Source organism: Pogona vitticeps, chromosome 1 (genome assembly GCF_051106095.1).
Source record: "Pogona vitticeps strain Pit_001003342236 chromosome 1, PviZW2.1, whole genome shotgun sequence".
In the NCBI taxonomy this organism is placed as follows: domain Eukaryota; kingdom Metazoa; phylum Chordata; class Lepidosauria; order Squamata; family Agamidae; genus Pogona; species Pogona vitticeps.
In genome coordinates, this window is record NC_135783.1 from 192,465,593 (window position 1) to 192,537,681 (window position 72,089).

Below are 72,089 nucleotides of genomic sequence, written 5' to 3' on the forward strand. Positions count from 1 at the left end.
CAGGGGGAGTTTCCTTTAAGATGCCATTGCCTGAGGAAGGCAGGTGCTGTGGCAGGATTCTTTATCGGCTTCTTTCCTAATTGCCCTTTGATTGTTCTCTTTGGAGGCAGGGAGTGCTCTAAACCAGTGGTTCTTAACCTTTGTTACTCAGGTGTTTTTGAACTGCAACTCCCAGAAACCCCAGTCAGGACAGCTGGTGGTGAAGGCTTCTGGGAGTTGCAGTCCAAAACTCCTGAGTAACCCAAGGTTAAGAACCAGTGCTCTAAACTCCAGTCTTACTTTGGTTGCCTTGGGTTGCTCAAACACCGTTTGCCTGTTAATTTCAGGTGGCCCATTCTGTGTTCGTTTCTGAGACTGGAGTCCATAATCTGTTAGCAGATAAAGGAACCACAAGCAGCAACAAGTTTAACTTGGTCCCAAGATATTGGAATAGTTGGCAAGAAATCTGCACACACTTTATTCTGAGAATTCTAAGGTTTATTAGAGATGGAAAAGGTAAGAAGAAGAATAGATCAAGGATACTATGGCAGAGATACAGGGAGCTACAGTGGCTCCTTCAGTTCTCACAGAGACGGGAAAGATTTCTGCTCCTTTGTTTACCAGAAAGGGTTCATGAAGGAAAAGGTGAGAGGAAAAGGAAATGGCATCGGCAAGCTTAAGAATATCAGTTGAGGTTGACGGAACGTCAGCATAGAGCAGAGCTGGTAAAGGACAGTCTTGTCATGAGTGCGCCCGAAGATCTGGACCCAGAAGGGTTAATTGTGGCTGAGGAGAATGTGGAGAGATTGGAAACAGCTGAGCAGCCTCCAGGTTCTCCCTCCACAGCAGACAGGCTTCGGGGCAGGCTTCGGAAAAGACTCAGGGAAAGAAGAGCAGAGGATCGCTCTAAAGCTTTCCACAGGGATCTGCGTTCACCTAGCCCTGAGTACTAGCAGAATAGAGAGCTTTCCAACAGCTCAAGGAGCTGCTTTAGGATAAAACAAGCTTCAGTGAAGCCAGAAACTTCGTGGAAGCAAGGAGTCAACATCTTGGCTGGCATCCATGTCTCTTGTTCCTGAACTCTGGACCTTGACCCTGGACCTGCGCTGGTATTGAACTTTGGACCTTGGCCCTGGACTACGCACTCTGGACTCTGACTGTGTATCTGACCCTGGACTTTGACTTTGGACTGCACTCTGTAAGTTTGTTTTGGAACTCTGGTTTGCATTCTTGGTATCTCTGACCCTGGACTGGTTTACTGGACTTTGGCTATTGTAACCCCCGGGAACGTGACAAGTCTAAAAGGACCTGACGATATCCTTCTCTTTCTCTGCTACTTCCTAGATAATGACATGCATTTTTTCATTGTAAACCAAATTGCTCCCATTCACCTTCAACACAAATAACTTGTTGGCTGAGATCCTGTCTACACAGCTATGCCACATAAGGCTGATGATGTCATCATCAGCAATTTTTCAGAAATGAAAAAATTACAGTCTCCTCTCAAATGGAAGATCTTTTGTTGTGGAGAGGCTGCTGAGGGCCCCGGGATAAGGGGAGCATCTTTAATTTCCAAACATCACCTCTAGTGGTAAAGTCATCATCAGCCTTCTGCAGCATAGCTGCACAAACAGGATTTTAGCTCTTAGATTTATCTTAACCTTAACTATTGAGTACAGAGGCATTATCTGTGACTTACATCTTATAGTCCAAACCAATATTTCTACTTAGTTTCATTCTGTGCTGAGCCTTTTGGCCTTTGTCTTTCCATAATATACTTATCTTAAGCATATGCTTTCACACTTACAGTCTGTGTGCCTATATATATATATATATTTACATCTAAAAGCAGACAATTTTCAAATCTGACTCTTTCTTTTCCTTCCTATCTATTATTTACTATATTTCTGCACACCATTTGTTATTTTTGTTATTTTTGTACGGAAATATTCTTGTATTATTTTATGCTGTAAGCCGCCCAGAGTGGTAGAATTTACCAGATGGGCGGGATATAAATCAAAATAGATAGATAGATAGATAGATAGATAGATAGATAGATAGATAGATAGATAGATAGATAGATAAGAAAAAGACATCTCCCAAAGCCTACATTAAGCTCATTTTAAAAAATGGTAGGATATAAATGTAACATGTGATTAACTAATAAAAATAACCTAATGTCCAGAAATAGGCTTTTCATAACAAGGGGCAAAGAGTATAGAATTCCCACATGCTGGATAACAGCAAAAATACAGGGATAACAGGATGTGTAAGAATGGCAAACCTGCCCTTAACAGAGTATATCTGTATAACATTTTTAATCACATGCCACCCATCCTGCTGGAACATCTTTTTCTAGAATTAAGTGTATATGCAACTTTTAAATCTATAAACTCTTTTTCTCCCTTCTATCTTTCCTTACTTTGCAACCTATGTATCAGATGGATAAGCAGAAGAAAATACTGTAGAACTTATACATTTATTGGATTTAGATAGTAGTTTACTTATTCAATTCTTCAAAAAAAAAATCTCCAGTTTATGAATATGGGATACAAAGTTTCCATATCCATGATTCAATATGCCAAGAAATGGCCCCATGTTGTGTGCTCATGTTACCAGCAGGAAAAAAGATGCGAAACTTTACCTAGCAAAGGACAGTGTGAATGTTGACAAGACCACTGCCAAGATGGTCTACAGGATAGCTTCTTACGACACGACAAAGCGAATGTCGTGGCTGTTTTTTTGTTTTTTTGCTTTTTTGGGGTTGGGTTTTTTTTAACACATTCTCTAGGTATCAGTTTTCAAGTTATAATTTTTTTTTGTTTGGGCTGCTCCCATTTTTAGAATTGTCTGTGTTGATTTGCTCCACTCCACATTATCATAGTTGCACTCTCATGCGGTTATAATCTGTTTCTAATGTGTAAACCAGTTTACACATTAGAACATTTCATCATATTGCAGTGTCAGATTCAACTGAGAACAACCCAAGTCAAAGGATGGAATTCATCAGGCATCAGGGTCACATAACACAGAATTTGTTATGGGCAATAGTCTCCAAACCACTTAATGGCTTCAGTGTGTGTATTATTCGTATGCTAGGAAAGGCAGATTCTGATGCAATATATTGCATTTTCACTTCACATTACCATTTTAATATAATTAGCAAGTTCTGTTGCTCAAGGTGAATGTAGACTGAATACATGAATATATGTTGAGTTTACAGTCAGATCAATCTTGATCTAAGTCTATTGTTTGCATTTGATAACGGGCCCATTTTTTACCTGGAATATTATAAAATGGTATAAGAGCAAAAGCTGCCCCCCCAATAAACTTTCTGTCTTCTGTTTCTCATTGGGCTCCTGAAAAACTCAACAAGTTCTGCCTTTCCCAGGATGGATGGAGCTGCAGTGAGACTACAGTGGGGTCTTGACTTGAGAACTTAATCCGTATTGGAAGGCGGTTCTCAAGTCAAAAAGTCTGTAGGTCAAGTCTCCATTGACCTACAGTGCATTGAAAACCGATTAATCCCATAACAGGCCATTTTTGTTCCATTTTGGTTTTTTTCTGGTCTGTAAGTCAATTCTCAGGCTGCAAGTCAAACCTAAATTTTGCGGCCAGAGAAGTCTGCTGAGTTTTGAAACAGAATGAGCCCATTTTCCAGTTATATGCAATTTTGTCTTGTCGTTGCCTGAGAATAGTCAGAAACTATGCCAGTGAGCAGGATGTCTAGAACTTTGCTGTCAACCATTGTTCTCACATGCTACCCACTCCTTAGAGCTCTACCTTGAGATGATTAGTTTGAGATCCTGAAAACTGAGACCTCAAAGAGGTCCTTTTATTGCTTCCTTTGTCGCTGAAGACAAAGGAGCACAAGTTGCAAGCATCTCTCCTGGGTTCACTTATTTAAAAAGTCAGGTGTTCAGGCTCCTTAGGACTCAATTTCACAGCCTTCAAGAGCCTTGCAAACCCATCCCGGTTGCTTTAAGTATCTAATCTAAAAGAGGGTTTTCATCTTAGACAGTTGCCATTTTGAGTTAAGGAGTGTGCAATACTCTTATTGCATTACTCGTCAATTTTTCTACTGCACAGCAAGTGGGAGGGGAAGTGATCGTCTTGACATGCTTCCCTTTTATTGTGGAAATCAGAGAGGATATGACACTACAAAGCACCTTGTAAGTCAAAAATACGAAGCTTTATGAAATCTCAGGGACTCTCGAGGTAGCTTCTGCAATCCATCTCAAGGCTGAAATGGAAGAATGTGACCAGGATAAATAAAGCTGTGTATCTCGCCAACAGTGCACTTGAAATTGCATTGGGCTATATCTTCCCCTTCTTTCTCTTTGCCCTCTTCATCCTTTTCTTCTGCCTCTTCATCCTTGTCTTTTTCTTCCTCACTATCTTCAATTGGAAGTTGGATATCATCACCATCATAATCATCAATCTGTTAAGATTTCTTGGGGGAGGGAAAGACACAGGGGGCACACTAACAGAATGGATAAATCCTAGTGTAGGTAAACCTTTTCCAGTGAATAGTGTTTAAGGCTGTTACTGTATAATTCCTCGTTTCAATTAAGAATGGGCTTGTGTTCAAATTGCAAAGAGGAGAGGATCTCAAAATGTGAACCTCCCTCTCGTGAGAGATAAGCTGCTCTTTATGTGAATCTAGAGAGAACCACAACACGAATTGCAAATTCGAATAGTTTCTCCTTGTCTATCAGTTCCTCCATACCCAAGCAGGCTTCCAACAGTTCCAGTCTTCACTTGTCTGGCTGCAACTTCCCAGGATCTGCCCCTTGCAGGGACTGCTTCACTGTTCCTAGGGATGGTAGGGTCAGCCCTGAATGGAAAAAGAGAGAAGGAATGATATCATGGCTGAAATACTTTTGCTTACTATAGCAAATTGCACCTAGAGTAGGCCCATTGAATCACTGGAGATATGTTGTGTCAACTTCTCCCCAACTTCCATGACTTCAACGCACATCCTCTACATATGATTCACTAGGCTAAGCTATATAATTTCAGCCTATGCATTTTGATAACATTCTTAGGAAGTTACTTACATCCCCCAGAAACTTTTCAATAGTCTGCAATGAATTACCACATTAAAAAAAATCCATTAAAAAAAGACAGATCACCTGTCCACAGCTTATATTCATAATTAAGCCTTTTGCTCCCACTCTTCTGAAGAACATCCCTTCCCGATTCCTCTAACCTTTTCAGAATATTAGGCTGAGGCAAAGAGGAAGTCACAAAGGAAGCAAAACCAGGGAGCTGGACAGGGGACAGATTGGATTTGTCTCCAGTGTGGAAGGGATTGTCACTCTCAAATTGGCCTCCTCAGCCACACTAGACGCTGTTCCAAGTCCTCCATACAGAGCACGCTACCATAGTCTTTCGAGACTGAAGGATGCCTACAAATGTACAAATATTCATGTTGTACTGTTTTAGATTGGGTGGTAGGCAAGGAGGATTGTCAGTTGTCAAGGTGGCACTGAGTGTCCATTTGTGGTGACAAGCACAAGGACCTATTCCAAAACTGATAAAATGATCAGACCTTGCAACCATCATTCTAACTGGAGACTGCTGTCAGTATCAAGACTCTTACATTGCAACCGATACGAGGGTCTCTTTGTTTTCATCTTGGCTCAGAATTAGGAAGCAGCAGTGTTTTCAGCTGGATCAATTTTACATGGTGTCTGCTTGCCAAAATGGCTTCTAAAATGATTTAATACGATTGGGGGTGGAAATTGCAGCCTGGTTTAGAACATTTCTAAAATGTGCTTTTCCGGCTATACCTGTGAAAGGAAAGAATGTTATTACTGGGTGTTGATTTCACATATAGGCCCATCAGAGCTCTTATGCATGTACAGTTTCAAATTTTGGCCTTTTCATTGCTGAAATATATGATTGTTTTCTCAACTAGCAAGATGTTCTGTAGGAGACAAAAGCTTGAATGTGAATGAAAACAGCGTTCTCAGTGCAGAATTTTCATTGGCTTTTACACAAACTGTGTTTCTTTTTCTTTTTTAAAATTGTCACTATTAAAGGGAAGGAGAAGAAAAATAAAGTATATGGACAAAAAGAAGGATGTGCAATTATTCATGTGTGTGTTTGTTCTGGACTCCAGCTCCCAGGTAGGATTTTGGGAGTTCCTACATTTCACTCACCTGGAACAGGACCTCTTTCCCAGAGTGTGTCAGGTCTACTTCCTGTAGAAAAATGAAACTGCCCTATGGCTTCATGTGAGGCCTAGTTCTTTATGGAATGTGTAGTTCTTTGCAAATGCCCTCCATGCAGTAATAGGCAGCAAAACTGCATCTCCCTCTCTACAACCTTCCTAGGAAACCCTAGGGCTGTTTTGTTTTTGCACAGGAAGTAGGTCACAGACAGCCTGGCCCTTTCCAGGTGAGTGAAAGATAAGCATGTGTCAGTGTCTGTTGGTGTGTGTGTGTCCATGGGCAGAGCTCCCTGGATTCATTCTGGGGAATTCTAGGAGGCGAACTCTGGAAAGACTTAAACAAATGAATTGTACACTCCTAGACACAAGTCTATTGAAAGCTAAAACTAAAACCCAAAAATGCATCCCTTGTCCAGGAGTAGAAAAAAAAGAGGGCCACTAGAGGAGTTTGTTGAGCAGAGTCACTGTTGGCCAGATGTCTCAAGTATGATGAGTCACAAGGAAAGGAATTCCCAGAGTGCCCTGTAAACATAAGAAGGCACTAATAGAGACAGAAGTGCTGCTGTCAGCATTCTGCTTCCTGGCAGTTTTCAACCTCTGTATTTGGGCTTGCTGTGTCCAGGCTTAGGTGATGCTGACTGCAGCATCCCCATCCTCTATTACTACCTACCTGTGGAGACAGTTAAGGCAGCACTTCCTTTCCCTGTTTTGCCCTGGAGCAGTGACTGCTCATCCCACCTAAGGCCAGACAGAAAGACATTTTGGTACTTGAGACAATGGACAAGATGGCACACACACCCCCATTCCGCCTACAGGCGGAATAGGAGTTAAATAACACTTCAGCTGTGGCAACAGGACAGCAGCCTGCACCGCCTCTGAGAGCAACTGTCAAGTGTGGAGGGCATGGGGCAGGCTCCAGGGGACACAGCCGGTCTGGCACTGAAGAAAAGAGCATGACCAAGGGACTCGGGAAGAATGACTGGGGAGCATAGGCAAAATGTGTTAATGTACATCACCTCCTAAAGTATTGAAAACCGGCTCTTTCATTTTTTTTCATTAAAGAGTTGTCATTGTTGCTAAGAGTTTTTTTGGAACTGGCATTTACTCTGCTTTGCTTATGAAACAGCCACGACACTCTTCTGCTTTCTTAATTGCCTTCTCCGTTGGCAACCAATTCATTTGCATCGACTTAATGCTGCAACCTTGTAGGCACTGAACAATGCCCCAGTGCACAGGTCTCCTGTTTAAATTCTACTGGAGTTCTTGATTGTTCTGAAAGCCCCATGGGGAGTAATTTTGCAGTCATGAAACACTGGGCAGAAATAAGAGGACATTTTGGAGATGCTTTAGAAGATAACTCTCCTAACTTTCTGCCATTCTGTATCACATGTAAGACATTTTCTTTTTGCAATCAATCCCAAGAACAGGAACCACACAGCCCTTCTGTGGCCTTTCCATTGTTGACTTCTCCTTCAAGGCTGGATGGAAATATCAGTGGACAGTCTCAAGTTCACTTCCACCTTACAAAACCAGGAATGGTAGGATCTAAAATATGGCACAACTCCTGCCAAGTATTAAGTGATTTGCAGACAATAGGGATGGGGGGGCTATCGTAAGCCAGTAAGCATGTAGAGGTCTTGTGTGGATCAGACCCATTGTTCATAGACAGCACTGTCCACTTGGGAACGATTTTATTTACAGGTGTGCCAGGGTCAGGAAGCCTTAAGGGGGTGCACAAAAGACTTTGATGGGTCTCCTGCAGCCTGTGGGGCACACCATCTCCACTCCTGGCAAGTGTGGATAGATTTTTTTTCATAAAAAAATTATTTCCCAAATGGTTAATTAAATGGATTCAGCTTTTAAAACTTTCATGTCAAGGTCTGTCTCCCTCAAACATGATAGGTGCCTTTTTTTTGGTGGGGGGAAACAAACTCTTTTCCCGTGCAGTGCTTTGGCATTCTTGTTCAGAGCATCCCTGCTACTCTTTCTGCCCTCATTCTTCTTGCTACTAGGTTACCTGAGGATTGATTTGTATATTGATAGGATGTCTTCATTATTCTTCACATTTTGACAGCTTGGAGAACTTATCAATGTGTAATTTGTGAAAATAATCAGAGTTGCTTTGCGAAGTGAAAATACTTTTCTTTAAAAAATGATCCCCCCCCCCCAGCATACAAATCCATATGTGATTTAAATCAGATCCATTTTGTTGTAATAGTTCTGGAGTTATGTGTGGGAAAAAGGTAAAGGAATAAAAGAACTAACTGTTATTTGTTGCTTCTAAAATACCTTCTGCTCTAATCTAGCTTGTTTTGTAATGTTGTCCCATAAAAAACAGAAACATGTCAATGATTTTAAACTAAAGTGTGCATAATTGAACAAAGCTAGACATAGCAAATGCTTTGTCCAATACTGGGAAACTAATGGAGAACTGGGAGATGTCTGATAGGGTTGTTTAGTCGTTAAGTCATGTCTGACTCTTCGTGACCCCATGGACCAGAGCACGCCAGGCCCTCCTGTCTTCCACTGCCTCCCGAAGTTGTGTCAAATTCATGTTGGTTGCTTCAATGACACTGTTCAACCATCTCGTCCTCTGTCACCCCTTTCTCCTCTTGCCTTCACGCTTTCCCAACATTAAGGACTTTTCCAGGGAGTCTTCTCATGAGATGGCCAAAGTATTGGAGCCTCAGCTTCAGGATCTGTCCTTCCAGTGAGCATTCAGGGTTGATTTTAGGTTAATATTAGGTACTGACAAATGCTGACAGAGTAATTTGAGTAATATATGAACTGAGCAAATGATTGCACAAACTGAGTTAATGTAGTTTGACTCTAAAAGTAGAACTGAGAGAAAATGACTTTGGGACCTTCTGGGACCTAAATTTAACATTATTCTAGTGGAGCAAAAATTCCTGTTAGCACAGTTGTGTTGGATTACATCACTGTGGAAGCAGTTATACATCCAGGCAGTCCCGGACTAGCCATTAAGCAAACTAAGCATGTGCTGAGGGCATCAACAAGGGAAGGAGGCACCACAGAGGGTTTTTTTAAATTCCAGTGCTGGGTTTACTATAGGCAATGATGCAAAGGGTGATCTCTCCTTAACAAACCACATCCAACCATCCAGATCCCTTGGCTCAGTCCCTCCCTCAAGAGCCCCAAGAAAATCATCTCCCTACTTAAAGCAAGTATGAACCAGTCAAAAATAAAATAAAATAAAATAAAATAAAAAGACTCACCTATTTCTATTTCTGTATTTTGGGACGTTGGGTGGGAATAAGGATCAAAAGAGCTGCCGTTTTTTTATATGTGCAAGCCAAAGAAATAACAGCCACTGTCCAAAAAAATCACCAAAAGGGGTTTTTAAACTCCTGTTTGAACTTTTCAGTTTACAGATTTTGACAAAATCTGTCTATATTCATCAAAGAGTGAAAACACAAAATTTGGCTGGAAGCTGGTAAGTTGATTGTACATATGAATTTGCATATACAATGTATAGTTCTTTTTTGCCATATGCTTTACAATATTTTCACACATATACCGTATTTTTCGCTCCATAAGACGCACCTTTCCATAAGACGCACCAAATTTTTAGGAGAAGAAAACAGGAAAAAATTATCTGCTTTCTTCTCCTAAAATTTGGTGAGCCTTATGGAGAGGTCCATCTTATGGAACACACCCTAGGGTCCTAGGGTGTGTTCCAGGACCCTTTGGAGCCTCCCCCTGCCTCCCTCGGGGGCGAGAGGGGGTGAAATCGCCACCTTCTGGGGCTCTTCTGAAGTTTCCCAAGCCTCAGAAGAGCCCCCAAAGGTGGTGATTCCATCCCCTCTGGCCCCCAGGGGAGGCAGGGTCAGTCTCCAAAGAGTCCTAGAACACACCCTAGGACCCTTTGGAGACTCACCCTGCCTCCCCCGGGCGACAGAGGGGGCAAAATAGGCAGCTTCCAGGATCTTTTCTGAGCCTTTCCAGGCTCAGAAAAGGTCCTGGAAGCTCCCGATTTTGCCCCCGCTGTCCCCGTGGGGGTGGGTGGGAGCCTGGCAAGGGTCCAAGGGAGCCTCCCACCCCCCCATGGGACCAGGGGGGGTAAAATCGCCAGCTCCCGATTTTACCCCCCCTGGCCACGTGGAGGTGGGTGGGGGGAGGGTGGCATGGGTCCAAGGGAGGGTCCCTTGGACCCTTGCCACCCTCCACCCACCCCCCCATGGGACCCGGGGGGGGGTAAAATTGCCAGGTTCTGGGAGTGTTTGGAGGCTCCCCAAGCCTCCAAACACTCCCAGAAGCTGGCGATTTTAACCTCCCTGGCCCCATGGGGGTGGGTGGGTGGGAGCCTGGCAAGGGTCCTGGGAGGCTCTCTTGGACCCTTGCCACCCTCCACCCCCCCATGGGACCAGGGGGGGGTAAAATCGCCAGCTTCTGGGAGTGTTTGGAGGCTCCCCAAGCCTTCAAACACTCCCAGAAGCTGGCGATTTTACCCCCCCCTAGCCACGTGGGGGTGGGTGGGGGGAGGGTGACATGGGTCCAAGGGAGGGTCCCTTGCACCCTTGCCACCCTCCACCTACCCCCCACGGAGCGGGGGGGGGGGTTTAAAATCGCCAGCTTCTGAGAGTGTTTGGAGGCTTATCAAGCTTCCAAACACTCCCAGAACCTGGCGATTTCGCCAGGGCTGGCCCCGCGGGGGGTGGGTGGGGGGAGGGTGGCAAGGGTCCTGGAAGGCTCCCTTGGACCCTTGCCACCCTCCACCCACCCCCCCATGGGACCAGGGGGGGTAAAATCGCCAGGTTCTGGGAGTGTTTTGAGGCTTGGGAAGCCTCAAAACACTCCCAGAACCTGGCGATTTCGCCAGGGCTGGCCCCGCGGGGGGGTGGGGGGAGGGTGCAAGGGTCCTGGAAGGCTCCCTTGGACCCTTGCCACCCTCCACCCCCCCCCCATGGGACCAGGGGGGGTAAAATCGCCAGGTTCTGGGAGTGTTTTGAGGCTTGGGAAGCCTCAAAACACTCCCAGAACCTGGCGATTTCGCCAGGGCTGGCCCCGCGGGGGGTGGGGGTGGGGGGAGGGTGCAAGGGTCCTGGAAGGCTCTCTTGGACCCTTGCCACCCTCCACCCACCCCCCCATGGGACCAGGGGGGGGTAAAATCGCCAGGTTCTGGGAGTGTTTTGAGGCTTGGGAAGCCTCAAAACACTCCCAGAACCTGGCGATTTCGCCAGGGCTGGCCCCGTGGGGGGGTGGGGGGAGGGTGGCAAGGGTCCTGGAAGGCTCTCTTGGACCCTTGCCACCCTCCACCCCCCCCCATGGGACCAGGGGGGGTAAAATCGCCAGGTTCTGGGAGTGTTTTGAGGCTTGGGAAGCCTCAAAACACACCCAGAACCTGGCGATTTTGCCAGTGCTGGCCGGTGCGTGGGTGGGAGGAGCGTCGCAAGGATCTGAGTGAGCTCCCAGGACCCTTGCGACGTTCCCCCCACCTGGAAGCTGGCGATTTCGCCGGTGCTGGCCCCGTGGGGGCGTGGGGGAGCCTCGCAAGGGTCCTGGAAGGCTCACCCGGACCCTTGCGACGCTCCCCCCCACGGGGCCAGCAGCGACGAAATTGCTGCATTCACACCATTAGACGCACTGACTTCCCCACCCACATTTTGGAGGGGGGAAAGTGCGTCTTATGGTGCAAAAAATACGGTAATGTCTGCATTATATGGTTTTTTCCAAGCCATGAGACCTGCTGCTTCTTATATTCGTAGGAGGCACCATAATCTTTTCAGTGCTTAGGCCCCTTGAAGGTCTTAAACCAGCCCTGCATCCAGGTGTGCAAACAATCTAACAGTGGATGTATAACTGCTTGCACAACCAGTTGCACACTCTATACCTGGTTGTACTCCCTTCTTGCATATGATCTCTTATACAGCTTCTTGTGCAAACCTGTATTGGATACCCTCTTTGCACTAGCTGATAATGTACAGCTTTTAGCACAGTCTAGCAGAATGACGCCACTGAATACAGGCATCACAGATATACAAAAATTGGACATTGTATACACTTGTCAAGATAATATCCCACAGTTGGATGAAGGCAAAGAAATAAGGGGTCTAGCAGAATATTTTGACCATATATCCTACTTTAGAACTTGCTATCAATTAGAGAAGATTCCCTGGAAAAGACCCTGATGTTGGGAAAGTGTGAGGGCAAGAATAGAAGGGGATGACAGAGGACAAGATGGTTGGACAGTGTCATCGAAGCGACCAACATGAATTTGACCAAACTTTGGGAGGCAGTGGAAGATAGGAGGGCCTGGCGTGCTCTGGTCCATGGGGTCATGAAGAGTCGGATGCGACTTAATGACTAATCAACAACAACCAATTAGAAAAGTTACTTAAGTGGAGACAAACACAAAAGAGTACCTATCTGAACCACTTAAAATGTATTGTTCACCAAATGTACACAATGATGTACTTTATTAGTTTGGGTTGCCATAATTAGGTAAGTACAGGATTTGTCACATGAAAGTTATCTCATTTGAAAACCAGCTATGACGTCTCAGAAAGCAAAAGGGAATGAATGCTGTAGTTTCTTTAGCCATCCCCTCTTGAGGGAAATCTTGTTCCATCCAATCTGCTTATTTGGAAACCAACCGTGGTATAGTGGTACGATGCCGGATTGTGACTTGGAGTTAGAGATTCTCAGTGATGTAACTTACCAAGTTTCAAAGTCACTCAGTAAGTTTCCTGTTACCTCCAGCTTTTCCTAGCATCACTTTTTTCCAAACTCACTGAATGACTTTGGACCCATTACTTTATCTCAGTGCGACCTACTTTCCAAGGTGGTTGTGAGGATAAAGTGCAATGAAGAGAAACACATCTGCCATTTTGAATTTGCTGTAGGATGATTGTGACTAGGACCTCTGCACTTCTGAGTGTTCTGGGAGAAAAAAAACCCACACACACCATGTTCTTTCGGTAACATTCTGTCCTTTATAATCTCAGGCTTTGTATTATCTTTTTTACTTCTTTTCCTTGCAATGTTTGCTCTTGAAACAAATGAGAGATCATTTAATCAAGCAGTGATAATGATCCTTTCCATGGAAACATTGCTGTTATGTCTCTAGTTTCAGACTGTCTAGCCTATCTTGAGAAACTCTTGTAGTATGTCTAGGTGAATAATATCAAAGTAAAATAAGCTGATGTTAGTTCTTTGCCACTGAACCATTTTTTAAAAAAAATTGAGACAGTTGCCTGTCAGAAAACATGAGAATTAAGAATTCATTGGCAGTGGAGGAAATTCTCATTACTTTGACTCTAATTGCCAGCTGCATCTTCCTGTGTATATATGCAAGGCACAAAATTTGTTTCCATTCCAAATTGCGGTGTTTGAGAGATTGAAAGCCAAATCAAACCAGATTTCTTTCTTTCTAGTTGTTTTTTTAGGGAAATGCTCTACACCAACAATGGCAGTGTCCATGCAACTTACCTTATCCCTACCCAACATAGCCACTGGTAAGGTATGATGGGGCTTATGGTCCAGTGACATTTGGAGGGCTGTGTGCTCCCTATCCTAGGGCTCAGGTGCTCCTAGTAGAACTGTTGATTATTATTTGCTTGGAAATGCTCCTTTCCATTCCACCACAGTTTGTATCCAGAACATCTCTATGGGAGAAATTGCTATTTGAGAAGGAATTTAGTTCCTTTGATCAGAAGGAATTAATCACATGGTCCTCTGGACCAAGGCCACAGTGGAAGCCCAGGTTTCAAATATTTAATTAATGTATGGCAATTAAAGGAATTCAGAATGAAAATATCCTTCCTGAAAGGTCAGTTAGACTGAAATACAATTACTTGTCCTGAGTCCTGTTGTTGTTCTTTAGTAGTTAAGTCCTGTTCGACTCTTTGTGACCCCAGGCACCAGAGCACGCCAGGCCTTCCTGTCTTCCACTGCCTCCCAGAGTTGGGTCAAATTCATGTTGGTTGATTCGATGACACTGTCCAACCATCTCGTCCTCTGTCGTCGGCTTCTCCTCTTGCCCTCACACTTTCCCAACATCAGGGTCTTTTCCAGGGACTCTTCTCTTCTCATGAGATGGCCAAAGTATTGGAGCCTCAGCTTCAGGATCTGTCCTTCCAGTGAGCACTCAGGGTTGATTTCCTTCAGAATGGATAGGTTTGTTCTCCTTGCAGTCCAGGGGACTCTGAAGGATCTCCTCCAGCACCACAATTCAAAGGCATCAATTCTTCAGCGGTCAGCCTTCTTTATGGTCCAGCTTTATGAGTCCCCTAGCTAATGAATTTTAATGTGATTTTCCCACATCCAAAAACCTGATGAAGCTGACACTATTTCGACATATCATGAGAAGACAACACTCCTTGGAAAAGATAATAATGCTAGGAAAAGTTGAAGAGGGAGACCAAAAATGAGATGGACTGACTCAATGAAGGAAGCAATAGTCTTGAGTTCACAAGAGCTGAACTGAGGTATTAATGTTGGAACATTCTAGAGGTCATGTTCATAGGGTCTGTTACATAACAGCACTGATGTTACCTGTCTGTCATGGGTTTGGAGGGAAAGTTCCATCCTATGGGGAGTGGAAGGCGGGACATCAGGAGGAGGGGCTGTACTGTATAAATATGTGATGCCTGTGTGGTGAAGAGTAGATGCTGAGACAGACTGTGAGACACTGGGTTGGGACGAAGCAGCAGCTGGGGAAGAAGAAGCTGTTGTGGGAGTCTGGGTGTCTGACAGGGTACTACTGTGTGTCAGAGTACCAACCTGAAAGGTTCAGGTGTCTGTGGGTTAGCCAGAACTGATGGGTTCAGGGTCTGTGCTTTAAGTTAAAGGTTCTAGGTGAACCAAACTGTATGCTTGTGTGTGTGAGAATAAGCCACGTTACTTTATTTTATTCACCTGATTGTTTTATTTACCCTGTTTGTATTTAAAATAAACCTTATTCTTTTATTGTTTAAAAATCCATCCCTGGTCTGTGTGACTTATTATAGGGAATGGTTGGTGGCAGCTTAGTAACTGTGTGATAGATCCCAGTAGGTCTGGGTTTGTCACATTGATTGGTGTCCAGCGTGTGGGATACGACTGGTCCAGTTGTCCAGCGGTCCAGCAAAGCCTTGGCAAGTGTGCCCAGAGCAAGGGGGGTCTAGTCAGGGACAGTCTGAGGCGCGTAGGTAATCTTCTAGGTGTACCTCACGGGGAGGTGCGCTAGTAGAAGAACGTGCCAACTGGGGAGACTTAGATTAAGGTGCTCTGAGGCAACCTAGTTTTGGCGGGAAAAAGCTGAGGAAAATCTGCGTAGCAACAGTGAGCTAGCTTGCCAGCTGAGAGGCCCAGCAGAGGGGGGTAGGCTCTGACTCGATACTGTTGCAATTTAAGTGCTGAAGAACAGCAGCAATCTCTAGGGAGAGCTGGTTCTGAGGCAAGAAGGAAAAAAAAGTGGTCGTTTTATTCTGAGGCTTGACTTTTTAAAGCAGCCTGTTCTGAGGGGGGGGGGTATGCCCTTGACTCGAAGCCAAGTAGCAGACATGAGTGAAGTGAAAGACCCCCAGATTGACCAAGGTTCTGAGGATGAATTTGGCTCAGTGCAAGGTGACAGCACAGGAGAGCAGGACCCAGAACTCAGAAAATTGCTCATAGCCCAACAGCATGAACTGAGGATGAGGCAATTGGAAAAAGAAGAAAGATTAGAGAGAGAGAAAATTGCTCTGGAAAAAGAAAGAATGGCGTTTGAATTAAGAAAACTGGAAATGATGAACCAGAACAATAATAACAATAGGGATTCTGAGGGAGGCCAATTGTCTAAGGCTGACCTGAAGAAATTCCCTGTGTACCACAAGGGAGATTGTCCTGAGGTGTTCTTTTCCTTAGTGGAAAGAGCGTTTGTGGACTTCTCAGTGAGGGAAACTGAGAAGATGACCATCATGCGATCTTTAATCAGTGGTAGCCTTGCTGAAGTTTATGCCGAGATGCCTGAGGAACTGATGAAAGATTTTGCAGAGTTTAAAAAACTGGTGTTTGCCAGACATGGGATAAATGCAGAGCAGCTGAGACAAAGATTCAGGTCCCTCACTAAAAAACCAGAACAAACTTTTACCCAAGTGGGGGCCCAATTGGTGAGGCTGCTTGAGAAATGGCTATCGCAGGAGGGAATAGAGACCTATGAGCAGCTTAAAGACTTGATAGCCCTGGAACAGTTCTATTCAGTCCTGCAGGGGGAATTGAAATTCCAGGTGAGGGAAAGGAAACCGAAATCTGTGGCAGCAGCCGCAGAAATCGCGGATTTTATCTCCCAAATAAGAAAGCCCTTGGGTGAGGGGAAATCTGTAGGTAAACCCAAAGAAACCTACAGCAAGTCCTCTCAGGGACCAGGGAAAAGCCAGCAAGGGGGAGGGGCCCATGGTGAAGGGAAGCCCTCAGGCATGAAACCAAGCCCTCAGAATTTGGAGGGAAAACCGAAACCAGAGGAGAGAGAATCCAAATACACGAGAAAATGCTATTTCTGTCAGGGAAAGGGTCATCTAATCTCAGAGTGTGAGAAATTAAAGCAGCTAAAAGGAATGGTGCCTCAGAATTCTAGTGGGACCAAGCCAAAAGCTGTGTTCTGTGTCCAGAAAGAGCAAAGCTCATTGTCACAGAGGGAGCCTGTTGCCATGACTACTCAGTCTGGAACAGCTACCTCTGCTGATCAGGCTGAGGAAAATGGTCCTCTTGGGGAGGTAAAGCGCTGCTTGCTGGTAAAAACAGATTCTCAGTTGTTTGAGACAGCCGGGGTGGACGTAGGAATACTTGACCGTCAGTATAGGGGGCTGCGGGACACTTGTTCCCAGGTAACCCTGTGCCATCCAGATATCATCCCTAGGGAGTTTATAATCCCAAATGAGAGCATGAAGGTGGCAGGGATTGAGGGCCAGGTAATCTCTCTGCCAGTAGCAGAGGTACCTGTCAACTTTCAAGGCTGGAGGGGAGTTTGGCGGCTAGCGATTTCATCGACTCTGCCAGCAGCCGTGCTCGTGGGAAATGACCTGGCTGAACATGTGAAACGGGTGCTAGTGATTACACGCTCACAAGCCACCACAGGGACAGTTCAGGGGGGTAATGATGAGCCAGAGACGGAAGCAGGTGGGGGAAGTTCAGAAGCTGTGGTGGAAACCTTAACCACAGACAGCAGATTTGGACAGGAGCAAAAGGCAGACGCCACTCTCCAAAAGTGTTTTGAACAGGTGACTGACGCCCAGCTAACACCTGAGACCCCAGTGAGATTTCTGGAGAAAAAGGGGATTTTATATAGAGAAACCCTGAGGAATATCTCAAAAGGGGGAGATGGGATCAGAAGTCAGCTGGTGGTACCTGAAAAGTATCGCCCCATGATCTTACAAAGGGGGCACTCTGACATGTTTGCTGCACACTTAGGAGTCAACAAAACACAGCAGAGAATCACACAGAATTTCTACTGGCCTGACATAGGGAAGCAGATCAGGGAGTTCTGTAAACAATGCGATGTGTGTCAAAGGCAGGGGAATAACCGCGATAGGACCAAAGCAAAGTTGTGCCCTTTGCCTGTGATTGACACTCCGTTCAAATGCATAGGGGTGGATATTGTGGGACCTTTGCCCAAGGCCACAAAGAGGGGGAACAGGTTCATCCTAACAATTGTGGACCATGCCACAAGGTATCCTGAAGCCATACCCTTGACTAATATTGAAACTAACACAGTGGCAGATGCTTTGGTGGGGTACATGTCCAGGATGGGATTTGCCTCAGAGATAATCACAGATTTGGGCACATCGTTCACGTCAAAGCTCATGAAACGCTTATGGCAGATCTGTGGAATTAAGCACAAGGAAACCACTGCTTATCATCCTGAAAGCAATGGGTTAACTGAGAAGTTCAATGGGACTCTAATGCGCATGATTAGGGCTTACTTGGCAGAGAATCCAAACAATTGGGACCAGAAGCTGCAATCCCTTTTGTTTGCTTATCGATCAGTGCCACAAGCCAGTACCGGGTTTAGTCCATTTGAACTTCTATTTGGGAGACGGGTGAAAGGGCCCCTTGATTTGATCGAGCAGGGTTGGGGGCAGATCGCCCAGGGTGACCCACAAGACGTTGTGACTTACATAGACACCTTGATGAATGACCTAAGGAGAAACCTAGAGCTAGCAGCAGAGACCCTGCCAGCTCAAAAGGTCAGAAAGAAAGCTTGGGATGACCAGGAAGGCAGGGAGAGGCGCTTTAACCCAGGGGAGGAAGTGCTTTGGCCTAGGCTCTGCAGAGAGAGCAAACTGCAGCTGGGTAGCCCAGAAATAAAATACTTAGGTCACATGGTAGGGGGAGGAATGATAAAACCCCTGGAGGCCAAAATAGAAGCTGTTCGAGATTGGCCTAGACCCACCACCAAGAGAAAAGTCAAATCATTTCTTGGGTTGGTGGGCTACTACAGAAAGTTCATCCCGAGGTTTAGCGAGATTGCGGCTCCGCTGACCGATCTGACGAGGAAGAAGGCTGATGACCGCATCCCGTGGACCAGCGACTGTGAGGCGGCGTTCCAGAGGTTGAAGGAGGCGTTAATTAACTATCCTGTCCTGCGTGCTCCAGACTTCGACCGGGAGTTTATCATCTACACCGATGCGTCTAACAGCGGGGTAGGAGCAGTTCTGTGCCAAGAGGATGAGAATGGTGACCAGCATCCAGTGTCCTACCTGAGTAGGAAACTTCAAAAAGGTGAGAGACATTTGGCAACCGTGGAGAAGGAGTGTTTGGCCATAGTCTACGCGATCCAGAAGGCCAAGCCTTACATCTGGGGAAGACATTTTGTTCTGTGTACTGACCATTCACCATTGCAATGGTTAAAGACAATGAAAACCCACAATAGTAAACTTATGAGGTGGGCTTTAAACCTACAGGACTATGACTTTGAAGTGAAGGTGGTCAGAGGGTCAGTGAACTGTGTTGCTGACGCCTTATCAAGAAGACCTGAAGACTGAAGACGGCGAAAGAACATGGACTATATGTATATAATGAAAACAAAAAGTTAAAATGTACCTGGTTTTGAATTTGGTTGGTATTAATAAAGGTAAATTGATGTACTGTATATGGTAAAATGTTTAAATGCATATTTGCTATGGTTAACTTGGAGTGTAAGTATATGTAAGTATTATATGGTATGTATAAATGTTGTTGTGTATTTTATGCAGGTTGTTTTTTTGGTGAAAAGCACCTTAGCTTTCCCCCTACAAAACAACTTTTAAAGAGGGGAGGTGTTACATAACAGCACTGATGTTACCTGTCTGTCATGGGTTTGGAGGGAAAGTTCCATCCTATGGGGAGTGGAAGGCGGGACATCAGGAGGAGGGGCTGTACTGTATAAATATGTGATGCCTGTGTGGTGAAGAGTAGATGCTGAGACAGACTGTGAGACACTGGGTTGGGACGAAGCAGCAGCTGGGGAAGAAGAAGCTGTTGTGGGAGTCTGGGTGTCTGACAGGGTACTACTGTGTGTCAGAGTACCAACCTGAAAGGTTCAGGTGTCTGTGGGTTAGCCAGAACTGATGGGTTCAGGGTCTGTGCTTTAAGTTAAAGGTTCTAGGTGAACCAAACTGTATGCTTGTGTGTGTGAGAATAAGCCACGTTACTTTATTTTATTCACCTGATTGTTTTATTTACCCTGTTTGTATTTAAAATAAACCTTATTCTTTTATTGTTTAAAAATCCATCCCTGGTCTGTGTGACTTATTATAGGGAATGGTTGGTGGCAGCTTAGTAACTGTGTGATAGATCCCAGTAGGTCTGGGTTTGTCACAGGGTCATCATTAAGTCAGAAGGGACTTAATGGCACTTGATAACAACAACAACATGTTCATACCCACACTGCTACGACACCACACTGGCACACTCAGAATTTCTTATTTGTGAATAGGTCCTACTGAAATCACTTGGCGTTATGAGGATGGATTGCACCCTTAGTACATGAAAACAATTGACCTGTTTCTGGGGTCCGAGCAGGAGTAACTAGGACCTCTAGTTAATCCAGGCAAAGAAAATTAGGAGCTGAGTTAAGAACACAGCAAGGGACAAAAAACAAATCCGACCTACCAGAGAGTAACAGGAACCAAATAAGGAGGATATAGAACTAAAGGCCAAAGCACAGGGCCTAATGAGGCCTGCTCAGGCAGCAGGCAGGCAGGGAGCTTCCAATACCTGAAGTAAAAACCTAATCCGAATCATGTGCCAGCAAATGAATCACAACAGGATTCACAAGGTCCGAGGAATCAGGCACAGTCAGGAGATTAGGAAGGACATTCTTTCTCATAGTCATATGGTTCAGTTCGAATTATATGTGGCTAAGCTTTGGGAGCCCTACCTGGAGTTGAGCTGTAGGCATGCTGGCAGTTGCTCAAGAAGATTTCTTATACCTGAAGTAAAGTCTCTGAGCTTGAACAGGTATCCCTTGTTGTAGAACAGTGGTCCCCAATCTTGAGCCTCCAGATGTTGTTGGACTTCAACTCCCAGAAATCCTGGCCAGCAGAGGTGGTGGTGAAGGCTTCTGGGAGTTGTAGTTCAATAACATCTGGAGGCCCAATGTTGAGGACCACTGTTGTAGAACACTTCACCTGATATCTTCAGCAAAAGCCCAACCTGAAGTCATCATTCTCATGGATGGGGAAGAGGCCAAGCCTTTCCTTTCCAACTCCATAGAACTCTTTCTGTGTACGTGTCACACACTCCCAGCTCCTCTGTATGTTCTCCCTAACAAACAGATTTGCCTTTGGGCATGGCAATTTCTCTTGTCTCCACTTCTGCTGCCACCAGAAGAACTCCTTCCTCAATTACCAATTAGGACCACAGAATCAGTCGTGTCAAATATAACATTGTTTATTAACAGATTAACATATTTAAGACTCAAGGAAATCATAGATGGCATTGTATTTGATATTCATTAAACTTCATTTAAATTGGAAATATGCTGGTTACTTTGTATTTAGTTTCTATCACTTTAAAACAATTTATTTCTTACAGTTTTCATTGCATTTAGTTATCTTATACGTTTCTGTCCAAGGGTTTCTTTCCAAAACAATTCTTCCAACTACCTAACTCTTTCCCTAACTCCTAACTAACTGTCCTGTATGATCACTAACTGAAACCCCTAACTCCTGGCTAACCGAAACTCTGATTATAACTGTCCTCCATTCTCTTCTTATATTCCTTGGTACCGCCCTCCTGCACAACCATTGGCTACTGAATCAGTGTTCCATTGTGATGGAGAGGTGTGGTTTCTGACCTGTCCATCATAGTAAGGTTTCAGGCTTTGGTACTCCTAGGGGTCTTGGATCAGCAGTGGCACTGCCAAGCAGTTCCACTTCACCCTCAGGTTCCTGGGGATGAAGCTTGTTCTCATGGAAGGAGTTAGCTGGCAGGGCCATGAAACCAACAGCATTTAACCTTCTTCAACTGTGCATCTCCTTCAGCCTGTCAGTGAAGTGAACAACTGTCTGTTCCATCTAAAACTCATCTGGTCTATTGTCTCTGATTAAGAAAGCTCAGCTTAACTGTAAATACTAGTAAATAGGTCACCTCCATGAATGTAGTCCATTGAGAAAGCTGGTGGCCATTGCCTACTACAACCTCATTTGTCACATATAAGCTAGGTGGAGAATCACTTTCTATTATCTATTATATTTCGTATGTACACAACAGATCCTAGGCAGAGCTAGAAAAAGTCATTTTTTAAAACTAAAACTCCATGGATCTCCCCTGGTTTTCATGATTATAGACTGAGGCTAGTTTTCCTCCCTTTCAGCCATCCTGGGAAAGCTCTTGAAATGGTTCATGCAACACTGAAGTAATTCAGCGGACAGCAGCAGTGGCAGTTGGCTGGAATCTGTATTATACTTAGGATCCCTTCTCGAAATGCCATGCTAATTTTAAATTAAAATGCAATGTTTTCTATATCTATTAATCATTGCAGGCACTTGCTAATGCAACGAAGAACCACATTTGGATCAGCTTTGAGGGTACACGAGCTTGCTGAAAAATTGATGGCTAAGCAGGCAGACGGATCCTGCTCAGTTTTCAAACACCAATGATGTGACCTTAGATGTCGTTCATTTCATCTGCTCCTGCCTTCTAATTCCAGAAGAGCTCTCCATGTGTCTTCCTTTATTCTCTTTCTGAATCCACTCCAATGTTTGAACTGACTTCTTTCCAAAAATGAACTATTCAAGAGTCCCTATTTCGCTCAGTTTTGATCTCAGCATAGTCTATTCAAATTGTTGTGCCAATATGCTCTTAAGAATATGATCTTCCTGCATATTTGCGGCCATCGTAGATGTTTTTACTGCTGATTAATTGCTTAATAATTGAGGACATTGACCCCACACACATTGATTTTACTTCATAGTATCTCAACTTTCTAACAAAGTATTATTTCAGTATATTAATTTATAACAAAATAAGAGATGGCTCAGTTTGTCATTTTTCTTTCTGCCACATTCAGTTTAAAACAGGGAAACAAGCGATCACCTCAAGTTCTTTCCATCGAATTTGTGAAGGAATTTCTGAACGTTGGTCAACTTGTATGGACATGCATCAAATATACTTCTCAGCCATTGCACTAGCTGAATTCAATAGTGTGGCGCCTTTCAGCAGAGAAAGAGGGCCACAAAATAGCTGCTTGCTATGTAGCTCCTAAAGATGAGGAGTCACTCCAAAAAGAGAGAGACAGAGGGAAACAGATGGCAACCTTATTTCAGTACTACAAACTAAACTCAATGCATAGGCAAGCCCTTCTGCCAGAGTGGGGAAATTCTCTAGTTTCCATCCCACATTCCAGTTTTTTAAATGGAAGGGGTGGGGTTCTGTAAAAATTATGAAGACAAATTTGGATGTTTTTGTGTGTGAAAACGACAGCACAAATAGAATTCTCATCCGTGAACCTAAATACCACTACCCCTATGTTTCCCAGTGGGGTATATGGGCGTTATTTGTTATCTGTAAACAGACACTCCGGAAAGTATTCTAGGCTGAGATATGGTGTAGCAGTGGTTCCCAACCTTGGGTAATTGAGATGTTCTTGGACTGCAACTCCTAGAAGCTGCGCTGGCTGGGATTTCTGGGAGTTGCAGTTCAAGAATACCTGGGTTGCCCAAGGTTGAGAACTGTGGTATAGGGATGGGAAATCTGCCCGTTTTGCGGTCTCTTAAAAGAGCCTTGTGGTGCAGTGGCTTAACTGCAGGACTGCAAAGAAGAGTCTGCTCAGTTTGGTCTGATCTGAGTTCTATCCTGGGCTCAGGTAGCCAAGTGGAGATTGATTCAACCTTCCATCCTTCTGAGGTTGGTATAGTGAATGTCCAGCTTGTTGGGGGAGGAGATAAATAAGCAGCCTGCCTAATTAAAGTGGAAACCGCCCAGAGACAGCTTTAAGTGCTATGGGGTGGTATATAAGCAACACACTTTGCTTTTGCTTTGCTTTAAACTCGAACTTTGTACATTTTTGCAGATTGGGGTTTTTGAAAACTCAGTCTGAAAGGCAGTTCTTCTCTACTCCTATTAGATGAAAGGAGCTTTGAGTACTGGGGAAAGATCAGAACATCAAACTGTTACTTTTGGAGTACAGAATTCCTAGTAGTCCCAAGACCGAATGGTCCCTGGCTGTGGCATTCTGGGGGTCTAAAAGGTCATTTCTCCACGCTCTGGTGAAGGTTTGGTCCTTGGGCTGCCTTGCCCAGTTCCAAGTCTGTGTCAAGGTTTGTGCAACAGTACTGGCTCTGAGCAAATAGGCAGGACGTCCCCGTCTGAAAGAAGACCAGCAGCTTCATCCCATGTTTTGCTTTCTGTCGTGTTATTCACATCTGATCAGTCCCCACCAGTGCTGCTGAGACTTGGCTTAGCACTCCTGCTCCATTGTTCCCGTTGCTTCCTTTCTTTTTAGTCCCCGGTTTAGCTTTTTGTTTTCCCGTTAGATCACTGGCATTCCCAACCTCCTTTTACCTTCAGAGCCTTTTATAATTAAACCTCCCTTCAGTTCCTTCCTGTATCACATTAGCATTCCATTATCCTTTCACTTGACACTTCCAGCAATGCCAGCCCCAAGAACCTTCCTGACAGTAACTTGCTGAGATTCTTAAAATGCCTTCGATTATTCAGCCATACCCTTATGCACATGTTTTTTTCTGGAGGGAAGGAAGGAAGGAAGGAAGGAAGAAAGGGAGGGAGGGAGGGAGGGAGGGAGGGAGGGAGGAGAGGAACCTGCCCCATGGTTAGAAGACAGAAGGCACTGGCCATTGTTTAACACATGCACACATGTGCAAATAGTTGTGCCAGAACAGATTTTTGTGGGTTATGGGCACAAAACTAGAGGAATAATTGAGGGGGGTTTGGGTTTTTTGTGGGAAACCATTTTTAAATACAGACAAATTAGCACTGAGGGAGCATTCCTTGTGATGATTGGAATGCATCGTTCACCCTCCCACGCTGAATTGTGAATGATTGAGGGCAGGTTGCCTGATCCTCACTCATTTAGCTCAGAAAGGCACTAAACAATGACAGAGCATTATTCTGAAGTTCCTCAGAGTCAGGATAATGCTTTCTCTCCTGTTTCTAAGGAGCCTCCTGGAAGAACACAGTAATGGTCACCACCAGAAGGAATACAATCCACTATGAAACAGGTAGTACCAATGAGGAGAAGCGAGAGCCAGTTATGGTCTGAGGGAACCCTTCACACCCACCCAATAGCAGGATTGGGGGACAAGTGACTCTCAAGAGGTTGTCAAACTACAAATCCCATCACTATAGGTTTTGCCAGCTAGGGCTTCTGAAGTCGCATCAGCTGTGGGTGGGTGGGTGTGCTCCGTTCCTCAGTCCTGCCCTGCAGCCTTACATAATTGAGACAAAAACATCTGAAGAGAACTTTCAGCCGAGCCTTAGAAAATAATGCAGTTCACCACAGCAAAAGTTCCACCTTGAAGAAAGGTCTGAGAATCATGAGCAGCAGTTGGGCAATAATTGCATGGGAAAGAGGTTTTTAAAAAAAAAAAAAACAAGAGGAAAGAAAAATGTCTAAATTATCCAACACCATCATTCTTTATATCTGCATTGCACCTGGTCTTTATCCTTCATAATGAAACAATAACTCAGAGAGCAATTACACCCTGTGCATTCTTACATCTGATTAGATTAGAATCCTGTCTCCAGACTTCCCTGCAGAGCACGGCTTAGAAGCAGACAGAGGGGAATTAATTTTCACAAGTAGCAGGGAGGGCTGATGGATTGAAGTGAGCAGTTAAGGGGAGGATTTGCCCGTGGCGGCCTCTGCAAACCTCGTTCCTTACAGGAAGCAGAGAGGTGATTCCCAAGGAGAGTTGCTAGGACTCAAGGGTATTGTATCCAGGAATTGCTAGCCCTGTCTGGGGCTCATGTCGGCAAGGAAACAAATCTCAAGACAAGCAGCACTGTAGAAAGAAAAAGGCTGTGGGGTTTTGTTTGGGTGCAAAATGACTTTCTAGCCAAAGTACAACCTCCATCCATTCTCAGCTAGTGCCAGAGTTCATGGATTCAGTGTGAAAGTGTTTTTATGTGTGTGTGTTTTCCCCCCTCCCAAACCTTGCCTGCTCCATCTCTCTAACTTCCGCATCTCTGGGTAGTGTAAGGATCCGCTCCCTAGCTCAAGTTGTGGCTAGAACTTTCAGGGCACGGAATGGTGCTGACCGGGTAGCTCTATTACCTCTATTATTTCTTTCAAAGTGCTGAAAGGCACTTAGAAAAAATGTAGTCCCCATGTTCAACAGATCGCTGTTTTAGATGCTCCTAGGAAAAGAAAGTCCCTTTACAGCCTCAATTTCCACATTTTGGACAATATATTAACCATAGTTTGAGAGGTTCAGGGAAATCCCAGAAACATTTGGCTTTCTCTCAAATTCATTTTTTAAAAAAATCTTGAAGCTCTTTCCTTTCTGAATAAAAAGAAAAAATGTGCACATTCAAATACGAGAATTCTCTTCATCTGTACCAGCCAAATTCAGTGAGCACAGCTGAACTAAACAAGAAAAGGACCACATTATAACTCCCTGCCAAATATATGTTAAACATGAGGAGACCTTTGGGGGGTGGCAGAGAGGGCAAGAGGCCGCAACCCTAATTCAGTCCTGCTGTGTCAAACTCAGAATACATGGGAATTCAATCCCAAGATAGTCAGTTTCTGTTTTTCCAGTGTTCAAATCTCAGATTCCTTCCTTCTCAAACAGAACGAAATACCCAAAGGCTGGTAGATGTTCATCAGACCTAAGGAGAAGTTAAATTGTGACTCATTCCTGCCTATCTCTCCCATCACTAAATAGGAAGGAAATTCTGAATCTTGACCTTCTGGCAGAGGAGTGGATTAGATGTAAGCCAGCACATTATTCAAGCTATTTGAAGTAGCAAGGGAAAGGCTTGACCCTGAGAGCTCATTGGCAATATTATTTTTGAATGAAGAAGGAAAGAGGCATTGGCCAAAATCCAATGGCGTGCATCCTTTCAAGGCCAGTGCACCTGTTAGAGTCGGCAATCCCCCGTACAGGCCCCAGTGTGCTCTAAAACTGGAGAAGAGAAGAAATGTATTCAATGTGTTAGATACCAAAATAGACTGTCAGATCTTGGGCATTTAGGTTCCATTCAGGGGAAACAAATGTATTTGACGCAACTGCAGTTTAGGAAACACTGAAGTGGACGAAATACAGCATAAACCAGGACAGGAGGAATATAAAACAATGGTTCCAGGCTGGGAATACTGTCTTCAAACCAATGTTCAAACACAGTCTGGTTTGAGGTGAGGAGAAGTCCAAAGTGTGGTCCATCGTTGTTTTGAGGGTCCTGTTATTGGTGGATGTTGTTAGCATGACCCACCCAGGTCCCTGCCCTTTCTTTGGTGTGAATTTGGGGTCAATTTGACTCAACGTTTAGCACTTTGCTCAAATCCTTCGATTTTGTGTTTCCAGGTTTCCCCGTTGATCCTATTTGTTTGTTTATCATTCTGTGAACTGGATGAGGCAAGTTCCAGGGTTCACCAGTCTTTGTGCATCCTTTTCCTTTTCTGCACGAACAGACCGACATGCCTGCTTACATCACCTGGCCTGCGCTGTGGTGCCCGGGGGGGGGGGGAAGGGCCCTGGTGTTTGGTTTGGTTTTGGAAGACGAGGAGAAACACCCTGCCTGTTCTTATTGTTGGCCTTATAGTTGCCTTCTGGGTGAGCAGCAGGTGTGACTGGCAGGGCAATAGCAAGATCTTGCCCTTGATTCAAGTTATCATCTTCTGATCTGTTTATCCATCTTTTTGGCCTCTGCAAGGAAAGAGGCCCAAAAGGCCTGTGTGAGTCTGGGTTGGTGGGAGTCGGGCAGTGTTTCACAAGGAAACGAGGAGATGAGATCCCACTAATAGATATCATTGCCTCACATGATCACGTCAAAGCTGTCAGAGCTGTTACAGACAGGCGCACGAAGCCTGTTTCCTCTGTCCCACTCTGTCTCCCTGGAGTGCAAGGAGATGGCACACCGTTACAGGCCTCCTCCTCCGCCACCACCACAGTCTGCATTTCCATTTTCCACCTGAGCCTCCACCAGGGCCTGCAGGACCTCCCTGTGTTCTGAAAACTTTTCCAACTCTATGGGCTGCCTGCGAGAGTGTGGTGCTGCCTACCCTTCCTCCAGTTTTCCAGAGGTTGGACTTTAGTTATCTTAATGGGGTGCATGCCTGCAGGCCCTAGCCCAGCCACCTCTAGGTTTTCACTAAGAGCTTCCCTGGGGCAACCCCTGTGCATATCCCTCCACTCTTTCTGCAAAGGACAGCGCTGTCTGGTCATCTGTGGCTAGAGGGATCTGTGCTCTTCCAAGCAGATCCAGATGAACTAGCTTCCTTGGCGTGTTCTTTGCTAACCTGAGCCTCCTTGGTATGGTGTCTCCAGGCATCGTCACATTCCCTACAAGGAAAGGACTGGGGGCCCCACGTGGACCTGCATTGGAGGGAGACAACCTTTGGCAAAGGAAGAGAATGCAGAAGATGCACGCTTTGCACACACATTATACGTTAGTAGCATTGAGCCATGCTTGGGGGAAAAAAACCAAGTCACAAGTAAAAAGTTGACTGGGGCTTAGGGCAGCTGTGTGGCCCCCTAGCTCCCAGCCAGCTTGCAGGTCAGAGAATGATGACAGCCAGGCAGCACAGGAGTGGCTCCTTATGGGAGATGGGAAGAAAAATGGGATGAGCAGCAGGCTTTCCTAGCTGAGGATCCAGTGGCAGCTGGCAGCCAGGCAAGGATTGCCCAGCCTACCAGGGGGCAGGGGGCAGGGTTTTGGGCCGCCACACTGAGAAAGTACATGTGTGCAACATAGTACGTAATGAAACAGTATTTCATTATCATCTGCCATGTATTTGAAATTAACAGCTCTATGTAGTCCAGAAATACACAAATAAAGCCATTGAACCATGCAAGGATCAGGTCCAAGGGTCACCAAGAGGTCCCTGGGTGAGTGGTCCCTGGGCCTTTTATCTGGGCACAGTCAGGGGAGGGGAGGGGGTGCTTTGCACATTCCTGCCACAGGGCATTGATGGTGGATGGGAACCTTAAAGTCTATGAAAGCACGAGATGGAATTTCAATAGGTGATGGAGCAGTACGTTGGGAAATGTGAGGTACGTAAGAAAAGAGAGTGACAGATTATTTTCCCCCTCTCCCCCCCCCCCATCCTGAGCCATGGGAGAGAAAGATTTTCTGGATCAGGAAATGCCTGGACTGCCATTCGAAACTGCTGGACAACAGATTTCCCCTCTTTTCATCTTGAGATCTAAATAAGATCAATAATAATTTAAAATCCCGTCTTTAAAGAAAGCAGGTTTAAATGAAGTACAAAATGTATCAGTCTTACTTGACAAGTAAATGTATAAAGGATATTTGCTTAAATAACTTTCTAATATCAAAATGGATCTATTTTCCATTTATACAGCAATTGATGGAGCACTACAGTAATCGGGATAATTCATTAGCTGTGAGCTCAGAGTATAATTCAAATTGCTGTGAAAGATGCAAAGCTTGGTGGCTATTGTTCATACAGTTTCAATCAAAGAAGATTAGTAACTTGATTATATATGATCATCCTAATTTTATCTGACTGGCCCATATATTTTTCATGCTGCGGCTTATTTAAGCAAACAGATCACGGTGGACTCGCTTCTGACTGTTTTGCTGAGAATGTCTTGCTGAGGTATAAACTTCACAGGCACTTATTTCAAATAAGAGGAAACCATTGTCTGGGCTTAAACAGCTGTCTGGGTTTAAAATACAATATAATGCAAACATAGGGTCCAGCGTAGGCTCAGAATGCATCATTATCTCATGGGCATGACACGTTCATCTCCACAAGTTTGAGAGGCTCCTCCTTTTTGGGCAAAACCAAAAGATAAATACAAAAATAAAGATACCAACGTGTTGTGGCACTTCAAAGAGTAAAGGCTGTGTTTTAAAGTGGGCTTTCACGGACAAGTCAACTTCTTCAGACATAAGAGTGGGACGAAATGGCAAATATTCATTCATTTATACATGGGAACATTGACACAAGGAACTACAATCGTGCCTCACTTAACGGGTGCCCCGTTTAACGACGAAATTGCATACCAACGAACTTTTTGCGATCGCTTTTGCGATCGCATTGCAATGTTTTAAATGGGGAAAAATCGCTTTGCTATGATCAGTACTCTGTTTCGCTTACCGATCATCGCAAAGTGATGATTTCCCCCAGCTGATCGCCGGTTCCAAAATGGCCACTGGGTTAAAAAAATGGCCACCCGCCGTGTTTAGGGACAGATTACTTGCTTACCAGGCAGCGAAAATGGCCGCCGTATGGAGTATCTTCGCTTAAAGGTCAGTTTTAAGCCCATAGGAACACATTGAAGGGGTTTCAATGCATTCCTATGGGCTTTTTAAAATCGCATAGCGACGAAATTGCTTTGCAGCGATTTTTGCTACACCGATTAATGTTGCTATGTGAGGCACCACTGTATATTTTTTAACAGAGAGAGTGGATTTTTGGGGCACAAGTTGTTGATAGTGCACCATTTCACACCTGACAGTGACCTTTAAGAAAAGCCCCCTTTTGATATTCAGTTTCCCTCCCAAGAAGCATTGTTCTGTGATGAAAACTGTTGAATACAGTGGTTGGAGAGAACTGCAAGTTTTGTGTTCTCAGAATGTTCTGTCACTTCTCTCCTCTTTCAGTAGAAATGCTCAGATTCCCATTTAAAAGTCGAAGACCCTTGACTATTTATTGATGACTTTCTCTTCATCATTGAGGGTTGTGCATGGCCCCTGGGCTTTTCAGGCCTACAGAACGAATATACCTCACATGCATTTCCTCTTCCCAGATTGGAATATGGATCAATCAGTTTAAGCCACAGGCTTGTGTTGTTTTTATTGGGCAACACATCTCCTCATGAAGAAGTTGCTTAAGCTTTCAGCTAGGATCCCTGGCTGCTTCTGCTGGTAGCCTAAGCAAATAAAGCAGTAGGCTGTGCCTCTGACCCTCGAGCTGTTGTCAAACCTAAAAATCTCATCCTATTTCACCACTAACTAATCTTGTGGGGTTGATGGGAACTAGAGTCCAGCAGCATCTGGCAGGCCACACATTTCTTAGCCAATCAGCCGTGAATTAAAGGCTGTAAATTAAGAATGAGTGTTAGGACTGAACCTGTGTATTTTTCAACTATTTTGTTGTTCGTGCATTACAATAGCAGGGCTAAGAATAAGGTACAGTAATTCAAATGATCCTTCTTATAAAGAATTATAGCTTTCTAAAAACATCTGAATTTTCAACACTTCCTTCAAATATATCACAAAGACACCATATTGAATGTTAGGGTAATTAACAAATGGACAACAATTTGATTCACATGGCATACAATTAACTAATAGTTATTTAAAATGCAATCGACTGGGTTTCCTCTCAGACAAATAGACACAGGACAGCAGCCTTGTTCATTTCACAGTATGACTCTTGGAGATACGGAGCTGCTTTAAATATAACTCTTGTGCAGGTTTAGACCTCTGGAATTTAAGACGTGTGATATCAATCCCAGTGTCCATGATCATTCAGGCCCTGTTCCATAGTGTTTATGATCAAGCAATTAGGTCAGTCCTTCCCACACCTATGAGCATCTGAAGACTTCACCGGGCTTTAGAAAGATATGTCAAAAACGTGGGTCTTGTGTCATGAAATGCATTTGGACTCCTGCTCATATATACCACAAGTGGCTGAGACATCAGGGACACTGAGCAGTATAGCAGAATAAACCAACTTTGTAGATCCCAGTGGCCAATTTTCCACCCCAAAACACACCAGAGAAGCCATTGGTCTCCCACAAATCTGGAAAGAAGTCACTGATGGTTTTTGCTGGATCCTCTAAAAGGATGGTTGTTACCAGGTTTCCTAAATTGCACTGCTGGTTTGGTTTTTGTGTTTAACCACATGGTTCCCCCCCCCCCCGAGGTTTGTTTATTGACAACATGCATTTCATGTTATAAAATGTGTGCATACTGATAAAACATATGTAGAAATAGATTCTTACATTACAAATATGAGAAATATGTTCAGGAATTACACATAGATACACATACAAGTAGAGGTGGGTTTTTTTAAACAGACATTATTGAGGAAACAGAATAAAACAGACTTATAAATGAAGATATGTGAAACTGACACAAACTGGAAATAGACTGATCTGTTCATCCTGAGTGATGTAGCTGAAATTTCTGGCTAATCCTTTTATCTTGGTTACCAAATACTTCTGACTCCAGGACAGCTCAGGCTTTAACTGTGTGCAAGCCATCAGTCTCCACTAGATCTAGATAATCAATGATGGATGCTTAGCATGAAGACTTTATCCAGCTTGATGTTAAATCTTAGAGATAAGATGTTGGGGGTGAAAATAGAGAAATCCTAGTGACATCATGTGTTTGCTGAGAAGAAGAACTCTTCTCCTGAAAACAGACTGAATAAAGAAATGATATAGCAGATTGTGGTGGCTATAAAACAAATAGGATGTTCTCATGAGAAATTGCCACCTCTACTCATTTCTGTTGTTTGTTTGTTTATTTAATTTCTGCTCCATCTTTCTGCCTATATAAAGCACTTTCTGTATGTACTAATACAAAAATATTGTAAATAAAATAAAACTGAATACAGAACTAAAAGTGAATCAATTAAAACACAGTTAAAAACATAGTAATAGAAGATATAGCCAGACTGAATACTGACACTGTTTGAACAGGAAACCAACATGCATGATAAAGGCCTGGCTAAATAAACATGTCTTTGCCTGCTGGTAGGAAGACAACAGAGAAGGAACATCTATACCTGGTTGTACGGAGACATAATCATATTTTATTGCTAATGCTTTGGCCAGATTACATCCTGTCAGCAAGAGCTCTGTCTGTCTGTACCTCCACTTGTTCATTTAAAAAGCCTGCACAGTTATTGCCGGTCTTCAAGAGTATCTCCAGAATGTTAGCCAATCCTGAAACATTTAGGATGCCTAGATATTTCCCTCTGTTTAAAATTACCCAGAATCAGTCTCAGACCATAAGAATTCTGATCACCAAATGAGTTGCTCAGCACATTTCTAAAAAAACAAGCTCCACTATATCAAGGATATGTATTTGGCTGTGTAAATAAGAGATTGCCACTTTTTGTGTGCGGTTTTTTTTTTTAACTATGCATTCATATCTCTGTCTAGCTGATTTGGAATAATCTTTCATAACTTGAGCATCTCACGAGGGCCAGTGGAGAGTTCCATTCTGTTCTTCATGAATTATTCCTTTATAATGCTGCTGATGCCTATTTGTTCATAAGATCTGAGAGAGCTATTTGGTCTTTTGAGTACTCTATCTTAAGAGCTTCTGATCTAAGTAGGAAACTCAGTTTTAGTAAAAGCCCCGAAGGCACATGAAATAAAGGTGTGAGAGAGAATGGAACAGTATATTTCCTTTTTCATTGCCAATGGTTGGGAGAAGTCCATTCATTCAAAACGTGAAATTACTTTTAGCCAATGCAAGGCTTTGCTGATAGAAAACAGATGAGATGATTCATTGTCTCCGGTCCTAGCTGAGATTCAGGCTGATGTGCTTCGCCCACTTAACTGGAAAAAATTGCACAACTGAACTCAATGGGACTTTCTTCTGAGAAGGCATATCAAAGAATGTAGTACCATGGTCTCCCTACTGAAGCACTCTTTAATTCTGTAGAGCAAACAGTGGACAGACTCTAGCCTTGCCCGTTGGTCACCATTTCTGTCAAATCTGAGGATGAAAGCTTCTTTTGTGCTTTTGTCCCTTTCTCAGGTGTTGATGTTCACAATCAGAGAACAAGACAATAGGAAAAACACATTGGAGGTAACATTACTGCTCTCCCTAGGTAAGGAATGTGCAGTCTAGCCCTTACCCCCTCTTTTTTCCCCCCAAATGGGGTGTTATAAGTGTACTGTTTTCTTTCACAAAGGAAAGTATGAGAATGGATCAATATAAGAAGCTTTTGCTGACTCAATTCTCATTAAACCTTCCAGGAAATATAATATTTTAAACATTCTTGCAACACAGAATGATGGAAATCTAGCTGAATAACTGCAGTTAGGATATATTTATCTATTACATGCTGCAGTGACCAAAGTTATTGATTTGGTGAATAATTTTGGCAGGGTTTGGGTGATTCCCTTCCTCCGCTTTTCTTGTAAAATAGTTGATTTATTTACTTGCCATCACTTGCCCTCAGTGATGACATTAGCTGTTCTGATGAGATATTTAAGCCCTGTGATGTCACCTCATTCTTTGTGCAATCTCTAATTGGCTATCACTAATACATTCAAACATTACTGCAGTGCAATTGCCTCTATGAAACAGATGGTGGCAATCAGGAATAAATGGGTGCAGAAGATGTTACAACAATGTAAAATGAGTAGAACCAAGATTACTAGTATTTGAGTTTAAAAAAATGAAACTGGAGAACAGTCAGCTCACATGAAAGTATCCTAATGTAAGAATGCAACAAGTGCTCATAAATTTTCTCATCCTCAAAAAAGGGTGTCTGGACACACTTTGACATCCCATCAAATATATATGTATATAAATGTACGTATTTTTATACACTATCCAAGTTTTCTCAAGAAAAAAACCTCCTCCTCCTTTTGAGGAAAAAAGTTCCAATGTAAAAATTTCAGAGAAACCATTAATCTCATCTGGCAGTGTCATTTGGAGACCAGGGTTCGATTCCTCACTTGACCATGGAAATTCACTGGATGGGGGAGGGGGGGAGGGATGGAAATGGTAAAACTACTCTTTAAATGTCACTAACTTTGAAAGCCCTATTTAGCGTCACTTTGAGTTGGTTCTGACTTGAGGGCACAGAGCAGAGACAAACCTTTTGAAATATTTTATTCCCACCGGTGAGAATGAAATAAATGAAGATGAGCAGCTTGTTGCCATCATGACCCTAAGGTATATGGCAGACCTTTGTGTAGTATGTTATGGTTGTACCCGACAACGTCCACCCACTAGTAGAAGAGATGCCACTGTTAGAATGGATTCCCTTCTATGATGCAGCCCAGAAGGACCTCACAAAGAGGATGAGAGGCCATCAGGAGCATTTTGGCAGGCAGACAGGATGTTAAAAAGGCGGATGAAGGGGGAATCCCTTTCTGGAAGTGGAAGCCTGTCCATGTAATCTTATATGTGACCCTGAAAATATGTTGAGGCTTAAATAGTTCAATTAAACTGTGTTACAGATTTGAAGACCATTTCTCAGTGCTTGCATCTTGGCTGCTGGCTGGATGAGTAGGTTGCAAAATAAATTATTTTACAGCTTCAGCAGCAATCTTTCCTCTATAAGAAGCATATAAATGCCTGGCCATATTCAAATGGCACCCCTTGGGAGTACTATTTATAAAAACCTGGCATATGGAGATTCATTTTCATAACAAATTAATTGCATATCTAGTTTGAAATTACTTATGACATATTACAAATCCACATGAGGCCTGCTCTAATGGAGATTAGTTGACAAACCTCTTGATGTACTCTCTAAGTATATCGTTTAAATGATCCTGGGATGAGCACCAAGCTACATAACTTCCATGCACAGGTTGGAAAAGTTACTTTTGGGGGGCTAGAATCCAAGTGTAACTTTACCCTTCATTTGGTATTATCAATTAATTAATTCCATATAATACGTTTCTTGCTTGCTGTTGGATTGCACATCAGCTCGCCTTTCTCATTCTGATCTCACTCATTACACTGATGAAGGCTAATCCTTATTGCTAATATGCACAGCTTATACTTTAGGCACCTGGCTGCATGGCTCAGAGAGTTGGAGTACCTGGCTGTGGAACCAGGGGGCAGGAGTTTGATTCCCCGCTGAGTCTCCCAATAGAAGAGCCAACCTGTGCGGTAAGAGAATGGCAAACCACTTATGAACACTCAATATCGCGAAAGTCCTGGAAGCATTGACCATAAGTTGGAATCTTCTCAGCAGCACTTAATTATGTTTTATTATTATACCTGAGGTACTGGAGTTTATTTGCTGAGCCGATTACAGCTAGTCGCATTTTCCTTAGTGTTACTTTCAGTAGCTGAAGAGATATTCATGAAGAAGGCATGCCAAGACCCGAATTCAAAGAGCAAAATAAAATCACCTACCATGGAGAGCGGTCACTGCTTTGGTTCAAAGTTCCATGCTGGAGCCCATGGAGTTATTGTCCTGGGGGGGCCCTCTAGCCACTGGGCTCCTGGGAGGTGAGGCCGGTGACATTGACATCTACTATGGTTTATTTATTTATTTTATCTCTAACCCGCCTTTCTCCCAGAAAGGGACCCAAAGCAGCTATCTATACCTTTTTGATGGTATAAAAATTGACCATTGTTGATTATCATATCAACCACAAAATAATCCATTTTCATTCATTTTTACACCTTTTTAAACTGGTTTGTATGAGTGCTGAACTGAAAATCCTTATGTGGGGGGGGAGTCTTACATTTCAAGGAGCATTCGATCCCAGTAGTAAACTACAGGTACTAGGAATTTAGTTAGTAAACTAAGTGAGCTAGAAAAGGAAGAAAGAAAATACTAGTATGTGAATCCTAACTAGCAAGGGCAACTTGAGTCTTTTACTTTGCCGCTCATCAACATAAAATAAATCAAATTGCATGTTTTTTGTTTATTACATTTATTCCCACCCATCTAGTGGTGAGCCACTACTCCGGGTGACTAAAATGACAGCAGAATTGCTGCAAGGGAGTATGTATAATGGGGGGGGGGGTTGACCTCAGTTTGAATCCCACTTAATTCTTCACTAGTTGGAGTATTCAGAGGAGATTTGGGGTTTTATTGTAAGAGTTCAGCAACATCCCCCTTCTCATTTGGTGCCAGCTGTTCCATGCTGAAAAAGTTTTGATTTTTGCAGTTCAGATTGCTGGATGTTGTTCATTAAAAACTTTGTAATCCCAAGATTTCTGCATAGAATACAAAGAATCATTGGTGGCATTGCTCTGAGGAAGACCAGCAGTCATACGATCAAATCCACACGACACAATGAGCTCCCATCACTTGTCCCAGCTCCTGCCAACCTAGCAGTTCAAAAGAATGTAGACACGCAAGTAGATAAATAGGAACCACCATGGTGGGAAGGTAACAGCGTTCTGTGTCTACTCGCGCGTGACCACGGAAACTTTCTACGGACAAGCGCTGGCTCTACGGCTTGGAAATGGGGATGAGCACCACCCCCTAGAGTTGGACACAACTGGACTAAATGTCAAGGGGAACCTTTACCTTACCCTACATTCCTGACATAGCAAAACAATGTTATATTATTGACAGAACAGCCAATAAGGTCTCCACTGAAGATATTGGCATCCAACTTTCGATGCATAAGGGCAAGGTGATCTGCTAAGTACTCTGGTCCTAAGGGCTTCAGAGGTGAATAAGAAAACACCGAGAAGGCAGCCAGTGCAGACAATAACAGGGCTCCCATGTTGGCTGCCAGATTCTCTTTTCTGTCAGTGTCTGTTGCTGGCTCCATGATCAGCATAATCCCCTAGACATATTCCCCTGCAAGACTTTGCAGTATTGCTAAAGCGTTCCTTCCCAATGTTTCAAATGCTACATATTTAATGACAGCAACCCAGTTTTCTTTTAAGTGGCTTCTGCATTACCTTTCTTCAGTAGCACAGAGATATTTGACAGGCTGTCATTTCCTTGATGGTTTTATTATGCCATTCACATTGGTTCCCATCTATTGGTTTGCCATCTATCTGCCTAGCCTTTGTTTATTTTTACATTCCTAAGCATTTCTGTTTTGAAAGAAAAGAAAACCTACTTTTCCAAGATCTGAAGCTGCCCCATACAAATGGTTTTTAAGGATGCCAAACACACTCAAGCTGTGGAGATTCTATCCACATTTGTATGGGTGGGGGTGGGGGTGTCATTTACCAGTCTGTCTCAAGCAGCAGAATTCTTGGTCACTTACACATGTCGTTTCTTCCAGAGATGGGAAATGTAAGTCGTTGTTGTTGTTGTTGTTGTTGTTGCTGTTGCTGTTGCTGTTGCTGTTGCTGTTGCTGTTGCTGTTGCTGTTGCTGTTGTTGTTGTTGTTGTTTTACACTACACCTCATCCCCCCTTGTGGGCTGAGCTGTAATCTACCAAAGTTAACTTTTCCTCTCCTTGATGTCTAGTCAGAGGTAAGTCCCAGTGATGCTTCTTTTCAGGCAAATAGGTATAAGATGGTTGATGTCACTTGCTAGTGCAAACAGGGCCAGCCTAAGATGTTTTGCCACCTGAAGTAAAGAGCAGCATTCCCCATGACCTCATACTGTGTCCATCAGCCAACCGAAGTGTAGAGATGTTGGCAAGTCCTCAGGCTGAGCCCCAAGTCTTGAGTCTGAGTCGTGAGCTATTTGGGGCTCAGGACTCAACACTAAAGACTCTTCCTCCCCTTCCAACCTCTAATCCCACATATATAGCAGCCTCACTCTGCCCCATGGCAGCATGAGCAATGAAGCCCAGGCAGCATTCTACCCATTTAATTCTTTAAATTCTTATTGTATTATTTCATAGCAATTTCAGCTTATGTAGTTTTACAATGAGTTTTATAGTTTAGCATACAACATTAACTTTACAGTCGTTACCTCAATTATCCATTCTGGTGAGCGTATTATCCTGGTACATTTTAGTGAAGCCTGTGATGTTTGCTTTTCTTATTCTGAAGGTAAGAAATGTTATGTGGCTATACTCTGACACAAACCTACCTGAATACGAGTGTGAGTGAGTATGTGTGTGTGTGTGTGTGTGTGTGTGTGAGAGAGAGAGAGAGAGAGAGAGAGAGAGGGGGGGTATAGCTCCTTTGTTATAACTTGAGAAATCTTGCACAAACTGTATGTTCTTGGAGAAGAACACCCTCCAAGCATCACAAGGTTGGGTACATTGCAGGCCTCCAGATATTGTCGGATTCCAGCTCCCATCAGCTTTACCCATCAACCAACATAATCAAGAAAGGGTGGGAACTGCAGTTCAACAAAATCTGAAGGGTATGCCACCAGATTTCTTTGTGAAAGAAGAGTAGGAGACATCTAAAGAAACTGGGATGGCTGCATAAGGAGCTTTCTGATGAGCTGAGATTTAAAAGGAGCATGTGTAGGAAATGGGCAGAGGGGCAATCACCAATGAAGAGCATAAACTACTATCCAATTATTGTGGAGAGAAGGTTAGGAAAGCTGAAATTCAAAATGTGCTCAGACTTGCAAGAGACAAAAGAGTTTTTCTTTCCCAGTTATGCATGAAGCAAGAAAAAGAACAAGGAAAGGGTAAAGCTGCTGCACAAAGCAGACAGAGAATACTAGTGGGCAACAGAGATAAAGCAGAACTGCTGAATACCTACTTTGTCTTTGTCTTTTACCAAGCGCAGAACAGGGCTGGCTCATCCTAGTGCCAGTTGAATAAAGAAAGAAGGAAGGATAGGCAAGGTGAAGGGGTGCTACAGGAACGTCTAACTACCTTATATGACATTAAGTCTCATGGGGAAGATGAAGTGTATCCAAGGATATTAAAGGGATTTTCTGGGAGAATCTTAGAGCCTCTGTCTATGATCTTTGGTAAGTCTTGGAAAACAGGTGAGGTCCCTGAAGACTGAAGGCAAGCAGGCATTGTCCTTATGTTCAAGAAGAGTGGGAGGAAAAATATCCAGCATCTATGTACTGGGTGGTCAGCTTGAAATTCATACCAGGAAAGGTTGTAGAACAATTATTAAACAATTGGTCTGTGAATATTTAGAAAAGAACATTCTGCTTTCTAAGATCCACCAAAGGTTTCTCAAAATTAAATCACACCATACTAATCATATCTTTTTTTAAAAAAAAATCTAAAGCTTGGTAGATCAGGAGGATGTTATGAATATAGTGCATCTTGGCTTCAGCAGAGCTTCTGGTCCCTTATGATATTTTTGTAGCCAGCTTGACAAAATGTGGGGGAGATGATGTTATAGTTAGGTGGAGGGTTTAGCTGGTTAATGGGCCATATCTGAGGAATGTTCACCAATGGTTCCTTGTCGTTCTAGGGAGAAATGACAAGGGGGTGTCACAGGTTTCTATCCTGGGCCCAGAGTTGTTCAACATCTTTATAAATAACATGGATGAGGGAGTGGAGAGGAAGTTCATCAGATATGCAGATAACATGAAACTGGAAGGGGTAGCTAATACTTCAGAAAACAGAGTCAAGATTCAAGACAACTGAAAGAGATTGGAGAGCAGGGCCAAAACAAAGAAAATGGATGTCAACAGGGAAAATGTAAAATTCTACATTTAGGGGGGCAAAACTGAGATGCGCAAATATAAGACTAGTAACAGCTGGTCTGGCAGTAGTAAATGTAAAAAGGATGTCTGGGTCTTCAGTTATCACAAACGTAACACCAGTCGACAATGTGATGTGGCCGCAAAAAAAGTGCACACAATACTGGGCTGCAACGACATGAGTACAGTGTCCAGATCAATGCCAATGATAGTACTACTCCGTTCTGCTTCATTAGGTTAATCTAGTAGGCTGTTTCCAGTTCTGGGTACTACAGCTCAAGAAAGATCTTAAGAGACCAGAGTGTGTCGAGAGGAAGTCAACTAGGATGGAAACAAAACCCACTGAGGAATGAGTGAGAGAGCTGAGTATGTTTAGGATGAAGAAGAGAAGACTGAAAGGCAATATGCTAGTTATCCTCAAATATTTGAAGGGCTTGTTCTCAATATCTCCAGAGGGTAAGAACCAAAGTAATGCATTCAAATTAGAAGAAGGGTGGTGTCCCTTAAACACTAGGAAAAGCTTCTTGACTGTAAGGGCTGTTTGACTGGAATGGACTGCCTTGGAGGGTGATAGACAATCCTTTGCTGGTGGTTTTGAAACAAAGGCTGGGTGGTCATCTATCAAAGGTGATTTAGGTGCTCCTATAAAAGCATAAAGGTGGGCTTTCTGCTTTTATAGGAGGTCCCTTCCAGCTCTACAGTTCTATGAAGCTTTTATTCTATTTCAATGTTTTATTATAGGGTCTAGTCTCTTGAATAGTCTGTGGGCTTTGATTATTTGATTTGACACAGAAATGCTAATATCTGAGACATTATGGGGGATGTCCATTAATGGAAGTTAATTGTTAGACTGAATCAAAGGTATTTTGTAATCCTGGAGTGACTACAACAGAGGGATAGGAAGCTATAATTAATTTGAATTAAATTATGCCAACAGGATTTTGCCCAGCCTGTGTCTACTTGTGAAAAGACAATAGGTGTACAGGCTTTGAGTCACACAATTAGGGCACTCTGTAAGCCTCCCTTCCTCAGGTCATGGACTATTGTGTTCCCTCCGTTCACATGTATGTCTCTGGAGATCTGGAAAGGCACAGATAACGTTGTGTGTGCAGGGGTGGTGTGGATGGGAACATCCCCTAAATGGTATAGGGCAAGGCTGCCCCATTGTGTATGCCCTTTATTTGGGTGCAGAAGGAGCTGGGGGGGGAAGGCTTCCTCACACCCTATAGAAAATATTCCAAAAATACCTTAAGTTTCCATTGAGCTCTCTTTCCAAAGGAAACAAAATCTAGATAAGTATTGCACTATGTAACGTAGAGAACGAAACAGGAATATGATCTCACAGATTATTAGAGGAGGGAATTGGCTTCACTTTCAACCGACATTACTATAAAGAAAGTACAGGGAAGCCAAATAAAAGGTAGTTCCTGTTTTTAAAGAAATGTTTGCCCATTTCTAAGAGATTAGGGCTAGAATACACAGGTGGGACAACCCCAGACCTACTGGAGCATGCCACACTCTAATTAAGCTGCCACCAACCATTCCCTATAAGGAGTCACACAGACCAGGAATGGATTTTTAACAAACAAAAGAACAAGGTTTATTTAAATAACAAACAGGGTAAATAAAAAGATCAAGTAAATAAGATACTGTAACGTGGCTTAGTCTCAATCATACATACAACAGTTTGGTTCACACAGAACACTTTAAAGTAAAGCACAGACCCTGAACCTATCAGTTCTGGCTACCCAGATAGAAACCTGAACCTATCAGGTAGGTACTAACTGACACACAGTTGTACTCAGTCTGACACACAGACTCCCACTCCTCAACTCCCCACACAAGCTCCAAGTATATATACAGTACAGCTCCTCCCCCTGATGTCCCGCCTTCCACTCCCCATAGGATGGAACTTTCCCTCCAAACCCATGACAGACAGGTACCATCAGTGCTGTATGTAACACCTCCCCTCTTTATAAGTTGTTTTGCAGGGGAAAAGCTAAAGTGCTTTTCTCCAAAAAAACAACCAGGATCAAAACACACAAACAGTATACATTATAACACAATACCATACTTACTCACTAGGTTAAACATAACACTTATGCATTTAAACATTAACATTTACCATACATTAAGTTACCTTTATTAATACAAACCAAGCATGTTTAATAAACAAGTACATTTAACTTTTGGTCAACAAACTATACATAGTCCATGTTTCTTCGCCGTCTTCACTCTTCGGGTCTTCTTGACAAGGCGTCAGCAACACAGTTCATTGACCCTCTGACCACCTTCACTTCGAAGTCATAATCTTGCAGGTTTAAAGCCCACCTCATAAGTTTACTATTGTGGGTTTTCATTGTCTTTAACCACTGCAGTGGTGAGTGGTCAGTGCACAGAATAAAATGTCTTCCCCAGATGTAAGGCTTGGCCTTCTGGATCGCATATACTATGGCCAGGCACTCCTTTTCCACGGTTGCCAAATGTCTCTCACCTTTCTGGAGTTTCCTACTCAGGTAGGACAGTGGATGCTGGTCACCATTTTCATCCTCCTGGCAAAGAACTGCTCCTACCCCGCTGTTAGACGCATCGGTGTAGATGATGAACTTCCGGTCGAAGTCTGGAGCGCGCAGCACTGGATAATTGATGAGCGCCTCCTTCAACCTCTGGAACGCCTCCTCACAGTCGCTGGTCCACGGGATGCGGTCATCAGTCTTCTTCCGCGTCAGATCGGTCAGCGGAGTCGCTATCTCGCTAAACCTCGGGATGAACTTTCTGTAGTAGCCCACCAACCCAAGAAATGATTTGACTTTTTTCTTGGTGTTGGGCCTGGGCCAATCACGAACGGCTTCTATCTTGGCCTCTAGGGGTTTGATCATTCCTCCCCCTACTATGTGACCCAAGTATTTTATTTCTGGGCTACCCAGCTGACACTTGCTTGCCTTTACCGTTAGCCCTGCTGCACTTAATCTCTGCAGCACTATCTCCAGGTGTTTCAGGTGATCTTCCCAGGTATTACTGAAGATCCCTATATCGTCAATGTAGGCCACCGTAAAGTCACTGAGCCCTGCTAAGGTCTGGTCCATCAGCCTTTGGAATGTGGCTGGTGCATTTCTGAGACCAAAACTCAGGACTCTAAACTCATAGAGACCGAAAGGGCTGCAAAATGCGGTCTTTTCTTGATCCCTGGGATCAATCCTTAATTGCCAGTATCCCTTTACTAGGTCCAATGATGAAATGAACCGACAACCCCCTATGGTTTCAATCAGGTTGTCTAGCCTGGGCATTGGGTAGGCATCAGGAGTGGTTACGCGGTTTAATTTCCGGTAATCTACACAAAACCTAATGCTCCCATCAGGCTTGTCTACCAGGACTATCGGAGAGGACCAAGGACTAGAAGAGGGGACGATTATATTCTCCCTAAGCATCTCGTCCAGCTCCTTCCGCACCTTGTCCCTATAGGGTCCCGTCACTCGGTATGGGGATACTGCTTGCGGGGGTGCATCCCCTGTATGGATCCGATGCATCACTCCCTTCACTATCCCCGGCTTATTTGAAAACACCTTTTGATATTTGTTGAGCAGCACTTTTAGTTCTTGCTGCTGGTCTTGGGTGAGTGCAGGACTGATCTTTACCTCATCTGGGTTGTATTTTACTTCCCCTCTACCCTCCCAGAAGGGTAATTCAGCTTCCTCACTCTCAGCTGCTTTAATTGCAAATAAAACCCTCTGTTCCCCTCTGTAGTAGGGTTTCAGGGCATTCACATGCACCACCCTCCTTGCTTGGTGTTCCTCCTGCTCTATAAGGTAGTTCAGGTCCGACATCTTGGAAATGACCTTATATGGTCCTGCCCATTTGAGCTGCAGTTTGTTCTCTCTGCAGGGCCTAAACCAAAGCACTTCCTCCCCTGGGTCAAAGTGCCTCTCCCTGGCTTTCTGGTCATACCAGGTTTTCTGTCTAACCTTCTGAGCTTGCAGGTTCTCTGCTGCTAGCTCTAGGTTTCTCTTTAGGTCATTCATTAAAGAGTCTATATATGTCACAACGTCTTGTGGGTCATCCTGGGTGATCTGCTCCCAATTTTGTTTGATTAAATCAAGTGGACCTTTCACCCTTCTCCCAAACAAAAGTTCAAACGGACTGAACCCGGTACTGGCTTGGGGCACTGATCGATAAGCAAACAAAAGGGATTGCAGCTTCTGGTCCCAATCGCTTGGATTCTCTGCCAAGTAAGCCCTAATCATGCGCATCAGAGTCCCATTGAACTTCTCCGTTAACCCATTACTTTCGGGGTGATAGGCAGTGGTTTCCTTGTGTTTAATTCCACAGATTTGCCATAACCGTTTCATGAGCTTCGATGTAAACGATGCGCCCAAATCTGTGATTATTTCTGAGGCAAATCCCATCCTGGACATATACCCCACCAAGGCATCTGCCACTGTGTTAGTTTCAATGTTAGTCAAGGGAATGGCTTCGGGGTACCTCGTGGCATGGTCCACAATGGTGAGAATGAACCTGTTCCCCCTCTTTGTGGCCTTGGGCAAAGGTCCCACAATATCCACTCCTATACATTTGAACGGGGTGTCAATCACAGGCAAAGGGCACAACTTCGCTTTGGTCCTGTCACGGTTATTCCCCTGCCTCTGACACACATCACATTGTTTACAGAACTCCTTGATCTGCTTCCCTATTTCAGGCCAATAAAAATTCTGTGTGATTCTCTGCTGTGTTTTGTTCACCCCTAAGTGCGCAGCAAACATGTCAGAGTGCCCCCTTTGTAAGATCATGGGGCGATACTTTTCAGGTACCACTAGCTGACTTCTGATCCCATCTCCCCCTTTTGAGATATTCATCAGGGTCTCTCTATATAAAATTCCCTTTTTCTCACGAAATCTCGCTGTGGTTTCAGGTGTTAGCGGGGTGTCTGTCACCTTTTCAAAACACTTTCGGAGAGTGGCGTCTGCCTTTTGCTCTTGGCCAAATTTGCTGTCTGTGGTTAAGGTTTCTGCCACAGCTTCGGAACTACCCTCATCTGCTTCAGCCTTGGGCTCGTCAGTACCCTCCTGAACTGTCCCCATGGTGGCTTGTGAGCGTGTAATCACTAGCACCCGTTTCACATGTTCAGCCAGGTCATTTCCCACGAGCACGGCTGCTGGCAGAGTCGATGAAATCGCTAGCCGCCACACTCCCCTCCAGCCTTGAAAGCTCACAGGTACCTCAGCTACTGGCAGTGAGATCACCTGTCCCTCAATCCCTGCCACCTTCAAGCTCTCATTTGGGATTACATACTCCCTAGGAATAATGTCTGGATGGCACAGGGTCACCTGGGAACAAGTATCCCTTAGCCCCCTATACTGATGGTCAAGTATTCCTACGTCCACCCCTGCGGTCTCAAACAACTGCGAATCTGTTCTCACTAGTAAGCAGCGCTTGACCTCCACAAGAGGACCATTTTCCTCAGCCTGATCAGCAGATGTAACTGTTCCAGATTGAGTAGCCATGGCAACAGGCTCCCTCAGTGGCAAGGAGCTTTGCTCTTTCTGGACACAGAACACAGCTTTTGGCTTGGTTCCACTCAAATCATGAGGCAAATTTCCCTTTAGCTGCTTCCATTTCTCACACCCTGAGATTAGATGGCCCTTTCCCTGACAGAAATAACATTTTCTGCTGTACTTGGAGTCTTTCTCATCTGGTTTTGGTTTTCCCTCCAAAATCTGAGGTCTAGGTGGTTTCATGTCTGAGGGCTTCCCTTCACCATTATTGTTATTCCTATTTCTACTCATTATTTCCATCTTCTTCAGCTCAACCACCATTTTGTCTACTTCCAACAGTCTCTGTTTCACTTCCCTTTCAAACGCCAGTTCCCTCACCCTCAGTTCACGCAGTTGGGCTCGGAGCATTTTTCTGAGTTCTGGGGTCAGTTCTCCCGTGTTCTCATCCTGCACTGAGCCAAATTCCTCCTCAGAACCTTGGTCTACCTGTGGGTCTCTTACTTCCCCCATTTCTGCCATTTGGCTTCGAGTCAAGGGCATAATCCCCCCCCAGAACAGGCTGCCTTCAAAAGTCAAGCCTCAAAATAAAGCGACGACTTTTTTTCTTTTGCCTCAGAAACAGCCTTCTATAGATTGCTGCTGTTCCTTCAGCACTAACTTGCAACTGTTGCCAGGCAGAATCCACCCCCTCTGCTAGGCCTCTCAGCAGCCAGGCTAGATCACTGTTACTTCACACAGCTTTGCCTCAGCTTTTTCCCACCAAAACGGGTTGCCTCAGAGCTCCCTAATCTAGTCCCCAATCTGAGGTGGCACGTTCTTCCACTAGCGTACCTCCCCGTGAGGTAAGCCTAGAAGATTACCTATGCGCTCTCAGATTGTTCCTGACTAGACCCCCCTTGCTCTGGGCACACTTGCCAAGGCTTTGCTGGACCACTGGACAACTGGACCAGTCGTATCCCACACGCTGGACACCAATCAATGTGAGAACCCCAGACCTACTGGAGTATGCCACACTCTAATTAAGCTGCCACCAACCATTCCCTATAAGAAGTCACACAGACCAGGAATGGATTTTACTAAACAAAAGAACAAGGTTTATTTAAATACAAACAGGGTAAATAAAAAGATCAAGTAAATAAGATACTGTAACGTGGCTTAGTCCCAACCATATACAGATAATAGTTTGGTTCACACAGAACACTTTAAAGTAAAGCACAGACCCTGAACCTATCAGTTCTGGCTACCTATAAAGAAACCTGAACCTATCAGGTATGTACCAACTGACACACAGTTGTACTCAGTCTGACACACAGACTCCAACTCTCCACTCTCCACACCAGCTCCAAATATATATACAGTACAGCTCCTCCCCCTGATGTCCCGCCTTCCACTCCCCATAGGATGGAACTTTCCCTCCAAACCCATGACAGACAGGTACCAGAAAAGTTTGCCCATTTCTAAGAGATTAGGGCTAGAATACACAGGTCTCAGTGGTTATTATTCTTTTATGACTGCTACTATTATCATCATCATCTTAGATGTGCAGAGTTGGAAGGGACCCTATGGATCATTGAGTCCAGCTCCTATCAAGTAAGTACAGTGGGGGGAATCAAACTCCCAACCTCTGGCTCCACATCCAGAGACCTAAACCACTGAGCTGTCTTCTTTTATTATAGTTTCTTACTTACTCCCTCATTCCAAAATCAAACTAATAGAAATAATCTGAAAGACTGAAAGAACTGGGCGTGTTTAGCCTCGGGAAAAGAAGTCTGAGGGTAAAGATGATAGCAGTTTCCACATACTTGAAAGGTAGTCATACCAAGGAGGGGCAGAATCTGTTCTCAATCATCCCAGAATGCTGGATACATAGTAATGGCCTCAAGCTACAGGAAGCTGTTAGAGCAGTATGACAATGGAACCAGTTACCTTGAGAGGTGGCGAGTGCTCCAGCACTAGAGGCATTCAAGAGAAAATTCCTGCTCCAGCACTAGAGGCATTCAAGAGAAAATTCGACAACCATGTCAGATGAGATCTGCTTTGATTTGGATTCTTGCACTGAGCAGGGGGTTGGACTCGATGGCCTTAAGAGGCCCCTTCCAACTCTACCACTTCTATGATTCTAGAAGCTTAGCTGAGGTGGTTCTGTAAGAATAAACTGATGGCTGTGTAAGAACAAATAAACAAAATGTCTGGTACTGTGCAGACTAAGAAATGACACCATGATGTTGGTTTTGTGAACCACGTCTGCTGAACTAGCATCCATGGGTCTGTCTGTCTGTCTAGGAAAAAGTCCTTCCCTGAAGCTTCTCTTTTAAGCCCTTTTCCAGAGCATTGCACATGCATTTATATGCCATTCAGTTTGGGGCTGGTTCCATATAAAGTGTTGAGCAAAAGAACTGCAACAATTATGATAAATCACAGTTCATATTGTGTTGCACACCTTGAACTTCTACCATGTAACATAGATAAATTTACTATGCAGTCACAGCATGTGAATACGCAAATCTGTAAGCAGTGCTCTTGGGTGGAAGCAATCTGGTGAAGTACAGGGGCTGTGTACCCCATATATACTTCGACTGAATTCTTCCCATAAAATGACACGTTGAAAATATGTATAATTGAGCAGTGCTATGATGACCGTCTGTGTCCTAATGGCACTTCCTGCCACTACTAAGTTATGGAGGGATTCCACTTTTGATTTGTATTCATTCTTCATCGAGGAACTTCCCAAACTTTGCTCATGAAGAACACATGTTCTGCATTAGCAATGTCTTTATCTGTGATTGTCAGCAAATTGCTTAAGTGGTTCATTAGGCCTGGGATGGACCTATAATCACAGACTAGTGATTCGATAACTGATAAATGCTGGCTGGAACACTGCAGCTGCAGACAAGCATGGGACTCCAACATAAGTACCTGAATAAATTGCACAGGATGTTGATTGTCTCAAGGGAAGAAGTTATGGAAAACAACTTGTTGCTTTATATAACAAATGATACTCCTAGCTTTTGTGCAAAGGATCTTGTCCAGCACTTCTTTTTGAGATTCCTTCAAGTCAAAGGAGTACTAGGGATTATTGCCAAAACTGATTACATTGCGCAGCACCCTCCATTACAGGTTATAACCTTCTCTTGTCTATATTGTTATCCCCCCACATCCAGTAACACTGTGTTCCCCAACCTTGGGCCTCCAGATGTTCTTGGACTACAACTCCCAGAAGCCTTCACCACCACCTCTGCTGGCTAGGATTTCTGGGAGTTGAAGTCCAAGAACATCTGGAGGCCCAAGGTTGAGGACCATTGCAGTAACATACAAAGATCTTCCCAAACCCAAGAACAAATCTATTCAGGTCATCTCCAAGCCAACTTAGGACAGGTCAGTCTTGGTTGGCTCAACAAATATTTGGACACAGATTGATTTGAATGGTGCTCACACACCTCTATTAAACATGTAGGGTGGGATGTTTGTTTGTTTATGTGTGTGTGTGTTTAAGCCTGAGCCAGTCCTTCTGTACATTTTGTGCTTTGCTTCAAAAGAGAAAGACCCTAGTTTAGCATAGAGACACTTTACACAATTTGCTGAAAATTCAGTGGCAAAATATGTGCTTCTTATATCACTCTTGCACTGGAGATGAGATTTCCAATCTCAAGAGGCTATCTTGACAATTGAGTCTACTTGTCTGAATGATTATGAGAAATTTAATGAGATTTTTTCACATGCCTACTCTTCATCTGATTGTCATTCTCTTGACATCTTATGCCGATTTTCTATTGAGGTTTTTCAGTGAATGGGCCTTTAAACTGTACAACTGAAGTGATGTACACAGATGCCTGCCCCAAGCCTTGGCCACAGCAGCTGTATCTTTGTTGTATGTCAGACATCAATGTCTGAGTTTTGCTCAGTCAGCATTTTGAAGCAAATCTATTTGATGTGCACATACTAGACTAATATATGGACCAGAATGCAGTTATTCCTTGGATTTCATACCTGTCCAATTTTTTGTGATGTATTTCTTGGCTCAGAGAAGTGGCACAATTCATATAAAAATGGGTATTTTAGGATAATAGACATTTAAAAATGCATAATTTAAGAGCAAATGGATTTTGAAGTGTACAGTTGTGAGAAAATGCGCTAAATTCCACATCGCAGGAAAAATGTTAGCTTGGGTTTTGTTACAAAATTGCAGATTCAAGTGGAAATGGAATGGAACAAATCAATAAATGAGTAACAGGCAAAATTGACAGGTTGGATAAAGGCTGCTCTACTTATTCGTACCTTGAGTATAGTTGAGAAATGCATGTTCTAGTCATCTGTGATGGTCTAGTCACATGCAATGCATTCTTTGATATTGAGGATTAACAATAGGGTTAAGGATGACTTGAGACACATATGAACATATATTCACATTTTTCCAGGCACAAATAGGTTCCAACTATGCGATATGCATGGGATCTTGTGCTGATGTTCTAATCAATATATAGTTGCCAGACACATGAAAAATGTAGGTCTGCAGCTGTGATTGTAGTCCTTTTAGACGAAGGCTGGATCCTTGTTTGGTTTTAGATATGTTTATTAGCCACCTTGAGAACTTTATCATAAAGTTTAATTTTCTGTGAATTTGTTTATTTTTAATTATATATTCATCTATTCATTTTTAAAAATTTTAATGCTTTAAAATTAATTAATGGGTTTTTAATTCTTACACATTCAATTGCTTTTAATCCATAATTTATTATGCTTTTAGTATTACTTGTTTTAATGTTGTGATTCTCCTTGAGAAAGATGACCTACAAATGATACTAACTAACTTGTCATTGAAGCTACCACCATGAATTTGACCAAACTCCAGGAGGCAGTGGAAGACAGGAGGGTATGGCGTGCTCTGGTCCATGGGGTCATGAAGAGTTGGACAACTAACTAACTAACTAACTAACTAACTAACTAACTAACTAACTAACTAACTAACTAACTAACTAACTAACTAACTAACTAACTAACTAAATGGAGAACAGAATCACTCATACTAATGTTGGAGGTGGTTATTTCCCTATCAAAAATTTATAGCTGAGACCCAGAAATATGTGCAATTTATATAGTACAGTACCTCTAGCATTCAAAGGCCTTTCAGATGATGGCTTTTGTTGCTTTGGTTAAGTTCCTCTAGTAGCCAGCAGCCAGAGGAACAGAAAAGAGCTATATTAGCAGGATAATTCCTTTGCAGGTTGATGGCTGTTCTGCAGGGAAATGAGAATAAATAGCAAATCAATCCACTTCATTTTCACTTCCTTCTGGAAGCTTCCTGGCTGTTCTGTTACAGCAAGATAAATCCTGACTTTTACATGATTAAATATTCTATTTTTATTTAATCCCTTTTGGTAAGAAACAGAAAAAATGTTACCACAGAAGAATTTTCACTAATGGCAATCAAATGGCAGCTGCCAATCCTAGTGACAAGATGCCTTCCTCGACTTGCTTAAATGTCCTTGTTATTATTGGCAGTGTAGCAACTCAGAGGCAAGATAGCGGTAAGGCCTCCTGTAGCTTTTTATGTAATAGCGTCTGCTGTTTATTACACTATATTTCAAGCACACTCTCTTGATCCAGGTATATTTGCAAACAACAGCTAATGACCTAGCACCCTAGAACGGGTTCCTCTGATATCTGAAAATATAACCGGCTAATTTAGTTAGCCCTCTGTTTATAGGGCTGCTAGAGATGGGCGCAAACTGGAAAACCAGTGGTTCATGATGGTTTGTGGTTCGTGGCAGCCTGCCGCCATCTCTGAGCATGGGTCTTCCGTCCAGCTGATAGGTGGGTGCCTGCTCAATGCTCAGAGGCAGCGCCCAGCTCCTGGCAGGGAAGCTGGGCCCACTGCCTCTTAGGATGGCACCAGAGGCAGTGGCAGCAGAAGCAGGTAGGCGGAGGTGAAGGGGGTAGTGGGAAGGGGTCAGGTGGGCATCACCTTTTGCCAAAGCAAGCCAAATGCCAAAGGGGGTGGGGGATTCAGCATTTCATTCGGCTTTGGTAAACAGGACCCCCAAATTGGGTTGTGAAAAAACTACAAACCAGCCAGGTCCATTGGGATTTTTGGCTCATGGTTTGTTTCATGCCCATCTCTAATGGTTACAGTGGCAAGGGTTCATGGTTTTGCTTATTCTTAGGCTTGCCAGTAAGTGTAAGGAAACTAATGACGACACATTAACTAAGGATTTCCACTTTCTAGTTACAAGATGCACATTCCAAATTAGATCGTAGGAACAGCCCCTTTTTCTTAGCACGAATCCCAGGATTCCTCACCCAGCATGACCATTAACCAGTGGCCATTATGGCCGGGGGTTACTGAGCATTGTCGTAAAAAAAAATGTAACATTTCCAGGCTCTGCTATAAATTCACTTTGAAGTCTGGGTGCAGAATTAAAACCAGCAAGTGGTTTGCATTCACAGCAGGCACTCGTGGGAGTGGATCACGATGACTATAGGCTTTCTTTCTCCCCAGTCTTTGATGCAGCAAATGTGAGGGTAGGGAGCCATGCTAGGAAAATGTATAGGTGACCCTTGTGTGTATTTCCTCCAATATGCACCACGTTTACTTGTTTATTTCCCTCATTTAAGTGAGAGTCATGAAAGCAGAAGGCTTGGTGAAATGATCTTTAGTTCTCTCTCTCTCTCTCTGTAGCGAATTAGGCTTTTTCTCATTAAGTTGCTTTGTAGCCCTTGTTCATTCCAATTACATAACGTGCTTGCTTTATTGATCTGTGACCACATAATTAATTCGCAAGTGAGACATTCTGCAGCTGTGTAAGAAAATTTGCTTGCCTCCGTTCTGCCGGTTGCGGGGAAATCGCTTGTTAAACTGATGTATCACAGAAAAGCACAAAGCCAGATAGGTTAATTGAAGAACCAATACTAGTAACTCTGCTCCAGATGGAAAATATTTTGCCATTAGTTTCTGACACCTCTTCTAACATATTGTCAGACTACGAACCCCGCCTACAGAAAAAGGCAGTAATACATAATGTCAGGTCTTTGAGCCATAAAGTCTATTTCTACATACTCATTACAGGCTGGGAGGCACACTCCTACCCAATCCCCTCTAATCTCAGTGTGGATGGTGACACGACACGTCTCAAAAGGGAGGCCTCTGCTACTTGTGGGGGCCCTCCACGAGAGTCACAATCCAGATTTCCCAGGGTTGTGATTCATGTGGAGAGTACTTGTGGGTACTGCAGAGTAACGGAAGTACTGAAAAGGGATATGGAGCTACATCCTCAATTGGGGTGAGTACACACAAATTGTTGAGGAGACCTGTGGTCAAACAGACATGCTATGTTAGCTGGAATGTATAGATAGCCATATATTCTCCCACTGTTGGCTGAATAGTGTCCTGCCTTAGGTGCAATAGGCTTAGTAACAAGTTTCGAATTCAAAATACTGTACACTGTAACCCCATTGGCTTTATTTGATACAGTTGTGAGTATTCCAGCCAGTATCAGCTATCATAGATACTTAAACATCTGAGATAAAAAATATGGCCAAATTCCTGTTGCTTCCCAAATTTATTTACTTTTATTTATTTAAAATATGTTATCTCACTTTTCTCCTTAAGATGGACTCAAAGCAGCTCACATCATTAAAAAAGACAATATTTAAAAGCTAAAAATTGTAAGTATACAAACATTTTAAATAGAATTATACAAGTATTATATTTAAAATGATAAATACAATTAATACTAAAATACATTAAAAACAACAGAGCACAACAATCAATTTAAAAATCCCTCTTAGACTACCAGTCATTAAGGAAAAGCCTGCCTGATGAGGAAGGTTATTTGTCTGCTTGCGGAAGGACAGCAAAGATGGGGCCAATCTGGCCTCCTGTGGCAGGGAGTTCCAGAGTCTGGGAGCAGCCACAGAGAAGGCCCTCTCCCATGTCCCCACTAACCATACTTGTGAGGGTAATGGGACCCAGAGAAAGGTTTCCCCTGATTCTCCTAATGGCCATGCAGACTCATAGAAGGAGACACAGATTTAGATAGCTTGGACTCAAGCTGTTTAGGGCTTTATAGGTTAAAACCTGCACTTTGAAAACCAACACTTATTAGACTCATTGAAAAAAATGGGAATTGGTGAGTTAACTCTTCCATAAGTTCCAATGATTCAAATGAGCCTACTCTCACTTAACTTACTATGCTAAAGTAAGTCGCAATTAGAGTCAGCCTATTTGAACCAATGGAACATATAGAAGAATTGACTCACCAAATCTCTACTGATGTAATGAGCCTATTCTAGTGCACTTGATTGTGTTAAATGACTGGATTTTTGTCAATACATCCTGTAAACATATTGGTCTAAAGTCCAATTTTATTTATTTTTGCACAGGAAAATAAGATGCTTCCAAAACACATGCCTGAAATGTGTTTTCTGTATGGCCAGTACATACCTGAATGTGAGCACTTCTGAAGGAGGCAGCCTTTGCTAGAAAATACTCTGTTTAAGTCAATATTTGCTCTTGGCAGACACAAATTCTAAAGGACATTTGGAGTGGATGGTGCAGAGTAGAGACTGAACTACAACATATACTGATGACCAGAAACTTGTACATCTTTAAAAGGGGATCAGAAATACTGATGGAAGATGAAGCTAACAGGGGTGGTGAAACTATTCGTGGTGGTTATACGCTACTGAAATGAGCCGCCTAGAGTGGTCTTAATCGACTAGATAGGCGTGATATTAAATAAATAAATAAATAAATATATAAATAAATAAATATATAAATAAATAAATAAATATTAGGAGAAAAAGGCACCTGGTTAAGCAAGCAAAAATGAGGACAAAGACTCTAGAGTGAGTTAAAAAACCTGTAATGATTGCTCATTAACTCCCCAAGGCATTTAGGAATTAATTTAGGCAGTGTGATGGGAACACTCCAGGAATCCCTAGCAAGCCAATTGCCCTCACCTCTTACCTCCTTGGTAGCACTGAGGGGAGCTTTTGCAACTAGGCAACTGGGAGGGTACAGAGAGGGAAATGGGGGGTCCAGGTGGCAGAATGAAACCCGAGGTAGATGAGCCTTGCCTAGTTCAGGGGCAGAGGTCAGCCTCAACTGGAGGAAGCCCAATTTAAGCAAGGAAGAGGAGAAAGGTATGGAGGACTCATGATGCTCTAGCAGTGGTGTCGAACTGTGGCCCTCCAGATGTTCTTGGACTTCAACTCCCAGAAGCCTTCACCACCACCTCTGCTGGCCAGGATTTCTGGGAGTTGAAGGCCAAGAACATCTGGAGGGCCACAGTTCGACACCACTGCTCTACAGGATCAGAGATGGAGGAGTGGGGAGAGTTAATGGAGGAACTGGTCTTTTGTGCCTTGGGTGGGGAAGGGCATGCTGACTGTCAAGAATCCCCAAACAGGGGTACGAGTCCAGGTAGCCATAACTGAGAGACAAGGGCATGGAGGAACTGCACCAATTTTCAGCCCACCATTGACCCTGGCTCTCTCATTAATCCCCTGGAGAACATGACATTCTGGGACTAGAAAAGGTCAGAATAGACTGATGGCAAAAAGTGATTAGTATTATGAAATAAAAATATTGGTTCAGTTTAAAGATTTAATTCTGCTGGGAATAGCATCATGAAACACATTTCTGCCCACTACACATGGGATATTTGAATATGAATATGCATATTGAATATAAATACGAATATTGAATATGAATACCAACATGAATTTGATCAAACTCCGGGAGGCAGTGGAAGACAGGAGGGCCTTGCATGCTCTGGTCCATGGGGACACGAATAGTCGGACATGACTTAATGATTAAACAGCAACAACAAATATTGGCACCACAGGTGCTTGAGGAAACCACACCTTCCTGCCCTGAATCAGAGCAGCCTAGCCAGCACTTCCCCACATAGCCGACCGCTCAACAGCTGAGTGGGGAATTTGTCATCCTGCCTCCTGACCGGAGTGGTCAGCTACATAGGCTGCTTCCTGAATTGGCATGACAAGAATGATGCCAGCTGTGTGCAATGCACAGCAAGCAGGAAGTGGACCTGCTGGTTTGGTGGTGGGGAGGGTTTGGGTTTCCCAGCCACCTTTGGTGCCGGTATTTGTATTTGAATCCCCAGGGATATGAATACGAATATCCCATGTCTATTGTTCACACAATTCCCACTAGAGCAGGCTTGTTCAACCTGCGGCCTGAGGGCCGCATGCGGCCCAAGTCAGCTCGTAATGCGGCCCAGTGCAATTTTTTATTTTTAAAGAAATTCCAAAGTTTCAAGTTACACTGCCGGCGCTTGCGGCCGGGGCACGTCACAACAGTAGAGGGGGAGAGAGGGAAGGAAGGAGTGGGAGGGGAGGGGACAGGGGGGCTGCGTGACTGCATTGTGCCATCCCCGTCAATAGGCGGACCCCCTCCCGGCCCCATAAAGCCGCCGGAGTCGAAGCTGGCAGCCTCTGCTGTCTGAGATCGCAGCTGCCGGTAAGCGCGCTTGGAGCGGGGCTGTGGAGGACGGCTAGGGCTGCTCCCCATGTGGCCCAAACCAAATTTATGGGTGACCCAAACCAAATTTTCATCTTCTAATGTGGCCCAGGGAAGGTGAAAGGTTGGACACCCCTGCACTAGAGGAAGAGATTTTACAGTATTTCTCCTCCATTGCACTGCTCTCCAAGGACTACTTCTCCCTGTATATGCTGGAAAATATTTCCACCGAAAGTCTTGCACAAAGAGGATATAAAGGATATAAATCAAAATTTCAAAGAGGAAGTGAAGCAAGTAGAAATTGCTTCCTTCTCCACTCAGCCTCCTTCTCCACTCTCAGTATTAAGAATTATGTATTAGTGGAAATAGTTTTTCATTTGTGGTAACCTCGTGGCGCAGTGGTTAAAACGCTGTATTGCAGCTAAAACTGTGCTCACGACCTGGGGTTCAAATCCCAGGTAGCCGGCTCAAGGTTGACTCAGCCTTCTATCCTTCTGAGGTCGGTAAAATGAGTACCCAGCTTGCTGGGGGGGCAATGTGTAGCCTGTATAATTAAAATTGTAAACCGCCCGGAGAGTGCTTGTGGCGCTATGGGGCGGTATATAAGTCCAAAAAATAAATAAATCATATTGGCTCTGTTAAATTATGCTTTGGTGTTAGAATGTTGTTTCATATTCCTCTGTGAACTGAAAAGAAAACTTAGACCAGGTTGGACATGTGACAGATCATTAATAATCAGCTGGACAGGAGGATGCGGTCTGCAGCTTCTTACGCAAGCAAAAAATGTGAACACTTACTGTAAGTTACTTAGAACTATATCACTTGCAAATTAATTTGGCAATATGTCATTATGCTTTAGTAATGAAAATTACCTGGCAAATAAAAGGGGAGGATATGGAAGTAGTGACAGATTTTACTTTCTTGGGCTCCATGATCACTGCAGATGGCGACAGCAGCCACAAAATTAAAAGACGCCTGTTTCTTGGGTGAAAAGCGATGACAAACCTAGACAGCATCTTAAAAAGCAGAGACATCACCTTGCCAACAAAGGTCCGCATAGTCAAAGCTATGGTTTTTCCAGTAGCAATGTATGGAAGTGAGAGCTGGACCATAAAGAAAGCAGACCACCGAAGAATTGATGCTTTTGAATTGTGGTGCTGGAGGAGACTCTTGAGAGTCCCCTGGACTGCAAGGAGATCAAACCTATCCATTCTGAAGGAAATCAACCCTGAGTGCTCACTGGAAGGACAGATCCTGCAGCTGAGGCTTCAGTACTTTGGCCATCTCATGAGAAGAGAAAACTCCCTGGAAAAGACCCTGATGTTGGGAAAGTGTGAAGGCAAGAGGAGAAGGGGACGACCGAGGATGAGATGGTTGGACAGTGTCATCAAAGCGACCAACATGACTTTGACCAAACTCCAGGAGGCAGTGGAAGACAGGAGGGCCTGGCATGCTCTGGTCCATGGGGTCACGAAGAGACGGACACGACTTAATGACTAAACAACAGCAACAAAAATGAAAATTATGATCCTAGTTGTGCCACCAAGTCAATTCAGAGTCATGTTGACCCTTCTGGAGTTTTCTAGGCATAGAGAACTCAGAAACTATTTTCCATTTCCTCCTTCTGGTGGTGTTCTAGAAGTACTGTATTCGGTTTACCCGACACCTTATTGGTGGCAGGGCACATGACGTCATCTGCCTCACAGGCTTCTGGGTGATCTCAGGTGGCTCCTCTTGAAGGAAGGACAGTGGAGATTCGAATTTCTGACCTTTCCTTCCAACCCACTGAGCCCGACTAGCTGCAGATCTGGACAACCTGCTGTTTCACTTTCGTGCAAACTGCAAAGCAACAAAATAAAAGTAAAAGCTAGCTGCAGAGGAGGGCAGAGAAAGTGAAGTCACGAGGGCTTGGCCGCTCAGTGACCGTAGGAGGAAGCAGTAAACAGACCCTGACCCTCCTTCCTGGAGGTGAGAATGGAAAGTTCAAAAGGGATCATTAAAAAGCTTAAGAGAAGCCAGTGAAATAATTGGAAGCAATTATTTTTTTAGTGGAACACCATTTGGGCAGTCTTAAAGAAGAGTTCATAGAACAATGCAGTTCATTTGTGCTGCTATAGACTTAGTTTCTGGGCATTACGGTATTTAAACTATGTGAACAAAAAGTCTTAAAGAAGCTCTCCCTCCCGCTCAGCTCTTAGAATATGGGTTGGTGGCAAAACCTGATTCAGTTGTGCAACAAAGTGTGGCTCTGAGTAATACAAGAAGTAATGTAAAGCATGCCATTCCTGGGCAAGTTTTCCCTCCCTGGTTGAGTAAACAGGCTAAGGGTCCTTGTCTTGTTTTCTGGTGAGCAGGCACAGGTGAGCTAAGAAAGGGGGACAACTTAAAGACTTAAGAAGGCTCGTGTATTTCAATCAAACAGATCAGGAATTCAGTAGCACCTGGCAGGAGGTAAAAGGCATTTGAAGGGTTTTCTGAAGGATATTTTAAAACGTGAGCTTCTCTTACTGTCTAACAGCAGTTCTGACTTGCCTTTTTTCTAATCAGCCAAATGATTAAGCTCTGCTTTCTGTGAACTATTTCAGCCCCCAAATCTAATCAAATGCTGTTTATAGAGTGATCTTCATCTTAAGTGAAACTTCAATGTCAGGCGCACATAATATCAAAGCGTGTGAAATTTTGATTTACATCCTTGATGCACAGGACAGTTTTGATAGATGGGGATGTTTCTGAATTTAAATCAAAAAGAACTGTCTTCAAGAACATTTTAGGAACATTAAGGGAAAGTGTAAAGCATTAATGGGTAGGGATGCAAAAATCTCTTGGGGCCTCACTAAACAAGATGGTAATTCTGTATCAGGGATGCCATATCCACCATTAAGAGGAAAATACTGTTTACTCTTCTTTTTTTTTTTAAGGAAATAACTCCCAACAAGACGAATACAAGCAATGCACAAATTGGGGTTTAATAATGCAAAATAAAGTAGACATCCCGAGTAAAAATTCAACCCATTACCTTCTCAGAGTTATTTATACAAAATCATTTATTTTGTAGATTATTTTGTGTAAATAGATGGGGGGTTTACTGGATTACATTTTTACTTTGGATGGCCAATTCTTGCCTTGTTTGTATTAGTTTACATTGGCACATGAGATTGCCTCAAAGGCCAAAATAGTTTCCTTTTGCTTTGTGACTGGACAATTAGGAGATAGCATGCTTTGGCTTGTATGTCTGATATATCAGACACGTGACTATGAAAGGTTTGCATGTCTGGAGGTATCAGGTTGTAAGTGAATGAGATGTGCTTTTGTCACAGGAATAAATAATAATCATGTATAGTCAAGTCAATTCTGACTTAGGGCCAGGGATGTTGGTAAGGCTTTGGACCCAAGTCTGAGTCTTTGGTACCAAGACTCAAGTCAAGTCCCAAGTCTTTGATACCAAGTCCCAAGCCAGGAGCGGACATGTGCATGCGCAGAAGCAGCAGTTCTGGCTTCCCTTCCTGGAGCAGGCCCTTGATTGTGCATGCTCAGAAGCAGTGGGCCTGGCTGCAGTGCCTCCACTGCTTACATGCTACTGCCACTGCCCCCCATCTCCCAGCAGCGACCTGCTCCTGTCACCAGCCCTCCACTCCCTGCTGCCCCCTACTCACCTGCTGTCCTCCCTTCTCCCACACCTGCCTGTTCCTGCTTCCGCTGCACATCGCTGTCCACAGAAGCAAGCAGGAGGCTTTTCTTACCTTCCAGGAGCCAAGCCTGCAGCTTCTTGGCATGCTTAGAAGTCTGAGCATGCCCAGAAGCAGTGGGCTGGCTCCTGCAAGGGAAACCAAGCCTGCTGCTTGTTTCTGAGGACAGCGGTGTATGGTGGTGGCAGGAGCAGGTAGGTGCCCGGGGGACTTGACAAATAACTCAGAAAAATGGTTCCAAGTTGCAAATCAAGTGTGAGTCACTGGGGGGAAACCCCAAGGCAAGTCACTTGTGCAACATAAGTACAACTCAACAAGTCTCAAGTCACAAGTCCCTATCCCTGCTTATAGCAACCCTTTTACAGGGTTTTCTAGACAGAGAATACACAGAAGTGGTTTACTATTTCCTTCTTTTGAAGGCACCCTGGGATTATGCATCTTGCCCAAGGCTACACAGGCTGGTTCTTCTCCTGGAAAGCACAGTAGGGAATAAAACTCCCAAAGTCCAGCTCTGCAGCCAGATACCTAAACCACTGAGCTATTCAACCAGAAATGCTTAAGCTGACTTGTGCTCCATCTCAGTTTTGTGGTGACTTTCAGCACCCTTTCTGCATTTTCTCCCTCTCCTTGTTTCTTACTAGATCACAAGACTTTGTGCGTGTATTTTTCCATTTATGTAGGTTTTTCCATAAAGATTTTAATTCACATTTTATTTACCGTACATATTTTCCCTAAAGTGGAGAATTATTTCTGCATTTTATGTAACACACACTTTCCCCATGCCCCTGTTGACTAAAGCATGTTCATTCATATATTTTCAACTGGGTGAATGGGAAAGTGTGTGTGTGTGTGTTGTTATGGGTGTACAGTACTTTATTTCTCATCAAACCTTGCAAATGAGCCTCACCTCATTCTGCAGGTGAGGCTCATTTCTTCTTGCAAAAAGTCTTGAGAAATACAAAAAGACTTCTTCATGTGTGAACCCAATGAAACCCCCATTCCCTTGGTTATTGGCCTTTTTGGGATGAAACTGCACATTAGAGGCTCTTGTAAAGCCTCTAATGAAAAAAAAAATTCTTGTATATATAACATCCTCTATCCTCCCTGCCGCCCAAGGATCACATAGCTCAAGGCTTGACTTTGTCATCCCGTGTGCTCCAGTGCCTCTCACCAAGAGCAGTCAGTTATGTGGGATAATCATTTATGTCTGAATTGTGAGGCATTAATCCACTGCAGTTTTTCCCCCTTTCTTTCAGAAATAGCCACAGTGCTCTCTTCTCTGGATAGAGATCCTGGGGTGGTCGTAGAAGGAGTTTAGTCCTTTGGTGTCCTCTGTGGGATCATGAGGTGGCCGATAGGACACATTTTGTCCTTTGTTCCCTCCCATGAGATCCAGGTTGAGGTTGGAAATCTTGCACCTGAAATTTCCAAGGGGAAAGGTCATACTGAAGGAAATAGGAAGCCCCCAACTTCACTCATTCTGCAATATGGCCGCCTTCCAAGATCTCCACACTCCAAGATCTTGGAAGGCGGCCATATTGCAGGGCAAAAAGCCATGGCACCTCATGCCAAGAGCAAGATTTGATTTTCCCTCTCCCACAAGGCCTGGAAGAGCAATTGTGCTGTCATCAGGAAACCATACCATTAGTTCCTCTTTGCTTTTGACCTCCATGGCATTACTCTCTGTCGAATGACACAAGCTTTCCAATTGCTTCTAACTGTTACTTAACCTTTGATTCTCGTTAGATACAGCAGTTAATTTCTGGTGAAACCCAGTGACTGGTGTGTCTAGATTTTTGGCAATATGTACTACTGACTGTGTAATAATATAATCTTACTATATGAGATGGTCTATGAAGAAGGTGTTAAGTACCCACTGGTTTCCAGGGTACAATGTGGCATGATAATAGGATATTTTTTTGGAAGGGTTGTTTTGTTTTCAAGCATATGACTTACTAAAGTGTTTCAAAAGATTTCTGCTGAAGTTAAGCTAGTATTTCATCCAGAGCAAGCACTATGGGTGGGTGGGGATGTTCAAATCTACAAAACAATGGCAACATGTTAAACAGCCACGCAAACCCAGTCTGGCTTGCTGTCCTGTATTCTGTCAGCTCCAATCTGTGAGATGGACTGAAGGTGTCTTGTAATTTGCAGCAGGCAGCGACATGCTGTGGGCTGGTCATAAGCTGGCGTGGGAGGGCTGATTTCGGATCACTGTAATAGAAATATTGGTGGATAATATCATAATCTTGAGTTGTTGCAGAGTTGGAAGAGTGCAAATTTTAAGGGGCCTCAGCCACAATATTTGTTTAAAATATTCTCTAAATAATGTCCAACTTTAAAATTTTTCCGCATGTATTACCATTCATTTAGCGTTTCTCTTTCTTCCAGTACCTAAATATCGTCTTCAGCATGGTAATATGCAATTTCAATGTGTCCCTCTTAAAATGATTTATCCCAAGCAACGCTGAAAATAAGTGGGAAGTTAACAATAATTCAAATGCAAGTGTTATTAAGCTGGAAAATTTCTCATAGGGTGACTTTTCTATGGGCTCATTTTCCTGTTTAATAGGCTTGAACTCCGTAAAAGTAGCTGCAAAATATACGTGTCTACCTCAATACACATTTTCTCTCCAATTCATCTCATTTTAGCTGTAATATGCCAGTTACCAGCTCTAAATGCATGGAACATGTTGAAAAATTTGCTTGCTTAATAACATATTTTAGGGGGAGAAAAACAAAACAAATTATATAAGGCTGCCTTTCTGTACAGATTTACTGGAGGTTAGTCCCAGTGAAATCAGTGGAGCTTATTTCTCAGTAGACATGTATAGGATTGCACTGCAAGTCAATCAAAGGCAACCAGTGACCCATCAACAAAGCTTTGGCAGTAGGCAACCTTGTCATAAATCATCTAGGTGTTGAAGATTAAAAAAATAATAATAAAAGTAGGAAACAGGATTCAGTACAAATCTCATGCCTTGAGACCAATTTTTACCTTCTTTTCTTCTTGCTTTCCTTGCAAAAACAATTGTAATATCAGTATGAATAACCCGAGAGGGATCATAATGACTATTTTGGCTGTGGTTATTAGACTTCATAGATTCAAATATAGAACAAAACTGAAAGTAGTACTATTGTTTTTGCCAGTAAGCTGGCCAAAATCCTGTTGTTTAGTACAGTAAATCACACTAGTACAGGCCCATTGAGTCAATGGGGATTTAGTGAGTCAACTTCTTTGTAAATTCCATTGATTCAAATGGGCCTCTGACAGCATTGTATGTTGTAGTTAGAGTAGGCCCATTTGAATCAATGGAACTTTCAGAGGAGCTGACTCACTAAATCCTCATTGGATCAATAGGCCCACTCGAGTGCGATTTACTACATTAAACAACAGGATTTTGGCAACTGAGGAAAAAGCTGCCAAGTTCCACTGTCTCTCTGTTATTAATTGGCCACACTGGTTTCCCTAGTTTATAAATGCCTATTTTAGGTTAAGATGGTACATTGAGTCCTGAACTGTGGGAGAAACAATGGAGGACAACAAGCACCTTTTATCTAGATGACTAGTAAACCTTGAGAGGGTGAAGGTGCACCACACAAACAAAGGGGGTTTTTGTTCACAGGGGTCAAGCTATTCATTGTTTTCCTTAATGTAGTGTTATTTCAAAGCACTGCACTTTAGTTATCCCTTGGAGTGAATGGCAGCCGTTCCTTTCCATGAAAGGAAATAAATCTGAGTACTCAGAGACATCAGTGGTGTGGTCCAGGGATGTCACCTGCTGTTTGTCTCATCCTCACACAGAGATAAGGAATTGCAACATTTTTCTCCTTGGCAATGAGGGTATAGAGCAGAGGTCCCCAATCCCTGGTCCACGGCCTGATGCTGTTCCACATCCTTAGCCAGACTGGGCCGTAGAGACAGACCTCCCCCCCACCCCCGCATGCACTCCTCCCCACACAGCCCCTTTGCACTTGTGGGCACGCGTCTGCTCCTGCACGAGCGCTCCCCCACCCCTTTGTGCATTCGTACAAGTGCCTCCAAGCACCATGCCACCCTTCGCACATGCACACAAGCGTGCACACGTGCACAAATGCCCTCCCGCTCCTTTGTGCATGTGCACAAGCACGGGGGTGGCCCACCTTGCCAACCGGTCCATGGGGTTAAAAAGGTTGGGGACCGCTGGTATAGAGGAAACTCCTGGTTATATCAGACTTTGTCTAGAGGGGCAGGGTATAAATTCGATAAAATTTTAAAAAAAGTAAATATCAATTGTGTTGTTATTGGTGAGAACAATGATTCAAATAAGATGGGTTATTTTTTTGGTTGCTTGAAAGAGGAAAATATTATGGAAAGTTGTTAATTTCCCCAAATTATGATGACTACTATTTTGTAAAAGAATCTGAAGCAGGGGATGGGATGTTTGGGTCTTTCTTAATAATGAGGCAGTCTTTCTGTGCTGGCCTATCCAAGCACTTTGCTTCTGAAAGGGAAAGGACGTTGACAACATTGTCAGAGACTCTGGGTGGTGGTGGTGTTTTGGGAAATACTCTTTGGTTCATTCCTAACTGGAAGTGAGGACGGTTGTACAGCTTTAAAATTCTTCTCTGGGATGTTTTATCATGTTTGAGACAGTCTCCATAGAGTCAAGAGAGTTGTTCAGTATTCTTTCCAAACTGAGAGTTAAATTTGGTAACTACCTTTGATGACTCCAGGCATTCAGGGTTAATTCTAGAATTAACTGGTCTGGTTCTTAACGGAACTGATCTGGATGATAGGCCTCCCCCTAGTTTTTCACCTGACCAGTTTGCAGCCTTTTTAAAATCTAAAGTGGAAGCCATCCGACGGGAGCTCTCTCCTTTTTTAAATACAGTGAGTCGAGCAGAGATGTCCAGTGCTCCGTCTTGCCCGGTAACCCTTGACTCCTTTTCAGCCTGTCATGCCTGATTCTGTGGACAAGGTGCTTGACCACTGTCGAGCCACCACCTCTTCCTTGGACCCTTGCCCGGCCTGGCTAATCAAAGCAGCCAGGCCGATAACAACAGAATGGGCCACTGCAATAATAAATGGGTCTTTCCTTGAGGGCAGGTTTCCCTCTGCCCTCAAGGAGACACTCATTAGGCCCATTAGGAAGAAATCTAATTTGGCGGCGGACGAAATTGGCAATTATAGGCCTGTCGCCAATGTTTCTTTCATGAGCAAAGTGGTCGAGAGGGTGGTGGCTGACCAGCTTCAGGCACATCTGGATGAAACAGATGCCCTGGATCCATTTCAGTCGGGCTTCAGGCCGTGCCACAGTACAGAGGCGGCATTGGTCGCCCTGTACGATGACTTGTTGAGGGAGGCTGACAGAGGTAAAATATCTTTGTTGGTCCTCCTCGACATCTCGGCGGCCTTCGATACCGTTGACCACGGTATCCTCCTGGGGAGGCTCTCTGAGTTAGGTATCGGTGGCCTGGCATTGTCCTGGCTCCGTTCCTTCTTGGAGGACCGCCCCCAGAGAGTGCAGCTTGGGGAGAGTATTTCGGCCCCGTGGAGTCTCAAATGTGGGGTTCCACAGGGTTCGACTATTTCCCCAATGCTGTTTAACATCTATATGAGGCCGCTGGGTGGGGTCATTAGGGGGTGTGGAGCATCGTGTCATCAATATGCTGATGACACCCAGCTCTACATCTCCTTTTTACCAACTGCAGGTGATGCCGTCCTGTCCCTCCAGCGCTGCATGGCGGCTGTACTGCAATGGATGCAGGAGAACGGGCTGAGGCTGAACCCGGACAAGACGGAAGTTCTGAGGGTGGGTGGCCCTGTGGATGGTGGCTTGGGAAACTCCCTCATGTTTGGGGGGGTGGCCCTGGCCGCGAAGATTGGGGCCCGCAGCCTAGGGGTACACCTGGACCTGACGCTCACCATGGAAATGCAGGTGGCATCGGTAGTCCACACCGCCTTTTTCCACCTTTGGCGGATTGCCCGGCTGTGACCTTACCTAGACACGGGGGTGCTCACTACCTTAGTACATGCACTCGTAATCTCTAGATTAGACTACTGTAATGCGCTCTATGTGGGGCTTCCTTTGAAGCTGATGCGGAAACTTCAAGTGGTGCAGAGTGCGGCGGCCAGACTCCTTACTGGAGTGAGAAAATATCAACATATCTCTCCTACACTGGGCACTTTTAAGAGTCAACTAAAAACATGGTTGTATGTTCAGGCCTTCCCTCCTGTCAATATTTAATTTTTTCTTTATTTTTTCTTTCATTTATTATTTGCTTTATTATTGTATGCGTTATGGACTGTTTGTAAAATTCTTATGTTTTATCGTATACACCTTATTGGAAGCCGCCCAGAGTGGTCGACCAGACCAGATGGGCGGGATATAAAGCAAATAAATAAATAAATAAATAAATAAATAAATAAATAAATAAATAAATAAATAAATAAATAAATAAATAAAATTCTCCACTGGGCTGCTCTTTCACCTGAGTCGTCTTATTCTGTTTCTTAGTCACAGAGAGATCTAGTCAGTCATTATGAATTAATTGTTTTTTCAACACATGTACTGTAGAAGGGAGGGGCTAGTCCCTCCAATGTTGGTTTTTCAGGAGATGTTCCTGCTTTATGTAGGCTCTGTATATGAGCAAGATATCTGGGAAAGTGGCATTCTTCGTCACATATAGGTCCTATGTTTGAGTAGTGAGCTCTTCTTTTCAGACTCACTGTTGCTCGTGCAAAGAAAGTTGCAGGGGTATTTCTCAATATGTGTTGAGGAAATTGCATTCTGCAATGCCTGAACAGGACTAAGAGTGGGAACTGCTGCTTTGGGTACTTTTAAAAAGAAAGCCGGGCTTAAAATATATCAAATAAATAAGTAAATAAATTGTCTAGGGCTATACTACATTCTGCAGTGGAGTAGGAGCAGATGAGATGTATTTGGAAGAAGTGCTCCCTAGAGTGGCGGAGAAGAGCTGTCATAGCATACTCTTTTCGTTACTGGTGCATTTAGTTTGCTTTGGTTTGTGATTGGTTATTAGAAGGTAAACATGGGCTTAATTTACAAGCGTCACTGCTGAAACATGGACCTCTGAGGAATTCCTGTTGCCAGAAGTTTTTCCTTAATATCAAATTTGATTTTACGCTCCCAAAACAGAGACTGGGCACTGTGTGTTCCAATGTACTCTTGGCTTGAAACAGAAGTGTCCTCGTTGAGGTTTTCAAAGCCAAGTCCTCTCTCCACAGTACTGTCTCCTGTAGCAGGATCAGGTAGGCCAAGCCACCCTTCCCCCTCACCTGTCCTCAGTTTCCCACCTGATATTCAATATTCTGTGCTTTTTAGAGGCTCCTGTGCATGTTCACTATGCACTGGGATTTTTTAAAAGAGTATTTTGGCACAACCTTTAAAAAATATTGCATATTCCTGTCTACCACAGAATTCTTTTGAACTACTTGAGTTCACCACTATTGTATTTCATTTGCAGAATAAAACATTAAGGTGAGATGATCCAACAGATGTCTGTTTATAACATTCAATTAGAGCTGGGCAAGATTTTGGTTTGTTTGTTTGTTTTGACAAGAACTTCTTCTTAATGTTTGAGGATCAGAACAAAGCAGAACTGAGAGATCTCATTCAGGCAGGGAGCTTGAAGTGTTCAGCTCTGAAAAACCTGGCTTTGAATTCAAACATTTTTATGGTGCTGAATTAGTGTTACGTCCTCACTTTTCTGGCAAGCTCATTGTCTTTAAAAGCTGCATGGCAGAAAGACATATTGCAAATTTTCTTTGTAATGGGAAAAGCTGTACCTATGAAATCGGATCAGTGTGGGTGATTGAGAGTGTCATTTCATTTACTGAGGTGTTTTCCAAAATGCAGAAGTTCTTTGATGTCTTTCATAGAACACAATCTAAAGCATTGAGATTCGAAAGCATTTGAATGGAGGAGGAAGCAAAAATGACGTATTTGCCCATCGGTCAGACACCATGATGCTGTTGTTTTGAGCAGGACCTTAATGCACTTTGACAGCATTGGTAGGTTATGCTAGATGCGACTCTGTGAACATTTTAAAGAGTACCCAGCGGGCATGGGCTTTAGAACATCATACAAATATTTGCATATGTGAAAACCTTTCTCTTCATTCTCAGTTTTTTTTCTTTTTGCTTGGCATGTGAGTAATGGGTAGCTGTTTTGAATTTATTTTCCAACTGTTTGGCATTTACAGTATGTCAGAAGAAATTCCCTGTTCCAGTTCTGCAGGGGGGCTAATTATTACCTGCTAGGAATCTATTAAGAAGAGTACAAAAGAGCCTAGATTCTTAGAACTGTCATTTCATTTTTCTAAAAAACTAGTCTCAGCAGTTCCCTTACAATACAAAACGGGAGGAAAATATCTTAGCAGCTGATTATTAATATATCATGAGAAGCTTATGTAAAATCAAATTGGCAGTGATGTAGAATGCATTCCCCCCCCCACATTCCTTAAATTCTTATTCAGTGTTAAATCTTACTGGGTCACAGTTCTTTTACAATGTATTTACTAATAACAAATTCTCTAGCTTAGTTTTAGCTCCGTGAATATTTGGATTTCAGCTCTTCTTGATCACCAAACCAGTTTTGTTGGTGTTATATATTCTGTCTGATTTGCGGTTCTTCAAAGTTAAATGGAGTGTCTTTATGGATTTTGGAGGTAGTTCTGTTCTGAGTCGGAAAGCCTTCCCATTGAGAACATTGCCTTCCGTGGATGAAGAAGGCTGTAAGAAGAGAACTGCAAGAAGTATCCCCCTCCTCATACTTTTAAAACCTGTTTTTAGAATGCTAAAATGAAGCTGAATAAGACAGCAGCTAATCATTCCCCAGTTTGGAATTATTATTATTTTTAAAATTCAACATATTCCTTTGCTGATGCACACATACATGGTAATGCTTTCTAAGAATATTTTTGTAATATATGTGACTGTTGTGGCTTTTTATGTGACCTTATTTTGTGAGAAGAGTAGTGTGACTTGGGATGGCCATGTGTCTTTCTTTAGGGAGGATGGTTCTCCATTTGAAGAAGTATCCTCCTTTTTGGTGTTGTTTAAGTGGCCACCTTCCCACCCCGTGAGTTTCCTTGATCTAGCAGGGAAAGCAGAGAAAACCATACAATTTCATATAACTACTGATGAATGGCAGGAAAGATGTGCCATGGTGTGTCATTTCTGTATGAACTCCAGAGGTGAGGTCAGTCCTTGGAAAGCACTGTTCAGACCATTCCTCTGAAATAAGTGACTGTTGCCTAGCCAGATATTTCAACAAAATTACAGTGATCTTTGCTTATTTTCAGTCTATATATAAACATTTCCAGTAGACTGCAGAGAACACCAGGCACAGGACATTTCAGAGAGTTTATTAAACACAGTCCCTTGATTCTGTATATCAGAGGTCATCAACCCCTGGTCCGCGGCCCATTGCTGGTCCGTGGCTTGAGCCCGACCGGGCCACAAAAACAGACCTCCCCCCGCACGCACTCCCCTCCCCACAGCTGCTATGCGCGCGAATGTGCCAGCGCCGGCATGAGCGCTCCCTCACCCCTTCACACAAGTGCCCCCACGCGCAAAGCAGCTGTGAGGAGGTGAGTGTGTGCAGGGGGCCCGGGAGGTCTGCTTTTGGCCCGGCGACGGTGACGGTGGGGTGGGCAGGAGCCAGGAGGCAGGGCAAGAGCCAGGTGCTCCGGCTGCTGTCCTCCCGGCGGGCTCCAACGAGGCTGGGGTAGGAACTCCTCGCCGCCTTCAGCAGGCTGATGCTGCCGCCGGTGCCTCCAGCTCCAGAACCGGCACCAGTGGCTGCATTTGAATTTCCCGTGGAGGGTGTCAAGGAGTAAAATAAAAAATGTTTAGTAAAATGAAATAAAAAAGACTCCCAGGGTTCTGCCGCCACTGCTGGCACACACTCCCTTACCCCTTCAAGCATGCACCCGCATGCAGGGGTGGGGTGGGCGCGTGGGTGGGCAGGCGCTCCTGCGCGTGCGCGAAGCCGTGAGGGAACGTGTGCTCCGCAACCACTTCGCACATGCGTCGGAGAGCGCAAGCACGAAGGGCCGCCCCACCTCCCTCAGAGGATCCGCCAGTCCGCACTACTAAAAAGGTTGGGGAACACTGATGTATGTGAATTATTTCCCATCTTTCTCTCAATCCTGTGACTCAAAATGGTTGCCTAGTCACAGTCCTGTGCAATATGGTGAGCAGAAGTGTATTTCCACTTGAATTATAGTCATAGAGTCTAACTGTGATGATATTTTCATATGGTGGTTTAAATTAGCACATGCAAATTTAATGCAGAATCCCCTCCTTTTAAATGAAGAATGATCTTCTTTTGGTGATGGAGCAGTGTGTGACCTCCTCCCTCCCCTCCAACAAGGGAAGGAAACATCTCAGAGATTCCTAAATGGTTAATGCAACTTCACTATTATTGTGCCTCACACATAGTGTCTCAATTCATACAGTCCCTCCAGGAACCTGGAGGACCTCCAGTCCACAACTGAGCAAATGAGCACTGAATGCAGAAACAGCGAGTCTGCTAAGCAGGAGGACCATGAACCAGACCAGTTTTTGCAGGGTGCAGTCCCCACTGTAAGTACCGACAGAAAAATAGGCTAGGGAGATCTGTGGGGACCATGACAATTTCAGCCATCAGAGATAGTGGAGGACTGCCTGTCTGGTTGGTAGCATAAGGCTGGGGAAATGGGAGACAAGGCCGTCCTCCATTGTTTCTGTTCTTTCCCGAGGAGCCCTAGTCTCTTGACCCTCATCCCAGCTTTGACGAGATCTCTGCCCTTCCTTCCTTCCTTCCTTCCTTCCTTCCTTCCTTCCTTCCTTCCTTCCTTCCTTCCTTCCTTCCTTCCTTCCTTCCTTCCTTCCTTCCTTCCTTCCTTCCTTCCTTCCTTCCTTCTCCTCTTGAATACAAGCACACACATGCACAAACCACACAGCAAGCACAAAAAAACCAGGTTGCTTGATCAAATAGATGCAACCAACCTATCCAGTGCTACTACTCTTACCTATGTAAAGAGACAACAGGCACCATGTTCTACGTGGGTGTACTATTTTCCCCAACAACAATCAAGAGTCAGTCCTGCAAATGTGCAAAATGTTTCCTCTCACATTGTAATGGTCAGGAGAAAAATTCCTGTGTTTCCTTGCCCTTAGTTTAGGAACAGAGTAAGTCAGCATTCACCTCCTTAATGATGGTTGGTCAAGTGACTTTTAGCTGAGTCTTACTGTGAACTCACAAGAACCTTACTGTATACAGTCCCCTGTATGTTATAGGCTTGTTGTAAGGATCACATTAAGATTAGGTCCGTGGATTACTCTGAACACTCAAGCTGTGCAGTGCTAAGCAATCCTTTTTATTAAAAGTCTGAACAATACTGTGTCCAATCATTCTTTCTTCCAGGCTGATTCTTTGGTTTTTGCTTTACATCAGTAATTGATGGGCTATGTGAGACTTATGTTACAGAGTCTGTCATCTCTCTAAAACGAACCATTTACTACCGTTGCTATGATTTAGCTAATTATTGGCTGATACGGGGTTTATTGCACAGAATAGATAAAATGCATGCTCTTAGACATGACTGGCTTATATTTAGGCTGTCATTGTCTTACACGAATGGGTGGACAATCTTAACAAACTGGTTCCATTCCTATGCCATAGATTTCGAACTGAATCAGCATTCTGCTTGCTACCGGCACATGGGCTACAAGGTTTGATTTGGTGGTGAAGGTACCAAGGGAAACAATAATGCCTTGTGTTTACACTCAAGATCCCTTAAGTCAGATTTTTGGTGTCATCCCATGTACCTCTAGTTTGAAGTAAGCCCTGATAAAACTTACTCTCAAGAAAGGGTACACAGGATGGCCATGTTAAACTCCTATATTCTCCATATACTCCAGGAACATAGGTACCATGCCACAATACACTGAGCACAACAGTCTCATTCTGGCAATTGAGGAGAATCAGGACTGCTTAGCCCATGGACTGAGCAGACCAGGAGGCAAAAGCAGGGATCTTCAGGTGAGGCTAGAAAAGAATGCTGCCTGAAACTCTGGGGAGCCCCTGGAGGTCAGAGTTGACCATACTGGCATCAGAAAATCCATGCATTGACAGAACATAAGGTGGCTTTCTATGTCCCTGCGAAGAGCCCAGTTGGAATAAATCAGAGATCTCCTTACTCCAGCACTATGTTTCTTGCAGTGGCCAATGAGAGGCCTCCAGCAAAGCAAGCCTGCAAGAGAGCTGGAGAGGGGTCATGTTTGTCTGCTGTCACTCCCTAGTGCTGGGCACAGGCCTTATTAAATATCTCCCACAAAGTGTTGTCCAGAAGCACATTCAGTGGGACTAACTCAATGATCGGGCATGGCTCATCATGAGAGTCCACACAGCCAAGTCCTCCATGGAGGGTCCACTGATGCAGGCAGCTGCATTGACCCAGTTTT